At 36.3% G+C, this 72,089-nt stretch overlaps 1 pseudogene; it reads right to left on the bottom strand.

Annotated features, from left to right (window-relative positions):
• Positions 1–19,851: 19,851 nt before the first annotated feature.
• Positions 19,852–50,976, bottom strand: LOC119536936 (annotated as a pseudogene).
• Positions 50,977–72,089: the final 21,113 nt, after the last annotated feature.

Raw genomic sequence — 72,089 nt, 5'->3', positions numbered from 1 at the left:
GTAGATTAATTCCAGGATATACCTGCATCTTAAGCATAAAAATTTATTATGTGATCAATAAAAAGTTCATTGAGGAAAACTCAAACTAATTTTATTCATTAAATAATTTTGAAAACATGTCTTGTTTTTGTACATTTTACCTTAATGGTAATGCCATCAGTAATATCTAAAAATAGGAACAAGTTGCCATTCTCCTTTGAATATTTTTTTTTATTTAGTAGTTCTATTCAGTCTGTTAAAGGATAATATTAACAAAAAAAAACTGTTAAAAGCATTATTCTCCTCAGATATAAAGATGTGTTAAAGATTTTATTTATCTCCTTATTAAGAAGGAAACCAGGTAGATAGTATAATTGGTTTAAGGAGAAGTCAAAAAGCAGAAATATTGAAACTGATTTCTAAATGGACGTAAAACTTTTATTCTACAGGGGTAGAGAATGCAATTGAACTTCCACTGGACAGAATTTATTAGCATGTTTATAGACAGGAATTAATTTTGTACTGCTCTGTTATCTGCAATTTAGGGAGTTGTAAAATAGCTCAAGACTAAGGAAAAACATGGAATCTCCATAGAATCAAAATCAGAGAACCAAGAACGGTGTGTTATAAATGACAAATAGCTTTCCATTTAAGCACTTTTTTTTCTATAAGGACCTAGCATTTTGGAAGTTTTGAAACCAAATTTGTGCATTATTCAATTTTTTTTCTTTCCATTTTCTTACTGATCTGTTACAAGGATGATTGTCAACCTACTGATAATAAAAAAGAAGATATTTACCTCTAAAAGTGACTATATGGAAAGCTTCTGCAGCAGATACAGCCTGGAACAATTTGCAAAAGAGAAGAAAAGAAGAAAAAGAAGACTATCAGATGGTGATTCCTGACAAACTACATAGTTTAGCAAGGGCAGTTTACACATTTCCTGAAAGCAAGACCAAAATTTGAGAGTTGTGCACCTGGTAATCCTGTAAAATGTAAAATGTTGGTACGGTTTCATATGATGATTTCCCATCTGTATATCTACTTTGGTGGCTTGTCTATCCAGACCATTTGCCCATTTTAAAATCGTGTTTTCTGTTTTCTTATTATTGAGTTTTAACACTCTTTTGGGTTTTTTGACTATAAATTTGTTATCAGATACGCATTTGAAAATATTTTCTACCAGTCTTTGGCTTGTGCTTTCACTTTATTATTAGAGTCTTTTGCAAACTGGAATTTTAAAAATTGTAATGGTATCAACTTAATTTTTTTTTCTTTCATAGATCATGCTTTTGGAACTGTATCTAAAATTTATCAGCAAACACAGATTATCTCATACATTTTTATCTTTTATTCTAGATGTTTTAAATTTTTAAATTTCACATTTAAGATTATAAACCATTTTGAATTAATTTTTATGAAAGGCTTAAGGTCTGTGATTAGGTTCACTTTTCTAAATTTTTGTATATAGACATCTAATTGTTTCAGCACCATTGCTGAATAAAACTATCCTTTCTCCATTGAATTTTCTTGCTCCTTTGTCAAAGACTGGTTGAATATATTTGTGTGGGTCTCCTTGGGCTCTCTGCTCTGTTCTTACATGTATCTATTCTTTCACTAATTGATATATCTATTCTTTCACCACTACCACAGTGTCTTGATTATTGCGGCTTTATAGTAAATCTTTAATTGGGTAGTTTGTCGTCCAATTTTTATTATCCTAATCAATACTGTGTTGGATATTTTGTCTTTTGTCTTTTCATATAAACTTAAGAATTGGTTTACTGATGTCTACAAAATAGCTTGCAGTTATTTTGACTGGAGTTACAAATCAAAACAGATCTATAGATCAAGTAGGGAAGATTGACAACCTAACAAAATTTTAACACTTCCAATCTATGAACATGGAATATCTCTCCACATGAAGATATTTTATTTCTTCCATCAGATTTTTGTAGTTTTCTTCATAGAGATGGTGTACATATTTTGTTAGATTTATACTTAAGTATTTCATATTTTGGTGCTACTTTAAATAGTGTTGTGTTTTTTATTTCAAAATTCAATTGTTTATTGCTGGCATACAGGGAAACTATTGACATTTTTCTTTTTTAACTTATTAATTTGAAATAATTTAAAACTTACAGGACAGTTACAAAAATAGTACAAACCCCATACAAAGTACATACCTGCATCCCCCCTCAGATACACAGTTACCATATCATTTTATCAGTGCAGCCATCTACCTATCCATCGATCTATGTATCTATGTATCACCCATCTATTTATTTCTCTCTCTCTCTCTGTCTCTCTCTCTGTCTCTCTCTCTCTCTCTCTCTCTCATCTGTATATTTCCTGAACACTTGAGTGTAGGTTGTATACATAATTCTCCCTGAACACTTAATTCTGCCATGTACATTTCCTAATAACAAGGATATTTACTCTTGTAACCACCTTAAATGTAGTTATCAAGTTCAAGAAATTTAACATTGATATGAAGCTTACAGTCTATATTTCAATTTTTTCATATGTACCACTAATGTCCTTTTTAGCCTCCCCTCCTCCCTTTTCAGATCCTGTCCAGGAGCACATACTGCATTTAATTGTCATTGTCTTTTTAGTTGGTCTTTTTGTAAGTTGTGAGAACATATATACAATAAAAACTTTCCCATTTCAACCACTCCCAGACATACCAATGAATGTGACTGCTCACATTCACAATGTTATGGTTCTCTTACCACCATCCATTACTTAAACTTTGCAGTCTCACCAAACAGAAACTCCACATCCATTACACACATCTACAGATCTTTATTTCTTCATGTGGCTTTGATCTATTGTTTTGTCCTTTCCTTTCAACCACCAGAAATCCATTAAGATCTCTTGTAGAGCTGGTCTAATGATGATAAATTCCCTCAGCTTTCTTCCTTTTTTTTTTTTTTTTTTTTTTAAATCTAGGAATGTTTCAATCTCTTCCCCATTGTTGGAAGATAGTTTTATCAGATATAAAATTCTTAGTTGGCAATTTTTTTCTTTCAGCACTTTAAATATGTAGTTCCACTGCCTTCTTGTTGCCTTGATTTCTGATACAGAATTGACCCTTAATTTTATTGTGGCTCTTTTGTACATGATACATTGCTCCTCTTTTTTTTTTTAATTCAATTTTATTGAGATATATTCACATACCATATATACCATGCAGTCATACAAAGCGTACAATCAATTGTTCACAGTACCATTATATAGTTGTGCGTTCATCACCAAAATTAAGTTTTGAACATTTTCATTACCACACACACAAAAATAATAAGAATAAAAATTAAAGTGGAAAAAGAACAATTAAAGTAAAAAAGAACACTGGGTGTGTTTTCTTTGTTTTTTGTTTTTTGCCCCTGTTTTTCTACTCATCCATCCATACACTGGACAAAGGGGAGTGTGGTCCATATGGCTTTCCCAATCACACTGTCACCTCTCAAAAGCTACATTTTTATATGATCATCTTTAAGATTCAAGGGTTCTGGGTTGTAGTTTGATAGTTTCAGGTATTTACTGCTAGCTATTCCAATTCATTAGAATCCAAAAAGATTACCTATATTGTGTGTAAGAGTGCCCACCATAGTGACCTCTCAGCTCCTTTTGGAATCTCTCTGCCACTGAAGCTTATTTCATTTCATTTCATGTTCCCCTTTTGGTCAAGAAGATGTTCTCCATACCATGACACCAGGTCTAGATTCCTCTCTGGAAGTCATATTCCACATTGCCAAGGAGATTTATACCCTTGGTTGTCAGATCCCACGTAGGGGGGAGAGCAGTAATTTAACCTGCCAACTTGGCTTAGCTAGAGAGAGAGAGCCACATTTGAACAACAAAGGCATTCAGGAGGAGACTCTTAGGTACAATTATAGGCAGGCCTAGCCGCTCCTTTGCAGCAACAGTCTTCCCAAGGGCAAGTCCTGTGGTAGAGGGCTCAGTCCATTAAACCACCAGTCCCCTATGTCTGTGCATTGTTCCTCTTATGTGACTTTCAGAATTCTATCTTTAGCATTTGGCACTTTGATTATAATGTGTCATGGTGTAAGTCTATTTGGGTTTACTCTGCTTGGAGTAAGTCTATTTGGGTTTATTCTGTTTGGAGTTTGTTGAGCATCCTGGATTTGAATATTCATGCTTTAAATTAAATTTAGAAAGTTTTCAACCATTGTTTCTTTGAATTTTTTTTTTTTTTGCCACTTTCTTTTTTCTCCTTATGGGTTTACTACAATGTGTATATTTGTATACTTGATGGTGTCACACAGGTTGTGCGAAATCTGTTCTTTTCTTCATTCTTTCTTCTTTCTGCTTCTCAGACTGGATGACTTCATTGTCTTATATTCAAGTTCACTGATTCTTCTTCGAGCTCCAGTCTTCCATTAAGTACTTCTAGGGAATTCTGAATTTCTGTTACCATGGTTTTCATCTCTGCTTGATTCCTTTTATGATTTACAACTCTTTATTGTTAATCTCCTTGTGTTTTTCTATCATTTTCCTGATTTACTATATTATTTTTCCATTTTTTCTTTAGCTCTTTGAGCACACTTAGGATCATTTTTTAAAAGTCTCTGTCTCATATGTCCCAGGTCTTTTCCTCCTCATTGAGGATTTTTACTGCTTTAATCTTTTCCTTTGCCTGGGTTATCACTTCCTCTTTCTTTGAATGTTTTATAATATTTTGTGTAAACTTGAACATTTTGATATTTAATGTGTTATCACTAGAATTTAGATGTTGAGGAATCTGTTCTTTATGCTTATATCAAGATGATGTTATTACAGACTTTTCTTTGAATTACAGGAGCTAACAAAAAAGCAAGGGGCAGTTTTCCCAGATTTTGCAGATTGGCCTGATTGAGTACTTTCCTTTGGTGCTTATCCATACAATAAATTTACAGGATAACTGGAGGCCAAAGTCTAGGGGCCTCCCTAATCCTTTCTGCACATGCATCTTGTCTTGAGCATGCGCATGTGGCCCTAAGAATTTTTTTCATTTACATGGATATTATTGTCCTCTCTTCCCTAGGAAACAGTTTCTTCATAGGCCTGGGAACTGCACTGTATATCCCATAGCCAGCAATGCTTTGCCTCAGGAAGGCATGATTGACTGCTCTCCCATAGCACTCAGTAAGACAGTTCTGTGAGCTGCCTATATGTGCAGGGGGAGTTTTGAATCCATGAAGCTGAGAAGAGTGTCCTGGTTCAACCCTTCATGCTGCCATCAGATAGACTGAGCTGAATATGAATGCTTCCAGTAGGTGCATGAGGGTTACTCTGCATCCTCCAGAACTGGGACCAGGGTCCTGCACTGGGAGCACAGATCAAATCAGCAAGGAGCTGGAGAGGGGATGGGGGAGGAGCCAGCCAGGGCATCAGGAGATCCTACCATTTTTAAGATGTCTTTTTCTTGATTTGGTGCTCACTCTGTTAGTGCAATCTTTTCACTGTTTTCTGGAATTTTGAGAAAGATGTTTCTGCTATTTCCAGCTGGTTGTTCAGGTCTCTGTGTGGGCCAAGCCCTGAAGCTTCTCACTCCACCATCTTGATTACAGTGGGGTTCAATAATTGACTTTTGCATACAGGCATACCTTGGAGATATTGCAGGTTCAATTCCAGACCAATGCAAAAATGCAAGTCACACAAACTTTTTGATTTCCCAGAGCATATGAAAGTTATGTTTACACTATATTCTTGTCTATTAAGTGTACAACTGAATTACATTTAAAATATTCTCATTAATTAAAATGTGAAAGAGACACAAATGAGCACAGGCTGTCAGAAAAATGGCACCGAAAGACTTGCTCAACTCAGCGTTGCCACAAACCTTCAATTTGTAAAAATGCAGTATCTGTGAAGTACAATAAAGCCAGCTATGCCAGTATTAGTCTTGTTTCCTGCAACCCTGCTATACTCACATATTAGTACAAGGAGTTCTATTTCTTCTTTCTCAATCTGTATACCTTTTATTTCCTTTTCACGTCTTATTTAACAAGCTAGGGATTCCAGTCTGATGTTGAATAGGAGTGGAAAGAGAAGACATATTTGTGTGTTACCAATCTTGTGGTGAACATGTCTAATTTCTCACCATTAAGTATGCTGTGGATTTTTTGTGGAAGTTCTTCAGCAAATTGAGAAGGTCCCATTCCATTTCTACTTTGCTGAAAGTTTTCATCATGAATCAGTGTTTGTTTTTCAAATGATTTTTCTGTGTCAATTTATATGAACATATTTTTTTCTTCTTTACACTGTTGATGTGGTGGATTGCATTAATTCATTGTTGAACCATTTTTGCATACCTGGAATAAACTCTGGTATATAACTGTTTTTGTGGATTGTTAGATTTGATTTAGTAACACTTTGTTGATGATTTTTGCATCACTGTTCATGTGAGACATTTATCTCTAGATTTCCTTTATTGTAGTGTCTTTATCTGCTTTTGTTATTAGGATAATGTGGGATTCATAAAATGAGTTAGGAAGTGTTCCCTATGCTTTTAGATACTGGAAGACATGGGAGAGAATTTGTATCATTTCTTCCTTTAATATTTAGTAGAATATTGCTCCAGTAATGCAATCTGAGTCTGGTGTGGTTTTTTTGTTGTTTGTCTTTTTTTTTTTCTTTTTGAGAATTATTAATTATTGATTCAAACACTTTAAAAAATATAGATCTTTTCAGATTATCTTTTTCCTTGTATGCATTTTGGTAGTTTGTGTCCTTCAAGGAATTGGTCCTCTACATAAAACTGATCAAATTAGTGGGCATAATGTTGTTGATAATCCTTCTTTATTATCCTCTTAAGGGTCATGGGAACAGTAGGGATAACCCCTCTTTAATTTTGCTATTGTGTTTTGCATTTTCTATTTTTTTTTTTTTTAATTGAATGGCCTGGCTAAAGTTTTGTCAATTTTATTGAGCTTTGCAAAGACCCATCTATTGGATACATTGTTTTTCTCCATTGATTTACTCTATGCAATTATGTTGAGTTCTGCTCTAACATATTATTTGTTTTCTTCTAACATTTCTCTTCTTTTTCTATTTCCCTAAGGTAGCTTAGATAATGAGGTTTAGCTCTTCATTCTTTTATAATATATGCATTTAATATTATAAAGTTCCCTCTAAGCACTGCTTTTGCTGCATTTACATATTTTCAAAGGTTGTATTTTCATTTAGTTAAAACATTTAAAAATTTCTTCATTTCTTTTGAGATGTCTCATTTGACCCATGTGTTATACAAATATTTGCTGCTTAATACCTAAATATTTAAGAATTCTTCAGCTATCTTTCAATTCATTCCATTGTAATCTGAGAGCATACTTTGTATGCTTTCTTTGCTTCTAAATTTGTTCAGATGTGTTTTGCGGCCAGAATGTGGTCTATATTGATGAATGTTCCATTTGAACATGCAGAAGAATGTGAATTATGCTATTGAAGGATTATTCTATAAATTGTCAATTAGGTCTAAATATTGATAGTGCTATTCAGGTTAACCATATCTGTTTCGATTATCTGTCTATTTGATATATTAATTACTTAAAGAAGAGTATTGAAATCTCCCATTTTAATAGATTTTTTGCCCTTTCCAGTTTTAGCAGTTTTTTGTGTTAGGTACTTTCATGTTATGTTGTTAGGTGCATATGCATTTACAGCTGCTTTCTCTTCTTGGAGAATTACATACTTTACATATTTCTAACTATTTTCTATTATTTGCATTTGTTCATTGTTTCTTTTTCTCTTCTTTCTTCTCTATTTTTAATTGAATATTTTATATGATTCCAATTTACTTCTTTCTTAGCTTACAAATTATCTTTTAAAAACATTTTATGGCTGCCAGGTGTTCATAATATATTTTTTAACTAATCTAAATATACATTAAAATAATATTATACCACTTCAAGTGTTGTATAGGTAACTTAATCCAATTCCTCCCTCCTGTCCTGTCTTAATTTACCAGGGCTACTATGAGAGATACCACTCACTGGCTGGCTTAAATAACAGGAGCTTATTATCTCATGGTTCTGGAAGCTATAGGTCTAGCATCAAGGTAATGGCATGCCTTGCTTTCTCCCTGAGTCTGTAGCATTCTAGCAACCCTCTATCACATGGAGATCACTCTCTTGTTCTCTCTTTTTGTCTACTCCTCTGGGTTCTCATGACATCTAGCTTATACTGACTTCTACTTTCGCATCCAATTTCCTTTGCTGATATGAATTCAGCTATATGGATTAAGGCCCACCCTGATTCAATTTGGCCTCATCCAAGCAGGATCTTCATAGATCCTATTTACAAATAATGTGTCCGTACCTTAACTAATAATACCAATATCATCTTTAAAGGTCCTGTTTACAAATGGGTTCACACCCACAGATCTGGGGATTAGGAATTGAACATGTATTTTGTAGGAGACATGATTCAATCTACAACAGGTCCCATATCATAATAATGCCATTCATTTCACTTATCCATATGCCTTAATCATCTGATACATTTTTACTATTATTACCTTTTAAAAAGTTACTTTTTTAGATTGTGTAAGAATAAAAGATTTCATTATCCCGTCATTTCATTCCTTCTGTGATACTCTTTCTTTCTTTATGTATATCTGAGGTTCTGACCTATGTCAGTTTGTTTTTCTCTGAAGAACTTTTTTGTTTTTACCATTTCTTTTCAGGCAGTTCTGCTGGTGACGAATTCTCTGTTTCGGTTTGACTGAGAAAGTCTTATGTCTCCTTCAATTTTGAAGGACAATTTTGCCAAATAAGTAATTCTTAGGTGGATTTTAAATTTTCTTAAAAATATTTCACTCCACTCTCTTCTTGGATGCATTCTTTCTGAGATGTCCACTGAAATTTTTATCTCTGTTCCTCTCTAGGTAAAGTGTTATCTTTTTCTGTGACTGCTCTCAAGTTTTTATCTTTGTCTATGGTTTTCTAAAGTTTGAATATAATAAACCTGGGTATAGACTTTTGGGGTATTTATCTTCTTTGGTATTCTATGAGTGCCTGAATCTTGGGTTCAGTGTTGGCCATTAACTTTGAAAAGTTCAAGAATTACTTCTGCTCCATTCTCCCTTTCTCCTTCTGGTATTCCATTTATGTAAATGTTACAGCTTTTGATGTTGCCCCACAATTCTTGTTTTCTCTCTCTCTCTCTCTCTCTCTCTCTCTCTGTCTCTTTTTCTCTCTTTGTGTGTGTGTGTGTTTGATGATTTTTTTTTAAAAATCTTTCTTCTCTCTTCATTTAAGTTTGCTAAATTTCTACTGATATATTTTCAAACTTACTGATTCTTGCTTTGTCTATGTTTACTTGTTTACTGATGAGTCTATCATTGGCATTCTTTATTTTTCTTTCAGTATTTTGATTTTTAGTTTTCCATTTTGATTATTTCTTAGAGTTTCTATCTCTCTGCTTTCATTACCCTCTGTATTTGCTGATGTGTTCTTTTTCCAGTAGGGCCCATAACATGTTAATTATTATTTTAAATTTCCTCTCTGATATTTGTAAAATATGTGTTATATCTGCATCAGGTTCTGATGCTTTGTTTCTTCACACTGCACTTTTTTCTTGTCTTTTTGCATTCCTTGTGATTTTTTTGTTAAAAGTTAGACATGATAGGAACTAAGGTATATAGCTCTTTAGTGTGAACATCACTTTAATCTGGTTTGAAACTGGGCTATTTTAAATGTTTGATGTAGCCATAGGTTCTGAGGTTTTCAAAACCTCTAAGGTCCTTGTGTTTGTCTCTTGTGCTGTCTTTGGGCTTACCTAAGAGCTCTTTTTAAATAGTCTGTGTTTGCAGCTCTTTCAGCTATAATACACTCTTATTATCCTAAAGCCCTGCTGATACGGAAGTAATGTGCAGGGGAAGACAAGAATTCTCTAATCTTATGATTAATTTTTTTTTCTTTTGGTTGGCCTTTGTGCCTTAGCTATGATCTATAAAGTACTCTGTTACATTTTATCCCCCTTAGGTAAAACAGAAAGAATAGAGGAGGCTGGAGTTGGAGAAATGCTTTTCATCCTTGTGGAATAAGACTCCGATAGTTTCTTTACCCTATAGTGTAGACGCTTTTTATAGAGAATGCTCTTGGCACACTTCACAATGGTTAATCTTTGCCTCCTTCTTTACCTGCCACTGCCACAAGGGAATCTTTTTTTTGTCTCTTCAGTGTAAGAACATGGAGGGGTTCTTGGAGTTAAAACCCACAAAAGCATGGAGTACTCCCAGGAATGCAGCCTCAAAAGTTCCACACTCCACCTTCAGTAATTCATCAAAATGAACATTTTCATTTTTCTACCAGTTTATGGCTCCTACAGCTTCTGTTCAAGGTAATCAGATCTTGGCTGTGACTTTCTGGTTTTAACCATTTCTTCAGATATCAGGATAGTATTTTGCCTTGTAACCTGGTTCTCTTCTGGGACCACGACAGGTTGTTGATTTTCAATTTGTTCTGGTTTTTATTACTGTAAGTATGGGAGTGATGACTTGCAAGCTCTTTAGATGTCAATGGTGAAACTTGAAGTCCTCTTGCTATTTTGTTTTGTTGTGTTGTGTTTGTCATTTAGCTTTATTTTATCTATTTATTTTTTTTCTGAGTAATTTTTTACAGATTTCTCTATTTTATTTTTAAAAGTCAATGTAACTGAGATATAAGTTACATAAAATAAACAGATTTAAAGTATGAATTTAAAAAATATATAACCCTATAACCACCACTCTAATCAAAATATAGAACATTCCTATCACTTGGAAAGTTTTCCTGTATTTTTTCTGCAGTCAACCTCAGCATTAAGGAACCTCAATCAGATTTCTATCTTGACAGCTTAGTTTTGTCTATTTTAAACTTTTATATTAACGGTAAATGAAATCATACTGTATTAGTCTTTTGTATCTGGCTTCTTGTGTCCATGTAATGTTTCTGACATTCACCCATGTTTTTATATGTATCAGTGGTTATTTATTGCTGAGTAGTATTGCAATTCATGACAATTCCAAAATTTGTTAATCCTTTCATAATTTCAGCTTTATAAAGAGTTTAATTAATTTAGAAAGACCCTCCTTTATGTAGTTCATTGTGTTTATAAATCTTTTCATAATACAGGATCTGACATACTTCTCTAACACTAGCATTACATATAAAATATATAGCATGGTAATATTATCCCCATTTATCAGATAAAGAATGATAAAAAGACCAGGATCTAATCCTTCCTATGTTCACATTTTAATGGGATTCCATTATTGTTATTTTCATGTAAAATCACCAAATGCATTTTCTTAAATTAATATAAAATAGCACACTATTTAAATTAACATAAATTGTATTTTAATGCATTTTGCTTTTTTAAGTACATGTGTCAGATTTTGTAGCTGCTCAACCAGTACACAGCCCCCATTTTAAATATTTTCCTTCGCCATTTTTGTAGACTCCACATGTAAATGATTCTTTGTTGACTTCAAGACTCTGGCATTTTATATATACATAATATCTCTGCTGAGTTATGCTTAAAATCATGAGTTTAAAAAACACACTAATGACATACTTGCTATATAGCAAAGACGTTTAAGAAAGAAAACCAAAAGCTTTCATAAAATATTTGCTTCACCAATAAGGGCTACTCCAAGTATCCTATTACAAGTTAATACCTTGGCAGATTTTAAAAAAATCAGTGTTTATTAATCAGATTATAAAGCAAATTGAAGGCAAAAAAACCCTAGAAGTGTGGCATTGGTAGAGAAAAGAGTTAAATTTGAATACTAGCTTCACCACATTTTTTTTCTGTGTAAACTTGATGACTTTCTAAAGTTCTAGTTGGTATCCTTAAATCAAGGATAGCAGTACCCATTTTGAAGCACTATTTCAAGAATTTAATGACATAATGGTAGCTTCTTAATGAATTTTAGTTCCTAAGCCTCCTTCTTCATAGGTAAATATCAAAAAGAATTTAGTCATGCAGAGTCTTAAACTACAGTAGGCGATTGACTTTCTGTTGAGATTGGGCATTAATGCTATTTCAATATTCTTTTCTCTACTGGCCCATCTGCAAGACCAAAATTATAGGCCAGTAGAAAATTATAGGCCAGTGTAAGCACTTTGGTCTGTAATGCAGAGAAGACATGGAGTTTTGGCAAGATCATAAGGGTTGGAAATTAAGTACTGAGATTAGATGGAACTACCTGCCAAGATTTGTCGAGTTAGAAGACTATGACAGAGTCACCAAACACAGCAGTTTTCAAAGGACAGACAGAACAGAGCAGAGAATTAAAATATTAAAAAAGAAGAAAGGTAAAGATGATAGAAACCCAGGGCTTTATGCATTTCTAATCTGAGATCATGGTGAGCACTACCGTATTTTGCAGTGATGTCAGTTACCCTAAGGACACAGCTGGATTGTTTTCTTTGGGAGTTCACAGAGAAGACTGTAGTCAAAAACCTCAAGTTATTATCTTAATTCCTTTCTAGGTGCCAAGGAACCATTTCTAATTTTCCCTGTCCTCCAGACTATATGGGTAGCTTTATTCTTCTGCAGATTTGCTGAAAAATAAAATAACAATTCTGTCCACTTTTCATGTAAAATTTAGATGTATTAGTGCTACAGAAAAAGGCAGCATCCTTCAAGAGGAAAACTGCTCAAAGCTGGTGAAACATGGCCCTATCTTCTGCTCAGGAAACTCTGGTGCCCCTTCTGTGAATGCCATACTGTTACCATCAGGAAAGACAGAGAATAGCCTCCAGTGAATAGCAAAGAAAAGACTTCTAAAGCTTTACTCTGATAGTGAGTGAAAAAGAGATCATTGCCCTTGACTAAGCAACTCAGCAATTCCCTCCTTTGAGAATTAACTAGTCTCTGAAAAATAGGTGATTGCCAGGAAATATGATATCAGATCACATATCAATTTATTATGAACAAGTAATAAATTTGTCCCTTTAATTTTAGCAAGGGAGGAGGGTTAGTGAATCTGAGTTGTGGCAGGACTTCAAGGAGCCATGAAAATCTAGAATTTGCTGAGGCAAATATGACACCGGTCATATTGTGGCATAAGAAGTAGCAGATTTATAGGTCTTATGCATAATCTAAATAATGAAAGATTTAGGGTAAAAGCAAATCCTTCTCTTTATTATCTGCTGAAATACATTCAAGTTATATCTTTGAGGTAAGAACTGGGGCTTTTCCATGATAACAGTCCCTTTTACTAAGCCAAAAGGAAATGGAGGTTTTTGTTGTATTCAGAACAGCAAACACTAAATTGTTTCTCTGTGAGTATGTGGGTGTTGTTAAGCATTTGAAATTGACCTGTACACCATCGACTCTATATGCACGCTAGTTAATCTGGGTGTTTATTTGCTTATTTATAGGTTTTATGTTTATTTTTCTTCTTTCCAGCTATTGTACTGTGTTAGATACAGAGAATGTGCTAGGACAAATATTTTTCTTAAAATCTCGTCTATTTAGTGGCACATTCTAACAAAATATTAACTAAGTTTTGTTAATATTTTAACAATATTTTTACTCAATTAGTTATTTTTCAATTTACAATTATTAAAATGTAGAAATATGAGCAGGACAAAACATCACTCATTGTCCCACCATTTTTTTTTTTTTTTGTCTCACCATTTTTGAGTAAATATTTTTAATCAGTGCTCTGTGGAGTCAATGGTTGTATATTCAGTTAAAGAGATCAGGATTCCCGAATCAAAATAACTAGCTAAAAATCTCAGGTTGACTACTTTTTATTTGGATAAAACTTGATGAATTACATAACTTTTCTGGACCTCAGCTTCTGTAGCTATTAAATGGGGCCTATAATAGTGCTTACCTCATAGGGTTTGTCTGGCAATTAAGAAAATGCAGGTAGAAAATTTAGCATCTAAAGTGACTGGAAACAAGGAAATGTGATAGATGTATGAAATTGGTGTCATGATAATATCTAGGAGTCTGCTTAATATTATGAAAAGTTGTAAAGAAGAGTCTTAGGTAGGATATTGTCCTTTATTCCTCAAATTAAGCTCTTACCTTTATTTTTCACAGGAGTATATATCTAGCCAGTTAAGTATGACTACAGTTTTCTTAAAAATACAGCAGGATCCTCAGAGTTCATTTAACTTTAGGTATTATAACAGTGAATGCAATAGAGTACAGCAGAAATAACTAAAGTTGGGAATGAAAAACAATTCAGATGAAATGCAGATTAAAAAGCATTGAAATTGTGTTACTAAAACCCAGAATTCCACAACCCCCATCCCCAGGGTGTTAGCATCCTCTCTCTGTTTTTCTTCATGTCCATGTAACTAACTCATTTTGCATTTTGCATTTTTATGACCATATGTTTTGAACCTGCTTAATTGGACAAAAGTGATTTGTCAATTTTTCAAATTTGTTGGGAATGCTAAAGTCATTTTAGGGCACAGGGCCCTATCCAGGATCCTGACGTCATCCAAATACAAATTGCATTCTGCTTGCTGTCTGCAGGTTTAGAGCAAGAGTTTTTGTATGTCTGCCAAAAATCTTGTAGAGACTTTTCCAAGAATTCTCAAAAGGTGCACCTGGATTCATCATAGATCAGTGGTTTCCAACTTGTGCCATGCATTTCAATCAATAGGGAGCTATAAATGTCCTCATGCCCAAGTCACATACCCAGACACTGTTGATGGTCAGATCTGGTCCCAACCCCTAATCCTGTGACTGTAAACCAATGTGTAAATTAGACCTTTGAAGATGTTATAGTTGAATGAGAGAGGGCCTTAATCCAATATGGCTAAAGTCCTCTTAAGCAAAGGAAGTTGGACAGGGAGGAGGAAGCAACAGGGAGAACAAGAAACTGAACATCAACGAAATCCAGAAGAGAAAGAAGATGCCACCATGTGCACTGCCGTAGGACAGAAAAGCCAAGGACTAAGGATCGCTGGCAGCTAGCCCTGGAATGCCATAGTCTTCGGGGAGAAAATCTGCCTTGCTGACACTTACTTCAATTTTAGACTTCTCCTAGCCTCAAAACCATGAGTCAATAAATTCCCATAGTTTAAGTCAACCCATTGTATGGTATTTGTTTCAGAAGCCAGAAAACTTAAACATTTAATAAATTAAAGTATTAACATGCTTACCTTAAAATTATGGACAGAATATATTATGTGATTAAGCTCACCTGGAATTCATGAATTTCTTGAGACCTTAAACACCATGTCCAAAAGACAGGGATAGTTTCTTATCTGCTTTCTATAAATAATCTTATATGAGATAGAGAGAAACTAAAAATGTTTTTTGAGTTTTGGCAGGTGCTGGTTTGCTGATGTACTTGCAAATCATTTGCAAGTTACATTAGTGAGGCTGCCCTCACTATTTTAGACACTCTTTTATTCCATTGCTGCCCTGTAAAATTGTTGTGATCTGTTTTTGCTGTGATACTAAGAAACTGAACATAAGGAATCTAGTTACATAAGGAACTGAACGTAAGGAATCTAGTTACAAGAAACATGTGTAAGAGTGCGTACTTGGAGTCTGTAGACTGTGTTCACATCCTATTTTCTTCTACTCCAGCCCTAGCATATGACATTGCACAATTTACTCAAACATTTGATTTACCATCTGTGAAATGGAGGTGACAATAAACAAACATTAAATATAATATATTGAGGTATTTTTGCTACATTTCTAGCATAGTTTCTGGTATGTAGCATGTTTAGCGGTCAAAAGCAGACTCTGTAGCTTGGCCTTCTGGATTTGAATTTCAATTCTGTTACTGACTAGCTGTATTAAAAGAAAAATTAATACCAATCTCTGCCTTAGATTCCTCATTTTTAAGACTATTAACAGTAAGCTTTTACTTAATAGCAAGCTCATAAATAATAACAAGATTTTAAACTTGTTTTGAAGATTGCATGCATGAATTAATGTCTGTAAATGCTTAGTATAGTGCCTGGCTAGGGTACAAGCTCCGTTTATCCAGAAAGTACTTATATTTTCATACAGTAGAAGTCAAAGTATAAAGTGAAGATTCTCACTTTAATTAATGCTAAATACTCTAACATTAGAACAAGTGTGTTAAAGGCACGTGACTAATATTTACCCTGATATTCATTTTTAATGTGTATTTATAGATTCTTATCCAGAGAACCATAATAATTAACTTCAAATTTGAATTAGCACCATTATTGTACCTCAAAATAAGAGGTTTTAAAGTTCAAGGGGACCTTTGAAGTCATAAAACCCAGTGATTTTTACATTCAGAGTAAGATCTCCTGTTTTATTTTCATCTCTGTCAAATCAATTTTGAGCAATAACTCCAATTATTGGAATAAAGGTAAAAATTAGACTGTCTCCTTTCATACTCTACCTCCTCTTCCCTGTTGAGGAGATCTTACTCTTGAGGAGTCTCTTGAGGAGATCTCTGATGTCTTTGCATAAATACAGGTACTTAAAGGATTAGTTTGCAGAACAGTCATATGGCTCAACATCAACATTTTATAACTTCACTCAAAGTTTAGCTAAAATTACTAGTTTCAAATCTATCTGTGTGAATAGAATGTTATATAACCATCTATGAGAAAGTATTTACAGCAGAATCTAAATCAAATTTAACATGTTGGGAGAAAAAAAAATCCAGCCTTCATCAAAAGAACTTCCTTAAAGCAGAGGGAACAAGAGACCTTTGCATTCATTGGAAGTACATTATTTTTATGCTCATTCTGAAAAAATTCCAGGGAATTTGCATTATTGACCTGCTCTTAAAGTAGCAGTGATAGTTGAATCTAAATATTTTCAAAGAAAATTAGAAGAACTTTTTTTTCTTTTTCATCACCTATGAAAGTGAACGAATTATTCAAGATTTTGTGATATCCTGGCAGAATTCATTTGGGTCTTTCACAGTGCTGTTTTTAGGGTCTTATTTCTTATAGGTAGCACCCTTTTTATCTCCTGTTTATAAAGGTAAAACTATTTAATGAGTCTTGAACAAGTTTTAAACTCAAGTGTCTGTCTTCCTTAAACTAGGAAGTTATTCCCAACAATTATAATCTTATTGCTAATTCTGCTGCTTTGCAGGGGGTTGCATTATTCTTTTCTAAAAAAGTTATATGGAAGCAATTATAAATTTGATGTAATGTATGCCTATTTTAATTTAATAGGAGAGAGACACTTGTCCATGTGTGTGTGTGTGTGTATGTCTACATGCATATAATTTTCTTTAAGGTGACCTCAGTTGTCACAAAACATTATTTTTGAAAATGATTGATTTCACTGCATACTTTAGCACATAGTATAGCATATATAATAGATTGGACAACTATGATATATTTTCAATTGTTCATACCTATGAACTCCATAGGAATCTCCTTTTTTGTGCATATGGAGGATACTTGAATTTTAGATATTTTTCTTTAGTTATAACAATAATATATAGCTTATGAAAATGTGTCATCTAAACCATCTGAACTTCTTAACATATGTATTTGAGAGGACTGTGACTGAATTAGTTCAGAAACAAATGGGAGAAACAATGGAAATAAAAATCAATGGTAGATTCATTTCCCAGAAATAACTTAATCATGCATTTGAATTGTATATTTCATTTCACCAATAAAATTAATACCAGGACATAATGTTTATCTGGGAGAATTTGAAGAGCATCAGCAGATCCCAAATGCATAATTTTATTGTCTGCTTACTTAACTGCAAAATGCATCCTCATATTTTTTAACACTATATTTTGTTTTGCAAACTTTCTAATTTTATTAATATTTAAAAAAAATTTCGATCAACAAAGAAACTGTATCTCTGTAGATAACAACAATCCTAACAATAACCAAAGCAGCAGTAGTAGCAATAACAAAGAATTTAGTTTATATGTGTCTTTGTGGTTAAAATATTTTGCAGTGCATTAATTCATAAGGTTATCACAACAAAACTGGGAAGCTATTATTGTACCCTTTTTTTAATAGTATCTTTTTAAATCCAGTTGTATTGAGACATATTCACATACCATACAATTATCCAAAGTGTACAATCAATTTCTCCCAGTACCATCATATAGTTGTGCATTCATCACCCCAATCTATTTCTTTCTTTTAAAAACCTTTATTTACCAAAACAATTAATATTCATTGTAGAACAAATTAGAAAATACATAAAAAGGATTTTTTTCCATTTGCTCACTCATAATTATCATTCAGAGGTAATTGATGTAAATGTGTTGACACACAAACTTCCAGAATTAATGTATGCTTAAATTTTTAAGAAAAGCCCTATTACACATACTATTTTGTAGGCCTTTTATTCTTCATCTGTCATAAATATTTTCAGTAACACACAGTACCACATTGCTCTCCATAAAATTATAGGGAATTAGACCTCCATAACTGGTAAGAGAACAAGGAACTCCTCTATGCCTTTTACCTAGATTTCCTAATTGTTAATATTTGTCTACATTTGTTCTCTCTGTCCACATACACATTATTCTTTATGAATTTGTTTGAGAGTAAGTTGCAGACATCACAGTCCTTAAATATCTCAATATTTAAACATGTAGCTGAAGAATAAAGACATTCTTATGTATCTCTGATAAAATTATTAAATTTAGGAAGTTTAACATTCATACAATTCTATTATCTAATATATAATCCATAGTCATATTTTTACAATTGTCCTAAACTGTTCATTACAGCAACTTTTTTCAACCCAGGGTTCTTATTTTTTTAAAGTACTTTATAAATTGGGGAAATTAAGTCCTTTGTCAGTTTAGCAAATATTTGTTCCAATTTGTTTTCAGCTGAACTCTCCATTTGTTTAAAAATTATACCTACTTGTACTCTAGCCCCATCTGGGGATATGGGAAAAAAAATTTGCCACGGGAAACTTGCTGCACGGAGTACCAACTTTGGAGTTTCAACAGTGTCTGAGCTGCAATGGCAGCAATGTTCAAGTTTGCAAACTCATTCCCCTAGTTACTATATTGGAGACAATATTTATCTAGTGAATCCATTTTAATAGCTTTTGAAGAACTGATCTTATTACTTAATATCTTAATTCAATATATTCACATGACTGACTAAACTTTTTTCTCCCTATCCATCTCTTCCTTCCCTTCCTCCAAGGAAACAAACTAAGAGGAATTTACAACAGACGAAACAAGGCACAATGAAACCAAGAATCCTCATAAACTATCATCTACTAAGTTCTCAACAGGTGTGTGCTCTGATGCTTATAATGGTGATGATGATCCTTATTTTTTAGAAGCTCTTGAAGATGTTGAATTAGCTGAAGCTGCAGAAAGCAGTTACAGTACTGGAGGGGATGAAATTCCTGATGAACTAATTATAGAAGAATTACAAGGGTAGCTAATTAACTTAAGGACAGTTCCTTTTATAACCAGGCTTTAATATCTTACCTTATTAAACCTGTTTACATCAACCAAGTTTTATGACATTATTTTATAATTATTTTTTACTTATATATATATCTGAGGCCAATGAGGATGGGGATAAGATATCAACATTTAAAACCTTACTCAAGACAATGGCCAGAAAAGATGATTCTGGGCTCAAACTATTCTACAATCAAACTGATGCCATTTAACATTGTCAGAGACATCTGAGTGACAAAGTAATAAATTATGGTGAGTAGGCCATACTTCCAATACAGCTTGAATAATTAGACAAATTTGTATGTTCATGTATCTGAATATTGCTTTAACAAAAGGAAATGTTCAACTTGGAGAATTGAAGTAAACGTGTAAATTCCCCCTGCCCTTAAATTTTTCAAGAAAAAAATTTTATTTATAAAAATACAGGTGCAGAAAATAAGAGAGCTTATCCTGAGACTAATCTTACAGAGGCATATTTTATTAGACTTGTCTTCTCATTCTTGGTCAAGGAGCTTCTCTAAATGGTGGTTGATGTTTTGCAGATGGTTTTCTGCTCCCAAAAGTCTTCTTGCTTTTAATAACAAAGCTGGAAGCTTGGATGAATCATACGTTTCCTTAATGTTTGGTTCTTTTTCTGAAACATCTGAATAATCCTGCTGAAGCTGTTTTAAATTAGACAAGAAATATGCTGCAGTCCTAAGTGAAGATTTTCTCTCTTTAAATTCATCATATTTTGTTGCAGCTGTTCCAGCTGTGGTTCTAACCAAGGTAGTTCATCCTGGACTTCAATCAAACGTTTCCTTTTCTTTTTGATACCTCAAATCATTTTAGCATTCTTCCTTTCCAGATTTTTCAACATCTGCACTTCTTTAAGTGATTTGATGAGTTCTTCTTTAATATTAGAATAAAACTTGCTGATGGCCTCTGTGCTGGTTTGAATGCATTATATCCCCCAAAACACCATTATCTTTGATGTAATCTTGTGTGGGCAGATGTATCAGTGTTGATTAGATTGTAATTCTTTGAGCATTTTCATGGAGATGCAACCCACCCAACTGTGGGTATTTACTCTGATTGGATAGTTTCCATGGAGGTGTGGCCCCACCCATTCAGGGTAGGTCTGAATTAGTTCAGTGGAGCACTGTATAAGCTCAGACAGAAGGAGTAAGCTTGCTACAGCCAAGAGGGACACTTTGAAGAAAGCACAGGAGCTGAGAGAGAAGCTGCAGCTTACAGAGACATTTTGGAGATGGCCTTTGAAAGCAAACTTTTGCTCCAGAGAAGCTAAGAGAGGACAAACGCCCCAAGAGCAACTAAGAGTGATATTTTTGAGGAACTGCAGCCTATAGAGGAATGTCCTGAGAGACAGCCATTTTGAAACCAGAACTACAGAGCAGATGCCAGCCACATGACTTCCCAGCTAAACAGAGGTTTTCTGGACGCCATTGGCCATCCTCCAGTGAAGGTACCCAATTGTTGATGTGTTACCTTGGACACTTTATGACCTTAAGACTGTAACTGTGTAACCAAATAAACCCCCTTTTATAAAAGCCAATCCATTTCTGGTGTTTTGCATTCTGACAGCATTAGCAAACCGGAACAGCCTCCTTACAAATTTTAGATTGTATTCTTTGTTTATACTCTAGGATGGTTTTCTCAAATGCAGATACAATAACACCCAACTCCATTATGTCACCAGTTTTCTTTCCTTCTACACACCAAATGTGCACACAGTCAGAAACATCACTATCTGAATCTATGCCTTTACTTCTTGAGTTCTTCTTTTTGCCATGAGTCATCTTCCCCTTTTTCTGAACTTTCTGTTGACTTTTTTTTTTTTTTTTTTTTTTGCTGTAGTCTCTTTTTCAACAGAGGATTTGGCACTAGGGGGTCCCATTTTTTTAGGAGTGACTGATTAAGCTGGTTTTACTGAAAGCTCTGAAGATGCTGTAGCTGAAATAGATTCATGTTGTCATGCACTTATTTTCTCTGCTGGTTTAACTTTTCTTCTTACATCACTTTCTTCATTGCTTTCAGATTCGTCAATGGGCTTAGGTTTTCTTCCTGGCTTTTTAGCACTCTTTTTTTTATAGATTCATTTTCACTTTCTTCATTTTCAGAAGTGTTCAAATTTCTTTCTGCTTCTTTTCCTCGAGGAGTTGAAGGGACAAATGATCTGCAGTGTTTGGAGAGTTCTTCTTCATCAGCATATATAGCAGTGGTGTGCAAAGGAGGAGATCTTTCATGGAATGTGTTTTTCCTTCAGTGTTCTTTGAATATCTCACAGAGTGGTTTGCAAACTTCAGTGGACATCAAATCACCTGGAAGGCTTCTTAAAATAAATTTCTGAGCCCCACCCCCAGAGTCACTGATTCAGGAGGTATGGACTGGGATCTGAGACGTTGCATTTCTAACAAGTTGCAGGTGATGCTGATGCTGCTAGTCCAGGGAGCTCACTTTGAGCACAGCTGCTGTATTTGATTCCAACGGCCCCAGGGACTGCACTCGCTGCTGCAGGGCCTTGGGGCCGCTCTCAGGACCCCCAATCTATTTTGTGAACATTTTCCTTGTACCAGAAAGAGTGAAAATAAGAATAAAAAACAAAAGTAAAGAACACCCAAAACACCCCCCCATGATATTTTTCATTTAGTTTTTTGTCCCCATTTTTCTGCTCATCCATCCTTACACTGGATAAAGGGAGTGAGATCCACAAGGTTTTCACAATCACACTGTCACCCCTTGTAAGCTACATTGCTATACAATCGTCTTCAAGAGTCAAGTTTACTGGGTTGCAGTTTGATAGTTTCAGGTATTTACTTCTTGCTATTCCAATGTATTAAAACCTAAAAAGGATTATCTATATAAAGCACAAGAATGCCTACCAGAGTGACCTCTCGACTCCATTTGGAATATCTCAGCCACTGAAGCTTTATTTTGTATCACTTTTCATCCCCCTTTTGGTCAAGAAGATGTTCTCAATCCCACAATGTCAGGTTCAGATTCATCCCCAGGAGACATATCCTGCATTGCCAGGGAGATTTACACCCCTGGGAGTCAGATCCCACATGGAGGGGAGGGCAAAGAGTTTACCCACCAAGTTGGCTTAGCTAGAGAGAGAGGGCCACATCTGAGCAAAAAAGAGATATCAGGGGAAGACTCTTAGGCAGAATTATAAGCAGGTTTAGCCTCTCCTTTGTAGTGATGAACTTCATAAGGGCAAGTCCCATGATAGAGGGCTTGGCACATCAAACCAGCAACCCTCAGTGTTTGTGAGAACATCAGCAACAATTCAGGTGAGGAAGCCCAACACCTCTGCATTTTCCCCCAGCTCCTCAGGGAGACCCTGTATATATATTTTTATTCTCTGTCAGGTTACTTTGGGATATGTTGCTATTTCACACTAACATATGAAAACCTACCAGGTCTCACTTCCTATTAAAAGTTTCATGTAATTATGGTATTTGAATGAAATGTGCAAGTTAAATTGTCTGGAAAATATAGACCTTGCACCAGCTAAACATCTCTTCCCTTGTTCTCACATGGAATTTGAAGTTTTAAAATTTTCCTTTACCCTTTGGCCCAGTTTGCCCTAGTCCTAACCACATCTGCTTCATTCATATCTCTAGCTGAAGTCTGGACTCTTTTTCAGCTTTTTAAACAGTTGCTATTTGTGCTAATATTGACATTCATATCTGCCGAGTTCTAGCTCTTAGTTTCACGTGTTACACAGATACCCAAAGTTCCACGGATCAATCAGGTTATACACAAAGGGATCACATCTCAGAATCTGGAGACAGCCATTACAATTTAGGAACAGATGTGACTGCTGTAAGAACTTACAATCTAGGGACCATTACATAAGCATTCCCTGAGAAGCTGTGCTCTAAGGTTCAATTCTGAGTTTACACATTGTAGTTAGTCCATATTGGGGAGGCATTATAGTGTTTGCCTTTGTTTCTGGTGTGGTTCACTCAAAATACTATCTACAGGTTCCGTTCACCTCATTGCATGTCTCACAGCTTCACTCCTTCTTGCAGTAGCTCAGTATTTCCTTGTAGCACACACAACAGTCCACCATTCTGTTCCTCAGTTGATGTAACTTTAGGACACCTTCATTCATTGTAAATCATGTATATTCTCTCCTTAAACACCACTGTGCAAATGTCCATTCATGTCCCTGTTCTCAGATCCTCCAAGTAAATGCCCCCTCATGAGGTTGCAGGACATTATGGCACCCACATACTTAGCTTTGTGTGGAAACTCCCCACTGTCCTACAGAAAGGCTCTAACATTCTGTCTCCTAACCAACAGTAAATAAATACATCCCTCTCTCCATGTTTTCTCCAGCACTTTTATCCCTGTTTACATTTTTCCATATAATTTTATAGAGCTATATCTACATACCATATAATTATTCAAAGTATACAATCAGTTGTTCATGGTATCATCATACATTTGTGCATTTATCAACACAATCAGCACTCGAACATAATGATTACTATGGGAAAAAAGTTTTGTTTTGTTTTTTCTTTTTAATGAATAATAAAAAAGGTAATAAAAATAAAAATAAAATATCATACAATACAATATAATAGTAGGGTCAGACAACAACAACACTACCAAGAATCCCATGACCCTCCCTTATATCCCCCTCTCATACACATTTAGCTTTGGTATATTGCCTTTGTCACATTTAGTGGAAGCATATTACAATGTTGCTGTTGACCACAGACTCCAGTTTGCTTTGATTATACTTTTTCCCCACTACCATCCCCTTTCCAACACTCTGCATGGTTGACATTCATTTGTTCTCCCACATGCAAGAACAGTTTTATATTTGTACATTAGTCACAATCAGTGACCACTCCAGTTTTCTGCTAAGTTAAACAGTCCCAGTCTTTGTCTTCTATCTTTACCTCAGGTGTCATACATGTTTCTAACCCACCTCCTTCAGCTTTACTCATGGACATCTTTGTTCAGTGTACTTACAATATTGTGCTACCATCACACAGTATTATGCTATCTATTTCTGGGTCTATACAATCAAGCCTGCTGAGCATTCTGTAGTCCTTCAGCATCAAATGCCCAATCTCTACCCTCTTCCTATCTCCTGATAGCCTGTGTTTATCAGCTTTTAACTCCCAAAGCTTGCTTATTAATGTTAGTTCATATTAGTGAGACCATACAGTACTTGTCTTTTTGTTTCTGGCTAACTTGGCTCAACATAATATCCTCAAGGTTCATCCACATTATTATATGTTCCATGTCTTTATTCTATCTTACAGTTGCATAATATTCCATCATGTGCATGTACCACAGTTGGTTTATCCACTCATCCATTTGGGCTATTTCCATCTCTTGGCTGTTTTGAAGAATGCTGCAATAAACATTGGTTTACAAAGGTCTGTTCATGGCTTAACTTTCAGTTCCTTTGAGTATATACCTGATAATGGAATAGCTGGATCATATGGCAAATCTATACTTAGCTTCCTGAGGAACCTCCACACTGTCTTCCAGAGTGGTTACACCATTCTGCATTCCCACCAGCCATGAATAAGTGTGCCTCTTTCTCCACATCCTCTCCAGCACTTGTAATTTTCTGTTTTTTGGATGATGGCAATTTTGGTAGGTATGAGATGATATCTCGTTGTGGTTTTGATTTGCATTTCCCTAATAGCCAGTGAAGTTGAGCATTTCTTCAAATATTTTTGAGCCATTTGTATTTCCTCTTCAGAAAAGTGTCTGTCAATGTCTTTTGCCATTTTTTGATTGGGTTGTTTGTCTTTCTGTTGTTGAGTTATAGGATTGCTTTATATATTTGGAATATTAAACCCTTATCTGATACGTCGTTTCCTAAATATTGTCTCCCACTGTGTAGGCTGCCTTTTTACTTTTCTGACAAAGTCCTTTGATGTACAAAATTCTTTAATTTTGAGGAGATCCCATTTGTCTATTTGTTTTTTGGTTGCTCTCACTGTGGGTGTAACATCTAAGAGACCACTTCCTATCACAAGATTTTTAAGAACTTGCCCTACATTTTCTTCTGAGAGACTTATGGTCTTAGTGGAAATGTTTAGGTCTTTGATCCACTTTGAGTAAATTTTTGTATAAGGTGTGACATAGGGGTCCTCTTTCATTCTTTGGAAATGGATATCCAGTTCTCCAAACACCATTTATTGAAGAGGCTGCTCTGTCCCTGTTGCTTTGGCTTGACTTCCTTATCAAAGATCAGTTGTCTATAGATGCAAGAGTCTATTTCTGAACACTCAATTCTATTCCACTGGTCAGTATATGTATTCTTACAGTACTATGCTGTTTTGAGCACTGTGGCTTTGTAATATGCTCCAGAATCTGGTACTGTGAGACCTCCCACTTCATTCCTCTTTCTCAAGATATTTTTGGCTATTCAGGGCACCTTGCCCTTCCAAATAAATTTGGTTATTTGTTTTTCTATTTCTGCAAAGTAAGTTGTTGAGATTATAAATGTTATTGCATTGAATCTATGAATATGTTTAGGTAGAATTGACATTTTCATTATATTTCATCTTCCAATCCATGAACACGGTATGGTCTTCCTTTTTTTTCAGTCCTGTTGGATTCTTTTAACCATTTCTTGTAGTTTTCTTTGTATAGGTCTTTTGTGGCCTTCACTAAGTTTATTTCTAAATACTTGATTCTTTTGGTTGCTATTTTAAATGGAATTTTTTTCTTGATTTTTTCCTCTTGTTGCACATTACTTGTGTATAAGAACACTACAGATTTTTGCATGTTGATCTTGTAGCCTGCCACTTTGCTGTATTCATTGATTAATTCTAATAGCTTTGTTGTAAATTTTTATGGATTTTCTATGTATAGACTCATGTCATCTGCAAAGAGTGAAAGTTTTACTATTTCATCTCCAATTTGGATGCCTTTTATTTCTTTTTCTTGCCTAATTGCTCTAGCTAGATCTTCCACCACAATGTTGAATAACAATGGTTACGGTGCATCCCTGTCTTGTTCCTGATCTTAGAGAGAAATCTTTCAGTCTCTCCCCATTGAGTACAATGTTAGCTGTGTGTTTTTCATATATTGCCTTTATCATGTTGAGAAAATTCCCTTCTATTCCTATCCTTTGAAGTGTTTTCAACAAGAAAGGATGTTGAATTTTCTCAAGTGCCTTTTCTGGATCGATCAAGATGATCATATGGTTCTGCTTTGATCTATTGATATGGTGCATTACATTAATCAATTTGCTTGTATTGAACTAGCCTTGCATACCTGGAATGAACCCCAACTGGTCGCAGTATATAATTCCTTTAATGTACTTCTGGATTTAATTTTGAGCATTTTGTTTAGGATTTTTGCATCTATATTCATTAAAGAGATTTTTGTAGTATCTTTGTCTGATTTTGATATTAGGGTAATATTGGCTTCATAGCATGAGTTGGGTAACTTTACCTCCACTTCAATTATTTTGAAGAGTTTGAGCAGGATTGGTGTTAATTCTTTCTTGAATGCTTGGTAGAATTCACATGTAAAGCCATCTGGTCCTGGACTTTTCTTTTTGGGGAGCTTTTTGATGACTGACTCAATCTATTTGCTTGTGATTGGTTTGTTGAGGTCATCTGTTTCTTTTCAGGTCAATGTTGGTTGTTTATGGTTTTCTAGAAAGTTGCCCATTTTATGTAAGTTGTCTACTTTATTAGCATGTAACAGCTCGTAGTATCTTCTCATTATCTCCTTCATTTCTGCAGGGTCAGCAGTTATGTTTCCTTTCCCGTTTCTGATTGCATTTATTTGCATCCACTCACTCTCTTTTATTTATTTATTTTTTGTTAGCCTAGCTACAGTTCCATCAATTTTGTTGATTTTCTCAAAGAACCAGCTTCTGGTTTTTTTTGGTTGTTGTTGTTGTTTTTTTTAATTAATATTTATTGAGATATATTCACATACAATACAGTCATACAAAACAAAGCATACATTCAATTGTTTACCGTACCATTATATACTTGTGCATTCATCACCATAATTAATTTTTGACATTTTCATTAACAAACACACAAAAATAATAAGAATAAAAATTAAAGTAAAAAAGAACACTGGGTGCCTTTTTTTTTTTCTTCCCCCATTTTTCTACTCATCCATCCAAAAATGAGACAAAGGGGAGTATGGTCCTTATGGCTTTCCCAATCACATTGTCACCCCTCAAAAGCTATATTTTTATACAATCATCTTCAAGATTCATGGGTTCTGGGTTGTAGTTTGATAGTTTTAGGTATTTACTGCTAGGTATTACAATTCATTAGAACCTAAAAGAGATTGTCTATATTGTGTGTAAGAGTGCCCACCAGAGTGACCTCTTGGCTCCTTTTGGAATCTCTCTGCCACTGAAGCTTATTTCATTTCCTTTCATTTCCCCCTTTTGGACAAGAAGATGTTCTCCATCCCACGATGCCAGGTCTCATTTCCTCCTCAAGAGTCATATTCCATGTTGCCAGGAAGATTCACTCCCCTGGGTGTCAGATCCCACGTAGTGGGGAGGACAGTGATTTCGTCTGCCAAGTTGGCTTAGCTAGAGAGACAGAGAGAGCTACACCTGAGCCACAGAGAGGCATTTGGGAGGAGGCTCTTAGTCACAATTATAGGGAGGCCTAGCCTCTCCTTTGCAGCAATAGTCTTCTCAAGGGCAAGTCTATTTTGTTGATTTTCCATCAATTTTCCACCAATTTTGTTGATTTTCTTGAAGAACCAGCTTTTGATTTTATTGATTCTCTCTATTGTTTTCCTGTTCTCAGTTTCATTTATTTCTGCTGTCATCTATGTTATTTCTTACCTTCTGTTTGCTTTGGGGTTAGGTTGCTGTTCTTTCCCTAATTCCTCCAGGTGGACAGTTAAATTCCTCAGTTTTTGCTCTCTCTTCTCTTTTAATATAGGTATTTAGGGAAATAAATTTCCTTCTCAGCACTGCCTTTGCTGCATTGCATAAATTTGATATGTTGGTTTTCACTGTTATTTGCCTCAAGGTATTTACTAATTTCTCTTGTAATTTCTTCCTTTACTCACTGGTTTTCTAACAATGTGTTGTTTAGTCTCCATATATTTGTGAATTTTACTATCTTCTGCCTCTTATTTATTTCCAACTTCATTCTGTTATGATCCAAGAAAATGTTTTTTAGATATCAATATTTTTAAATTTGTTGAGACTTGCTTTGTGACCCAACATGTGGTCTATCCTAGAAAATGTTCCACGAGCACTTGAGAAAAATGTGTATCGTGCTCTTGTTAGGTGCAGTGTTCTATATATGTCTCTCAAGTCTAATTCATTTATCATACAATTCAGCATCTCTGTTTCCTTATTGATCCTCTGTCTAGATGTTCTATCCATTGATGAGAGTGGTGCATTGAAGTCTCCAACTATTATTGTAGAGTCATCTGTATCTCCTTTCAGTGTTCTCAGTGTTTGCCTCATGAATTTTGGTGCAGTCTGGCTTGGTGCATAAATATTTATGATTCTTATGTTTTCTTGATGAATTGACCCTTTTATTAATATATAGTGTCCTTCTTTGTCTCTTTTAATTGTTTTACTTTTGAACTCTAATTTGTCTGATATTAGTATAGCTACTCCTGCTTTTTTGTGGTTGCTTTTGGCATGAAAAATCTTTTTCCAGCCTTTCACTTTCAGTCTATTTTTGTACTTGTGTCTAAAGTAAGTTTCTTGTAGACAGCATACAGATGCATCCTGTTTTTTAATCCATTCAGTCAGTCTGTATCTTTTTATTGGGGAGTTTAATCCATTAACATTTCATGTTATTACTGTAAGAGCATTACTTTCTTCTACAATTTTATCTTTTGGATTTTGTATGTCATGTCTTATTTTTACCCTCTGACCTTTTACCATTCCTGATAATCTTCATTTCTATATTCTTCTCCAAACCTCTCTCTCCTGTCTTCTCCTATCAGCCTATAGCACTCCCTTTACTATTTCTTGTAACCCTGGTCTCTTATTCACAAACTTTTTCATTGTCTGTTTGTCTGAAAATATTTTAATCTCCCCCTCATTTTTGAAAGACAGTTTTGCCAGATACACAATTCTTGGTTGGCAGTTCTCTTTCAGTATCTTAAATATATCATACCTCTTTCTTCTCACCTTCTTGATTTCTGTGGAGAAATCTGCACATAGTCTTATGGAGCTTCCGTTGCATGTGATGGATTGCCTTTCTCTTGCTGTTTTCAGAATTCTCTCTTTGTCTTTGACATTGGTCAGTCTGATCAGCAGTTGTCTTGGTGTAGGTTTATTAGGATCTTTTCTGTTTTGGTGTGCTGTACTTCTTGAATCTGTAATTTTCTGTCTTTCATAAGAGTGGGAAATTTTCAGTGATTATTTCTTCTATTATTCTTTCTGCCCCTTTTCCTGTCTCTTCACCCTCTGGGACACCCATAACACATATATTTGCATGCTTCATGTTGTCACCCAGCTCCCTAAGGCACTGCTCATATTTGTCCATTCTTTTTACCATCTGTTCTTTTGTGTGTATGAATTCAAATGTCTCATCTTCCAATTCACTGATCTTTTCTTCTGCCTGTTCAAATCTACTGTGTATCCCTCCCTTGTCTTTTCCATCTCCTCCATTATGCCCTTCTTTCCCATAAGTTCTGCCATTTGTTTTTTTTTTTTTTTTCAAGTTTATGAATTATTCTTTATGGTCATCCAGTATCTTCCTTACATGCTATATCTTCCCTCAGTTCACTGATTTTTTAATTGATTTGGAGATTTGTTTGAACATTTTTAATTAGTTCTTCCTTCAGTTCATTGAATTGATTTAGCATTAGTTGTCTCAACTCCTGTATCTTGATTGAAGTATTAGTTTGTTCCTTTGGCTGGTCCATGTATTCATGTTTCCTAGTATGGTTCATTATCTTAAGCTGTCTAGGCATCTGCTTTTCTTGATTACTATATGGAGCTCAATTTCACTCTCTTACCTAGGGTTTTCTTTTTGGTTGGCTCTGTTCATTAACCTTTGGTGTTTAGTTCAGCTTATTCTAGGCCTCTAACTTTGGTTCTATTTAGTTGGTCAGAGTTTTTCACCTCTTGTTTTTCTGTTTCTTGCCCTGCCTCTATGTAGCCTTTTTGTGTGAGGTTCTCCTCAGATATGGTCAACCGCAGTCAGGTTTTCCCAGTCCAGAGAGACCCAGATCTCAGGAGGAGGGTATGGAGTTTTCTTGAAGATAAGACCTTCCTTTGAGGCCTTTAGACTCTGTGCTTTTCCTGTGCTGTCCAGCAGGTGGTGCTTGCCATCCTGCAGCTCCCCCACCAGTGTGAATAGTTATGGAGACTTTAGTTCTCCTGGTGACTCTGACCCAATCGGGGTTGCAGCTGACTGAAGCTTGTTTCTGAATTCTAGCCCTGGGGTCTGAGTTCCCCAAAGGAGGCCTACCAAGGAAGCTGGCCATGCCCCCATTTTCTTGAGGAAGTTATGGTCTTTAGCAAATTTTATTGCTTTGTCTCTCAGAGCTATCTTAGCTCTCTGCTCTTGCCTAGGCCCAAACTGCAAGTCTTTGAGGCTTTCTGTAATGGGCTACTTAGAATAGTTATTTTTAAAAATGAGAAAAAGATTAAAAATATGAAAAAAAGAAAAGAAGGGCCCAGTATAGGCTATTTAAAGAAAAACCTCTTAATTCAGTCCTTGCAATTCTGGTGGACTATTGAAATGCAAAAAGACAAGGAATTGGAAGGCAATTAAGGAACAATCAAGAAATCAGAAAAACTGGCTTTTCTGAGACCACCATGGCCCCGAGTTTGCATATGTGCCTGATTCTGTTTGAACCCAGTCATTCTCCATATTATGTTCACCCCCAACTCCAAAAGTCTCTGTTTTCATTTCTTTTTTTTTTTTCTTTTTTTTTTTGGCTGTTTTTTGCTAGACCTATCTCCTATCTGCTGGGGTGACTGCTCCCATATTCTCTGGTGTCTGCTCTCAGTTTATCTATGGTTGGAGTTTTGTTCAGCAGTCCAATTTTGTTACTCAGTTCTGCAACTGCTGTTCTCCCTTCTGGTTCCCAGCATCAGTGGCCCCTCCTCCCTTGGGATTGTGCCTGTCAGGGAGGGGTGTGGGCCCCCTGGCTGTGAGAACTTACAGATTTTGCTGATCTCAGCTGCTCCACATGATCTTGAATATTGTATGATGTGTGTCCAAATTCAGATTCCTCTGCAGTGTCTGTTCCACACATTTCCTGGCTCTCTACCAGCTGCTCCAGAGGAGTAACTAAAACCCACATCTCACCACTCTGCCTTCTTTTCCCACCTCCTATTGCACTCTTTTTATAAACAATGAAATTAAACCCTAAACCCAAGATTTCATAGACTAAGTCTATGGCCTCAAACACCTCTCCTTATAGTCTTAGGTGTGCAGTGCTTAATACATTAAACAAGTTCTAATAAAAGTGAAAGAGAGAAAAGTTAAAACTATGTAGTGCTTCATATGTTCTCACAGCTAATATTTACTGAGCACTTTCCATGTGCCAGGCCCAGTATACATATCATCTCTCTATTCTTCAGAACAATTTGGTGATGTAGGTCTAGTATTTTTTTTTTTTCTTTTCCAAGTGAGGAATCTGGGGTTCAGGGGGATTAATTGCTATTTCGAGGTAACAAATATAAGTAAATGGCCAAGCAGGGCTTTGAACTTGGATCTCTCTGGCTTCACAATCTGAAATGCTAACCATATATTCTCATTGCCATTTATTGTCATTATTTAAATTTCATTTCAACCAATTTCAAATTTACAGAAAAGTTGTAAGAATGGTACAAAGAACAGCCACATACTTTTCACCATAAATTTGCACTCAAGCTCCAGGAGTTGCCCCAATAAGTTAACTAGAGTAAAAGTGATTTGATCCAAGATCATGTATTGCAGTCATTTGCCATTCCCCTCTAATATGTTTTAATCTGGAACAGTTCCTCAGTCTTTCCTTGAATTTACTGACTTTAATATTTTTGACAGTTATTAGCCAGTCATTTTGCAGACTGTCCATCAATTGTGTTCAGTTATTTCCTCATGGTTAAAACTGAGATTATGCATTTTGGCATGAATACCACAGCAGAAATGCTATTTCTTCCTGCAGCACCCCATTGAGTGGCAAATACACAATTTTGATTTGCCCCATTATGATGGTGTTAATTTTGTTCACTTGATCAATCTTACTCTACTTTTATGGACTTATGTCACATGTCACCTTTTCTTTGACCACATTTGAGTCTCTAATGCAATTTAGAATTTTCCTGTACTCCTATTGCACTTTACGTACAGTTCCTTTCTGGGTCTTGCCACATTGTCCTATAATTCTCTGATGTGTGTATAGACACATGACTGGACTGAGAGCATCTTGAAGACAAAAATTGTGGTGTGCTTGCCTTTGAGTCAACAAGTCCAATTTGACATTTAGCAAATTCACAGTGTTTGAGAATTTGAATTGCAACTTACTGCTAAAGGTGTTCAGTCTGCCCAGTGCACAGAAAGCAAATAGTCTTTGTCATTTGTTCTTAATTATTCACCTTATGATTTTTAAGTGATGTAGTAATAACTATCTCACTATGTGTTTCTTAAGGTTAGACATAATAACAAAAATACCATTTGTCATAGTCTATTATTTAAATTAATTGAATTGAAAAACTCACATGAAAACAATTATTTGCACACCCTTCCCCCACTGGTGTATCATAGGAATAAAAACAAAATCAATCTGGCATACAGATGTACTTCAGTATTTAATGAATGAATAAATCATAATGGGTTTAGAGGAGTAACTCTACATGTCCAAATGATTAGAACTTTACTGCTACTCAAAATGCCTAGAGCTTTAATCTCATTGTGTACGATGCAGAAAAGGTGACATGATTTTTTCCTGATATTTTCCTGATATTCACTTTTCTGCATTGACATAAAGCTGAGTCTTGTAAATAGACAAATCATTTGCCCATCTTTCTTTGAATTACTGTATCTTTCATACCACTGATTTTCATGTTCTTAAAGAAAAGCATTTAATGAATTATGATTTCAATATATTTTCCAGAAAGTCACTTGTTCCCCGGTTCACTTTTCTGGAGTTCATTTTCCAAAATTTTAGCACTGAAATACTGAAATGTAAGATGTATCTTAAAGGATAAGTATATTTATATATTTATGAGTATATACTAGGTTTCAGGTACATGGATAGTGCTGGATATTAATGTTTTTTTTTTTTAATTTGTGCAATGAACTAGATATTCCATTGTACTAACAAGAAACTGAGACTGAGATATTAAATTACATGACAGAGGTTATAGAAACATTAAGTGGCAGAAATGGAATTTGAATTTTGATCTGCATGTCTACAAAAGAAAAGTGATTTTGTCTATTCCTCACTGCCCTCATGGTATTGATTCACCTTTGCCAAAACCTAAATGATAAAGACTGGGAGAAAAATCAATGGAGGCAAATTCAAGTGTGTTGCTTCGGTTTCCAATTACAAAGGACAAAAAAGCTGTTGAGTAGAAAATAGCTGAGTTAAAAAGACAGAATTTGCAAGGTCAATACCCAAAACCTTTCAATGTGATAATGATGCTATTTTCACCCTACCTCTAGAGCAAGCCTGTGAGGAACATATCAGGTAAATTATCCTTACCACAAACCAGGCATCATTTGTTTCTTTCTTCTAGTAACTCTTCTAATCTCCCAAGCCTGAAAATTTAAAGAAAAATTAGAGAAGTCCCTGCATGTTGGTTTATAACCTGTAAGAGGATAATCTATGGATTTTTCTGCATTTTGTAGAATTTATGAAAACAAAGGTTCTTTGACAGGTTTTGCACTATACAATACTGAAAAAAAGTACAATGAAAGTGAATATTTATGCTTCTTATTGAATTATTTTTGCTCTTGATTAAATATAAAATAGATGTAAATGGACTTAATGTGGCAAAAGAAAGATCTAAGTTACACAGAGGCAAAATATTTTGATGAGAAAGGTGTTTAAATGAAAGGATGTGACATTGAACAGAGTGTAGAAATTAGTTCATCAAGATACCATAGAGCAATGGTATAATATATAAATATCACTAGGAATGCCATTAATAGCAGATGCTCTTTCTCATTGTAAATGGATAAAACCTGGACCTAGGTTAATTTCTCTTCAACAAAAACTTATTTAACATCTAGAAGGTGCTGAGTTGTGCTAAGTTCCTTATAAATTAATGAAGAAATATATAATTCCTTCCTCTTGAATAGTCTATGACTCACTATGAGCCTTTAAAGGATCTTTCAGTCTATCTTGAATATTAAATTATTTTCTGCTATTTCTCACACAAATTATATTTGAACAATGCTGACTATAATATGAATTGTATTTTTCATAGATTATTAGTTAGTGCTCAACTTGGGAAATGCCCATATTCCAAGCTTGTCTAACATAAACTCTTATTTTAAGTACCAGCTAGAATAGCATAGCTAAGACCAAGCATTTTGAAGTCAGATACACTCTAACTGAAGGCTGTGTTCTGCCACTTATTTGTGCTTTGACATCAGACAAATTGACCAATCATCTCTAAACTGGGTGTATCATAAAACCAAACTCATATGGTTGCAGGGAAGATTAAATGGGATAGTCCATGTAAGTCACCTAAATGTATAATAAATTTTAGTTATTCATTAGTTGGTAGCAATAGTATATCATTTTCACCTGTTTCCCTAATCCACAATACAATTATAGTACTTAACATTTCTAGGAACTTACCAATGATACTATTATGTAAACATATGATAGCTGATAGTTTCTATAATCAAATAGCCAACACCTTGAGAGAGGAGACCATATCTTAATTTTTAGTATTTCCAGTATTTAGATTGAGGTGGCATCTAATGACTTTCAATGAATATTTGATAAGTGAACAAACATAAATATATGTACCAATAAATGGTCTGGAAGGATGAATGATCCCCCGCTGGTCAAACTATGGTGCTCCACAGACGGCTCCATCTCACTCAATTTATTTTCCACATCCAACTTAATGGCATCTATCATAGAGAGATTCATATTCATTTTAGTGACAGCAGTGGCTTTGGCTTTTAGTGTTAAACACAAGCTTTTTTCACATTTCATCCTTAGTCGCTTATTTGTTATGATTTTAAGGTCCTGTGATGGGAACAATGTTTTCTTAATCTTTCCTTCCACTCATGTGACTAGAGTCATGCAGGAGGAAAATGGACTGGGGCTATAGGCCAGATTTTTCTGCAATAAGATATGTAAAAATTTTAGCATTTAATGTAAGGCCAAATATAAAAACAAGGAAGACTATGTGTGTGCCCTCTCATGGCCACTGATGTACTACCATATTAAAATTATCTGTAATTCACCAACCTTTTTTTTTTTAAATCTGTACACTTAAAGCCCAGGCCTTGACAAAATGCAGAGTGAGAGCAGGTAACTCACGAAAACTTTGGCTTCCTTCTTCACACTTCACCACCTTCAGTTCCTAATGGTTAAATTTACCATTGGCCATCTCCTGTAAACTCTTACATTCCATTCAAGTTTCTGAGTCAGTCATGACAGAGGTCTCCTTCTTGCCATCTGGGAGTGCTTGCAGACTGCATATCAGGTAGGTTCTCTGAATGCTTACCCACCTGTAGTGGTAGAAGTCCCAAACACCTTTATTATATCCAAAATCTATTGTGTCTATACAGACATAGCTATGAAGCCTCCCAACAATGGCCACTTTTGTAAACAGAAATTACATTTAAACTATTTTAATTATTTTTCTGATTGTAGTAGTAACCTTTGTTATAGAAATTACTGGAAAACTATAACAGCAATAACACTAATAGATTTTTTATGATAATTCATCCAAATTATCTCATTTAATTCTCCTAAAATTTTATGAGGTAGAAATAATTATTATCCTCATTTTACATGTGAGAAAACTGGAGTAGAATAGAGAGATTAAGTTCTTTGCCTAAGATGGCATTGTTAGTTAACACTTATGTTAGGTATCTCGTATTTAATTTTAATTTGTTGTAAATATAATTTAAGTTACTGCACATTTTTCTCATTATTCAATTATATAGTTATATATGCATTTAAGAGCATTAGTATATATGAACTTTATATTATTTACTTTTTACCACTTAAAATAGAAGCAATATTATAAATAGTTGTTTACGATGCTGCCTTCTATCACTACTGAATTATAAATTCCTTAAAATATGAGACCTCTGATTCATCTTTATAGAGTCTGCTTTCCCTCAAAATGTATCCCTTCCTCTTGGTAACATTTAATATTATGTCTTACACATAGTAACTGATCAATAATTAAATATTTTCTTCTCTATGTCTCTCTTAGGAACTTTATGATTGAGTTCTTTATAGTTTCTCAAGGTAGAAGTTTTTCAAAGACACTTTTGAGACTCCAAAAGGATTTACAAAGTTTTACAAATTTTAACTGAGAGGTAACAGTGACTGAAAGAAAGGGCCTTTATTTGGGAGATAAATATTCTGTTTATCCCTAGCTTGTCTAATACTACTAATGCCATTTTCTGAGCTTGGTTTTCAAAGGAAAATATTTTCCAGATTAAAAAAAGCCATCATTTCATTGACCAATTATCAATAATAATGGTCACTCAATTTCTCCATCATATTTTCCCCCAGTATTCACAGCTATGCTGGGCTTGCACTCATAGCATTATGCTTATAAGATTCTCCAAGGATAAATATAAACATTTTTTAAATGCCCTCTTCTTCTTGACTTAACCAATTACTCTTAATTGTACCATTATGCATCATTTTAATAATACTCAGGGTAAACTTGTTTCTGCTGTCATCTGCCAAAAATATTATTAACTATGTTGGTGGGTAGACGATAGTTTTTTGCAGCTATTGAGAATGTCAGCTTTGATTCATCATTCAGTGTCTCTCAAACACAATTTATTTTCTTCTCTATGTCTCTCCTAGGAGCATTATTGTTTAAGAAGAGTTTAAATACATGGATGGTATTTTTGAAGTCTTTTACATTTATATGATATATTAGAGTCTTCTGCAGAACAATTTCCTTTGGGATTTGTTTAATACCTTCTCAAATTATTCCATTGTTAATGCCTTACTGATAGACTAGATGCAATATGAAGCAGTTTTATTATTTGTAAAAATAAAGCTCTTTAGGAGAATATTACAGATATGCTGATATCTTTTATATGAGAAATATTCATATGTCTACTGTGTTTTATTATTTGAACTTCCATTTTATATGATGAAAAGCTTCATCATATAAAATCAAGCTTCATCATATAAAATAAAACTCATGGCACTTGACAGCAATTAAATAAAAGTATCTAATTCAATGTAGTGTTTTATTTCCATCTGTGTATAAGACATTACTCCTGCCTCTACCTCACCATTAAAAATGGAAGTCATCTCCATAGAAGCACATCATTTTCCACGTGAAAATATAATTAGCAAACAAGGAGATTTTCCAATTTGCTAGTAATCAGATACATGCTAATAAAAACTAATAATATGATTTTAGAAAAATATTAAACTTAGAAAATATTTATAAAGAAATCATATGTCTTAAAAAGACTGGTTTTACTCTCTGAGCTTCCCCAGCTGGATTCCCAGTATAAATCTCTGTCCTGGAACTTAGGGTGTATCATTCAGGTTTCCTTGATTACAAGCAACAATAAAAAACTGACTCTGACCAGTTTAGACATGGGGCTTTATTGATAAAGAATATCAGGAGCTCACAGTTTCAAGGAGGGGATTGGAACAGCAGGTCTGGGAATGGACTGGAAAAAAGGCTACTCTAAAACTGTGAGGAGCATAAACATGAGAATGGTCTTGCAGAAGGAAAAATTTGGCAAAAAAAGCACCTTATGGAGATGAATGTGACCCAACTAATTATAACTTCATATTCCGCTGAAGTTTAAAATTCTACGGTTACCACATAAAACCTGTCCATGATATGATTTTATCAGCTTTATTCACAATTTCCCCAAATTGAAGGCAGCTAAGATGCCCTCCAGTAGGAGAAAGGATAAAAAAATTATCATACATGCACAAAATGGAATCCTATTCTGAACTACAGAAGAATGAGCTATTAAATCATGGCAAGGCATGTAGGAAACTTAGATGCATATTGCTAAGTAGAAGAAGCCAGTCTGAATAAAGGCTACACACTATGATCTCATGTATATGACATTCTACAAAGGGAAAAATGATAGAGACAGTAAACCAGTCACTGCTTACCAGGAGTTAGTTTGGGAGAGAGAGTAATAGACAAAGCACAAAGGACTTTTTTAGGGCAGTGAGACAGTTCAGTGTGACACCATAATGGTGGACACATGCCATTATGTATTTGTTACAACTCATGGCACTTGACAGCAAAAAGAGCAAGCCTTAATGTAAGCAAATTAAAAAAAAATAATCACAGCTATAGCCATGAGGGACACTTTGAAGAAAGCACAGGAGCTGCAGATGAGAGACATTTTGAAGGTGGGCTTTGAAAGCAGACTCTTGCTCTGGAGAAGCTAAGAGAGGACAAATACCCCAAGTGCAACTAAGAGTGACATTCTTGAGGAACTGCAGCCTAACAAGGAACATCCTGGGAGAAAGCCATTTTGAAACCAGAACTTTGGAGCAGATGCCAGCCATGTACCTTCCCAGCTAAAAGAGGTTTTCTAGACACCATTGGCCATCCTCCAGTGAAGGTGCATGATTGCTGATGTGTTACCTTGGACACTTTATGGCCTTGAGACTGTAACTGTGTAACCAAATAAACCCCTTTTTATAAAAGCCAATCCAACTCTGGTGTTTCGCATTCTGGCAGCATTACCAAACTAGAACAGATTTTGGTACCAGAGAAATGGGGTGCTTTTGCTGCTGAGTTTGCAAATACCAAACATGGTGGAAGGGCTTTTTAAATGGATAAGGGGAAGATTCTGGAAGAATTGTGAGGAGCTTGATAGAAAAGGCCTAAACTGCTTTGAAGAGACTTGTTTGTGGAAATATGGACTCTAAATGGATAAGGGGAAGATTCTGGAAGAATTGTGAGGAGCTTGATAGAAAAGGCCTAAACTGCTTTGAAGAGACTTGTTTGTGGAAATATGGACTCTAAAGATACTTCTGATGAGGCCTTGAACAGAAATGATTAATGCGTTGTTGTGAACTGGAAGAAAGGTGATCCTTGTTTTAAAGTGGTGGAGAATTTGGCAAAATTGAATCCTGGTGTCAGATGGAAGGAAGAATTTGAAAGACAACCTGGAATACTTAGCTGAGGTGATCTCCATGCTATGTGTGGAGGATGTACCCTGACTTCTCCCTGCAGCTTATAGTAAAATGTGAGCAGAGAGAGATAAACTTAGAAGTGAACTCTTGGATTCAAAGAAACCAGAAACTGATGGTTTGGAAAATTCCAGGCTTCCAGGGGGTGGATCCCCAGATGCTACAGCCCAACATGAGGATTTCATTAAACATGGAACCCAGCTGCCATTTCAGTACAAGCCAAGATTGGAGATGGAGTTATGCAGAAAGGATTTGTGGAAAGTCCTATTGTCTAACAACTTTGATCGCTGTGTGCTTCATGCGAAGCCAACAGAATTTTTGCAAGATCTTTATAGGCAGAGCCACTGCCAGTCTGGAATGGAGGAGACAGACAAGCAACAAATTGAAGGAAAAATGTCTTCAAAGACAGAGCCTTGGAGGTTGAGGTCTGGAGTCAAGAGGTCTTGGGCTGGGAGAGCAGAGCAGCCCACATGCACGGAAAGGGTGAGTTTGCCCTGGAGGTCGAGTGCAGGCCTTCCACCTCAATGCTCAGGAAATGTTCTGCAACCCAAAGCCCCAAAGAAGGTGGAGCACATTCCCAGGGAATTGGGGAGAGCCTGGATGCCACCACTCTGTTCTGAAGGGGTTGAGCGTGTGCCCCAGAGATGGAAGGGTATCTGGGTGCTGCCCCGATGTTTGAGGAGGGTGGGGCCGAGAAGGTGATCTCCCCAATATGTGGATATGTTGGCGCACTCACCCAAGCATTTGGAGAAGAAAGGGCTGCCACAAAGGCCCTTAGGAAGGGTTAGATTCCCACTCTCTCAAGCCCTAAGGATGCAAAGTCATTCTGTAAATGACTCTCAGACTTTGAAACCTAATGGAGTTTGTCCTGCAGGTTTTAGGAACTGTTTTGGTCCTGTTAACCCTGTTTTCCTTACTCTTTCTCCTTATGGCAATGGGAAAGTTTATCCTATGAATGTCCCTCTTTTGTTTATTGAGAGCACATAACTTGTTCTAAGTTCACAGATCCACAGCTAAGGGAAAATTATGCCTTAGGTTAGGACTGACCACACCTATAATTGATTTTGATGAGATCTTGTACTTCACTATTGTTACTGGAATGATTTAAGTTTCTGTGATATTGATGTGGGATGAATGTATTTTGTATATGGAAAGATAGTATCATTTTGGGGTCCAGGGGCTGGAATGTGCCAGTTTGAGTGTATTATGTCCCTCCAAATGCCATATCTTTGATGTACTCTTGTGTGGGCAGACCTATCAGTGTTAATTAGGTTGTAATTCTTTGCACCCCACCCAACTGTGGGTGATGACTCTGATTGGATAATTTCCGTGGAGGTGTTGGCCCACCCATTCAGGGTGGGTCTGAATTAAATTACCGGAGCAATATATAAGAGTTCAGACAGAAGGAGCAGTTTGCTATAGCCATGAAGGACACTTTGAAGAAAGCACAGGAGCTGCAGATGAGAGATATTTTGAAGACGGGCTTGGAAAGCAGACTCTTGCTCTGGAGAAGCTAAGAGAGGACAAATACTCCAAGTGCAACTAAGAGTGACATTTTTGAGGAACTGCAGCCTAGTGAGGAATGTCCTGGGAGAAAGTCGTTTTGAAACCAGAACTTTGGAGCAGACGCCAGCCACGTACCTTCTCAGCTAACAGAGGTTTTCTGGCACCATTGGCCATCCTCCAGTGAAGGTACCTGATTGCTGATGTGTTGCCTTGAGACTGTAACTGTGTAACCAAATAAACCCCCTTTTATAAAAGCCAAAATAATAATAATAATAATAATCACATAGGAGGTTGGGAGATCCCAGGATGTAATCCAAAATAATCTACTGTCATATAATTGTATTAAACAACTTCACTGAAAGAAATGGAAGAAACCTAAGTAACTCTAGAAATGAATGGCATCTCTAAGACTAAAAGGAAAAGTAACTGGACATCAGAACCATACTCTAGTTAATATAGTTATTTCCCACCAGCATACAGGTTTAACACTTCTGAAACCATTACACATGTACACTGGAATTAAATACTTAAGTAAATGGATAACTGATGGTGGGAGCCAGGTTTCTCACTATTGGAATAGGAGGTTACAATAAGGAAGGAGAGAAGGCTACAATGATCCATGTGATAATGGATTAGAGTTGGAGTCATATGTATGAATTAACATTTGCCTTAATGTAGATATATATGGATACATGTAGAAATGTTTATAGATATGTTTATATATATATGGGTTAGTTTACACTGTTTCCTTGTTATGTCAACTGAAAGGACTCAGAAACAGCCACCCTGCAGTAAGCAATGAGCAAACATAGCATCCAGCTTTTGCTCTCCAGTACTATAATCCAATAAAATGGTTCTGATATACCTCACACCCAGCTTCTCAGAGAAATAATTGATTTTAGGGCTGAGGTAGGAAATATACATATATACATATATATGTATATATATATATGTATTGATTATATGCTCCAGGATAATCTATATATATAAAGATTATCCTGGAACATCTTTTAGTGCCAGAGGTAGAGAAGTACTAACTAAAAAAAAAAAAAAAATGGTGTGTTGAAGGGACTCAGGAACCACTTAAAAGAGATCTCAATAACTAATGCTGGAACAGTTTGAGCAACAATATAAATAAAGTAACACTGGATTATAATACAATGTATAAAATATGTATCTGTACATTCTTACTGATATAAATATAAATAAATAATCAAATAAACACATAAATAGTGGAGGAGACAATTCTTCTATGCAAATCAATTCCAAATAATTCATGTTGATATTCTGCGCTCAGGGAGGTAGTGCTAAACTCCCCATTCTTTAAATGTGGGATGTACATGGTGATGTCCTTCCAAAGTATGAAATATGGAAAGAGGGGGGAAAGAGTAAATCTACAGTGGAAAAATCTGGCAAACACCACTTCATCCATATGATCAAGATTAACACCAACAGTGACTGGTCATGTTGATGGCATATGGTATGTACCCTTGAAGTGATGTGATGACAATAGCATTTTATCTATACATACTTTCTCCCAAGACCCCTGATGTCAGTCTCAGCATGAGAAAAATTAATAATAATAATAATAATAATAATAATAACCGGACAAATCCCAGTTGAAGAAATTTCTACAAGATACCTGGCTAGCATGCTTAAAAAGTGCCAAGGTCATTAAAAACAAGGAAAGTGTGAAAATGTCACAGAGGTGCCTTGGCCTATTCTTAGCCAAGAGAAGCCTAAAGAGACATGATTTATAAATATAATGTGATATTGTTGATGAGATCCTGGAACAGAAAATAAAAAGGACTACATGTAATAACTAAAGAAATGTTAATAATATATGAACAGTAGTTAATAACAATGTATTAATATTGGCCCATTAATTGTGAAAAAATTACCACATTAATGTAGCATGTTAATAACATGGAAAGCTGGGTATGAGGTATATGGGAAATCTCCACACTATCTTCACAACTTTTCTGTAAATCAAGAATAATTTGAAAATAAAATGGCTATTAAGAAATAATTCCATTGATTTAGTTAGGTCATTTACCCATATCTTGGATAGGACAGGATATGGGATGAACATTCTGTAACTCTTGTGAAAATGGTCACTCTTCAGAAAGAAATGAGAACACTTTTGGGAAAGTAGACCATGTTATATGGAGCTAAATTATAGCAGAGTTAGTCTCAAATTCCTAGGATGATGATGTCATACAAGAGGTGCTTATTGCTTGCTGATTTATATTGGTGGGTGGTAATACAAATGACTACATTTTCATATCATTCCTTCAATCATAAAAATTATGCATTCACTCTGATCCAGTACTTAATTGTAACTATCTGATTTTCTTTAGAAGTATATTCTAAATAATTAATCCAAAGAAAAAATAATACTTAATACATAATGTGTACTAATTTTAGCAGATACAGTGGTGAATAAGGCAGGATGTTTTCCCTTCTGCTTCTCAGGAGAGTCAGACACAGAAAACAACAATTATGGCAATACAAGGGATCATAGAGGTTAATACCAAGCAGGCTGATGCTCATCATAATATTAACTATATAGATAATATCACAGTATTAACTATAATAACCCAAAGCTGAAAACAGCCTCACTATTCCATCAAGAGGGATGATTTTACACATTTTCACAAAAATTTATCCAAAGGAATAGTATTGGGAGTTGAATCATGTCCCCCACAAGACATGTTCACTCCCTGAGCCTGTGAGTGTGGACTCACTTATAGACAGGATCTTCTAAGGCCTTATTACGATATAACCAAATTGAATCAGGGTGGGTCTTAATCCAATATGACTAGAGTATTCATTAGCAGGGGGAGTTCAGATGCAGAGGAGTAAAAGCCACGAGAGGAGAGAGGAGGCAGATCCTGTGATGGAGGTCCATCAAGAAGTCACCACCAGAACACTACAAACTTCAGAGAAAGCATGGCCTTACTAACACCTTGATTTTGGACTTCTAGTCTCCAAAGTTGTGGGCCCAAAATTCCTGTGTTTAAGCTAACCAGTCTGTGGTATTTTGTTAGCAGCCCCGGCAGACTAAGATAAATAGTATTCAGGTGTTTAAAAGTACATTTTTAAAACATATGTGAGGTGAACATTTTTCTTTTTCCCATTGTTTTGCTTTGTTTAGTTTGGAAATGTTTTTCTATTTGTTGAAAAAATTTAAAAATTAAAAAATTACAAATAAAAATGTGTAAATTATATGTGTGTGTGTAATCACAACATGAGAAACACTTAAAATCAGTAGTAAGTGTAGAAAATAGAATGGGCACTATAATGACGATTGTGAAAAATTTGCCCACATATGGATGTGTACAAAGACTGGGTGGCACCACCAAGAAATGAAAACAGCTATTGCTAAAATAATAGATGAGTTTAATTTTCAGTTTCCTTTAATACTGTTAAAAAGACTGTTAGACACTAAATCAAATTATAGGAAAGACATGAATTGATCATTCAGCTTTCTTATTCAATAGAAACAAAATACAATAAAATTGCCCCTTGCTGTTATGTGATTTAATTTCATGCTTTAACTTACCCTTTTTGCAGGTTGCTTTTGTTCTGAATGCCTTGTGGAATTTTGCTCATTGCTAGTATTTGTTTAATTCTCTGGGGTTTTCCTAGGCTATCTTCTCTGAGAGCATCTATAGTTTGGTGGCTACAAGAAGAAAGTTGTGGGAAGATGTTCATTAGATTTTAGCTAGATTAAGTGACTGCTTTGGCCTCCTGCTAAGATTTTTATTTTTTATTTTTTATTATTTTTTTTACTTCTCTTCAATAGTACATCTCTGTCTAAGAGTCCCAAATGCTTTAAACTCTTTTTATCCACAATGAAATCATCCTCCTCTCTCGAAACCTTCCATTTTCCTTGGGTTCTCTGTTTCTCTTGAATTCTCCAAATTATGTAGTTTCTAACTTTTTTCCCCACAACTTACCCTATTTCTGCAGATTTACCTCATTTCCATCTCCACTGTAAACACTTTAGTCTACCCCTTTGTTACCGTCTACCTTTTTTTTTTTTAAACAACCTCTTTAATGCTGTTCCCACCCTGAATTTTTTTCTGTTCCAATACTGTCTACACACTGCCACCACTTCCTGCTGATGAGGGCTGTAATGATGTCACCTGCTGCTTTTAAATGTCTAAGGATTCCCCATAGAATTTTCAATTAAATCCACACCGCATAGTTCAATTTTTGAAACTCCTGCCTACCCTTGTAGCATTATCTTCCATGACTACCCTATTCTACCCTATCACCAGCTAAACTGATGGACCTGTGTTCCAGGATCACATTGCCTATGTCTTTGTTCACGTTGTTTCTTTAAACTGGAATGCCATCCCTCATTTGTGCCATAATCACTCAAAACCCCGAATTTCCTTCAAAAATCAAATCAATTATATTTCTTTCATAGATGCCTTTCCTTTTTATTCCAAATGAACTTGCTGTCCACTTTTTCAGTTCCAACAACTCTGCTTACACCCCATTTTATCATCTGTATCTGCTTAATAATACAGTTATTTCTGTAAATAATTAGACTGTGTACACTCTGAGCACAAGGAAAACCCCTTCTCATTTTGTACCTATCAACAGCCTCAATCTCAGTGTTCTGGTTGTTTATTGTCTTAAATTAAGGGCCAACTTCAAAAATTTTGAAGAAATTTAATATTAGAGAGAAGAAACTTTTTTTTTCCAATTTATGTATCTATAAATTGGAAAGAAAGACACAAACAGTAATCAGAAGCAAGAGCCCTGCAGAAAGAAGGAAAGGATTGAAAGAGGAAGCAAGAGAGGGAGAAAGATTTAGTGATTTGGGGGAATCCATGAGAAAGCTAAACTTGGAAAGATTAGTAAAAGAGAATACCTATTATTAATTAATTATTTATTTACTTATTTTTAACCAATGTCAAGCAGTGTTCATTAGTTTGTAAAATCTTTTACTGAAATAATGTACATTCTCTGGTTTCTCTGGGATTTTGCCTTGAAACATTATCATTATCATTAATATTTTAATTGCCCATGTTTAATTTTTAAAATGTCCTTTTAGTAGAGGCATTATTCTTTATAAAATGTTTATATGCTAAAGTATGTGGCTGCTTGTGAAAATCATGTAGTTCTGTGAGGAAAGTATCACTGGTGGGAAAGTCTGGCAGCTTTTGAGTCAGTAGGTCGGGCTTTGTCTGATTCAGCCACGTATTTCTGGGTCTCCAAAGGCTCAAATCCTCTTCTGGGATCAACCTAGGACCCATGATGATCAAAGTTCAGATTCCAACAAGTTAGGATACTGAGTTTTCTTTTCTACTGTCTCACGTCAGTACCCCCACCAACTGATGGAAGTACTACCATATTCAAACCACTCTGCTTAAGAAACAAAAGCTGAGAGCTGATTAGATATTCCTATGCACATATATTTCTAGAGTTCTTTTCTCATTTCCAGTGCACATGGTCATCTCATCCCACTTCCATCCTGGGGCATATCACCTCCCAGGCCCACCCCTTTCCATGCTTAATGAAGTTGTTTCCCCTTTCCCTCATCTTTTATCTCAACTAGACCCCAAGAACTCTCTTTGTGAGGAATCTCAATGCTAGATTTTTATGGTCTTGGGGTATGTGTGTATTTGTGTATTAAATCATTCACACACTTTCTTCTGTTCATTCTGCCATCTACTCTTTCTAGAATTTCCTTTTACCTTCTTTTGTCGAAGACTGAGAGCACGCTCTCTGACTCTTTAATGCGTCTTATTTTTGCCACATGAAAAGCAGTTTATTAGTATTTTCCACGTTACATAGATATTAATATTAAAATATTAAAAGCTAATGTCAAATGATAACTTGATATATTCCAAGTTTTGTGTTCTCTTCATTTTCTCTTCTCAGTTAATCTAGAATGAATGTTCTCTTATTATCCCAACATTAAAAAGAAATCAACTAATAAGTGAAAACTATGTGTTTTTGCCTCTCATGAACAAGCCAGTACCCATGGATCCAGAACTCAACACCTAGCATCCTGTATCAAAACTTGAATACTTCACCATCAGGTCTTTTTGGGAATTCCAGAGCTCTCAGAATGGGTAGGGTAGGATTGGGGAGACGTGTGTTTCATTTAACAATCAGGATGTAAGGGGTCCCTGACTGGCTCTGGATTGGATTCTATAACTTAACTTACTTGCTGTATATCATTGGGCATGTCATTAACATTTCCAAGACTCATTTTTCTCATCTATGTAGAGGAAATAGTTTCCTGCCCACCACATTCCATTAAGGATCAGATTAGATAACCAAGAGAAATCATTTCTAAACTTTATGAATGTTAACAATCCATAAATTATTCATAAAACTGTGAGACCATAAGTCAATGTACACAATATTGCAGCCCCCTGGTCTCTGTGGAGACATTTAGGGAAAAGAAGAAAACTAAGGGCAAGTAAATCTTCAGTTTCTGTACTCAAATCTAAACAGGCCCAGAATCAAAGAAAAAGTATCATCTACGTTTGATTTTCCTGGGAACAACTTATCCAATAGAAAGATAATGAAAGTCACTCAAGTAATTCTAAATGCACTAGTAGCCAAATGAAAAAAAAATGCAAAATTGCTTTAATTAAATTTAATACAATATTTTCTTTAGTCCAATATTCAAAATATTATTTCAATGTAGTCTATGTAAAACATATTAATGCACACTAATAGAATACCTCAGTTTACTAAATTTTATCTGCACATTTGATTGGTATTTACATTTAATAAAAATCAAAGTAGGAAAAGGAGATTCATATGCCACATTGCTCCAAATATTCTAAAAAGTTTTCTGACAAATGGACTATCAGTTTTTAAATTTAAATGTGTTACAATCAAACAAAAATTAAATGTGTCTTCCTCAGTTGCACTAGCCTTTTATAAGTAAAAATAACCATATGGGCCTGGTGGTTACCATATAAGATGCCACAGCACTAGATCCTCTTTGTCCCATGTTCTCATCCTTACTGCCTCCTGCCCTTGAGATATTTTACTCTGTTTTTATAGGGAGGATGCCACAGACAAAGCCAAATCTATACATTACAGTCCTTTACTTTCACATCAGGAGGGGACCTGTCAGAGGCCTATGTAACATATAATTTTTAAAGAAATCTTGGACACTAAAAATGAGGAATCAGATGATTGACTGGGAAAGCAACCTCCTTAAGGACACACAGTGAATTACTGGCAGAGGGAACAGTACAATCGGGAGCTTTGTGCCTCAGACCAGTTCCTGCAGGACTCAGTGTCACCAGCTGCTCCCGAAGGGAAAGTGCTATTAGAAAAGAAGTTTCAAAGTAATTATGTGAACAGAATTTCCAAGCATTATTAGGAAAACCTCTCTGTTAGACTAAATATTTGTGATCTAATTCTTCCAAGTTTGGAACTGCTGGGATAAGGTAAAAGGAAAATTTATAGAAAAATTCTACCACTGCCGTGCCAATGCTAATCCTGGACTTTTTACCTGGTCCCATCATCCATTGCTAGAATGTAAGCCAATCATAGGAATTAAGTTAATAGTTTCACTCCTCTGTCTCCATAAGGAAGATGAAAAACCAGAGACAGATACTTCAAAAATAGCATCTATTATGAATTCCACATCCCAACATCCAATTTATACTTAAAATCTTGAAGTTAGAATTAATCATGGCTAAAGGGTCAAGGAATTTTGCAAAGATCTTTTCAATAAATGAAAGGAGATTCCAGAGAATTAGAATTATGTGATTCTTTTTTAGCATATACCCATATATTTCTAATTAATTTACACTAGTTATCCATGTTACTTGCTGTTTCTCAACTCCAAGGAGGGTCAATATATATGCTTGGCTCTGCTCAAATCATGGAATTAAAACATCAAAACATTTCCTTCATGGTGGGGGGGGGGCATTGTGATCAAGGATGGGAAACATCTCTGGAAGTCCATGAATTTCCTCTAATTGTGCATTTATGTATGTGTGTATGTATTTTCAGGAAGGGGGGGTGCTCCAGCCCTATTCAACCCCAAGACCAAAGAATATACCAGGCAAAAAGTTCCTCATGAATTTTAGTTAGGGACTTAACAGGAGAATTTTTCCCAATGGCAACCAGCTTAGAAATGGAAGTCAATGATCTGCACAAACAAGAGGAAGAGGAGTGCCTTACACAGTTCAGCAGAGACTCACTAGATTTGGTTACACAGGAGCCTCAGCTCAGTCTTATGAAGGCTGATTACAAACAGTGATTAGGCTCAATAACCTTCAATGCCTGTGCTCTGATATGCAGGTGCTGGGTACGCAAGGCTCCACCCTTTTCCCCGAAGGAGGGGGTTTCTGAACCTTGGGCTGCCACAGTCCACCCCCAAACAGCAGTTTGCAGTTGACCATAGGACAGACATTGCATCTATAATCCACTACAAAATATAATAGGTAACAGAGCATTAGGAGCTCCCCCCATCAGAGATAACATCACAAAGGGATGGCACCATGGTCAAAAAAGGAATTAAACCATTCTGCTGATAATTGATAAGACCTGTGACTTCAGTCTTTCTTTTCCATATTTTCTGATATGTTAAATTCTGTCAGCAGGGTATTCCACACAGGCCAATTCCCAGTGGTCACAGTCCAACGCAGGCTGGTGGCACCGGATGATGGCATTTCAGCACTGAGATTTATTGTAACAAAGCATTATCAAAATCAGTTGCAGGCAAGGTTTGTCCTAAGGCAAAATTCCCCTCTGGCTGTGGACCTGTGAAACTTAGAACAAATTATCTGCTTCCAGTATAAAAAGAAGGGACAATCATAGGATAAACATTCCCATTGCCATAGGGAGAAATTGGAAGAAAAACAGGGGTTCCTGGATCCAAACAGTTTATGAAACCTGCAGGGCAAACTCCATTAGATTTCAAAGTCTGAGAGTCATTTATTTTCAAATATCATATTTTTTCTCCCTGAATTTGCAGGAAGATTTCTGGGGTTACATCAATTATTAACCTAAGCATAATGCGTGCCCATAAACTCATACATGTAGTTCCCTGGGGTATTGGGAGTCCTGGATTAATGATATAAATAATCTATGACTTTTTTGTGTGTGTAAACTGTGGTTTAATGCTTATATTTTCAGTGACCATGATACCCCATGGGCTTAGGATTCCCAGCTGGTGTGGCTGCATTGGCCAGGACCAAGCCAATCAACCTTAACTACCCACTAATGCTCTGGCACAGGCAAGAGCAAATTAGTTTCATTACCTCATTGTGGTTGTAATGTTGCCAGTACTTTTACCTGGATTTGCAGTGCTTGCATGGGTCCCACAGTTACCAACTCAATGTAGGTGGGAGAGGCTGCTCGATGTCATGAAATATGAGGCTGGTGAGGACAGGATATAACTGAGGTCTGCTGCTGCAGGGACTGTTTTTCATCTATTAGCTGCTCTTTCAAAAGCCAATTCATTCTTTAACATAAAAGGCAGGCAGCCTAGATGTCTTCCCACATTCCTTTCCCCCAAAAGAGGTGGCCAACAACCGTCCATTGCTCTTGCTTCCATGTGACCATCCACATTGTTAAGCACTTAATTCAGTCCATTGGCTGCTTTGCATCGTCCCAGTTTCCCATCATATAGCATCTGTACTAAGATGCATGGCTACTGCCATCCAGGTGGCAGACTGCCTATGTGCTGATCCATCAATTTACCAGACAGACTCCAGTATACTGCCAAATCTATCAATGATGGGCACAGAAACAGTCTCCTCAGGGGGATCAGCAGGGAAGGGCAAGTGTTGTTCTTCCACATAGGAAACTGGTCCTATAATATCATTCATTCCTGCACTTAAGGGGCTGTTGTTAAAGACACTGCATTGCAGCAAACAGGCTTTCCATTTTGTCAGAGTGCTCAGCTGAGCACTCCTTGAGTGCAGATTATTTGCTGTGTCTTGTATCTATCCCTTTATGGGGATGGCAGTGTGCAATGACACAGGGCATGTTGGGGTTTGTTCTTCAACTAGCAGCAAAGCATTATAGGCAGTAGATAGCTGTTTTTCTAAGGAGGTGTATTGTAGCTTGGACCCTTTCCAAAGTTGATTCCAAAAGCCAAAGGGAATTCCTTTTTCCTGTTGTCTTTGCCACAAGCTCCACCCAAAGCCAATATCAGTATTGGCCACATCCAATCCTCAAGGCATGTCTGGGTCCACCCCCCTTAAAGCTTGAGCCTGTGATATGGCTTATTTAGCCTTTTTAAAGGCATCCTGCTGTGGAAGATACCATTTCCATGTTTTTCCTTTTCTGACTAGGACACACAAAGTTCTTTGGATTTGTGCTAAATGGCACAGAGGAAAGCCATTAGCTGTTTAGGAGTATGTGGGGTGGGATAATTTTGCACTTTATCAACAGCAGAGGGAATAGGGTTAGTGGTGGTTTCTAATTCTGCAAGAAAAGTTGTTCTGGTTTGCTAAAGCTGCCATTATGCAAAATACCAGAAATGGATTGGTTTTTATAAAGGGAACTTATTAAGTTACAAATTTACAGTTTTAAGGTCATAATAGCATCCAAACTGAGGCATCAAGAAGAGGTTACCTTCACTGAAGAAAGGCTGATGGCATCCAGAACACCTCTCTTAGCTGGGAAGGCATGTGGCTGGCATCTGCTGGTCCTTTGCTCCCAGATTCTGGTTTCAAAATGGCTTTCTCCAAAATGTCTCTGGGCTTCTGTCTCTCTTAGCTTCTCTCTCTCAGCCTCTGTGCAGCCTTGCTTGTTCTCCCAAGGTATTTCTCTCTAAGCATCTGGGGGCCTTGTCTTAGCTTCTCTGGGGCAAACTCTGAGGCTTCATCTCTCAAACGGCTTTCCAAACATCCTTCTGTCTGCATTTCCCAGCATCTCCAAGCGTCTCCAAGCATCTGGGTCTGAGTTGGCTTAGCTTCTCCCAGGAGTAAACTCTGGATTACATATCTTAGCTTCTCTCTAAAGAGAGCTTCTCTCTCTGAGCTCCTTCTCTCCATCAACTCTCTTAAAAAACTCCAGTGATCTAACTAAGACCCTCCCAGAATGGGCTGGGTCTTACCTCCAATGGAAATGATCTAATCAAAAGGCCTCACCTACAGTTGGGTGGGTCACATCTCCGTGGAGACAACTGAATCAAACATCCCACCCTAATTAAAAGGCTAATAAGTCTGCCCCTACAAGATTGCATTAAAGAACATGGTTTTTTTAGAGAGTACAATAGATTCAAACCAGCACAATTGTCAACATAATACCATCAATATAGTGAAAGAGAATGACTTCTGCTGGAGGTTTCCACATTTCAAAATCTTGAGCTACCAAACCATGGCAAATAGTGGGACCAGGAATATATCCTTGTGGTAGCACAGCAAATGTCCACCATTTTCACACATACACACACACCCACACACACACACACACACACACACACACCATGAGTAGGTGAACAAAGACTGCTGGAGAGATCTGAAGAAATGCTTTATAAAGGCATTAGTAATATTCAACACAAAATGAAACTGGCCCAGTTAAACACTTATGTCCCACAGCAAAATAGTTACATTTGGTACAGCGGCAAACAAAGGAGGAGTTACTTTGTTGGTTCTCTATAATCAATAGTCATCTGCCAGGCACCATCAAGTTTCTTCACTGGCCAGACTGGGCTATTTAATGGGTTGTGAGTGGGGATTATAATGCAAACTTTTTTCAATTCCTTAAGTGATTTCTTGTTAGCCCCCTGGGAACTTATATTGTGGCACTGTCACTGTGTGTCTGGGTATTGTTTTGACCACTCAACCCCAGAAATGGAATTCACCTACAGTAGTTTGTAAAATGATATTTTGCTCTGGCCAGCAATGGTTAGTGTAGGGCCCCCAGTTTGTAGCCACTTCCCATATACTGAGAAGCATTCTCCTCCAGTGTCTACTAAGGCCAAAACCCTATGTTCATTAGTGTGGGGTGGCAAAAGATAGTTAGTTCTATATATGGCCTCCAATCCCCAGTGTCCACATATATTGTTTTTATTTGGGGATCTTGACCTACCCCCTATGCTAGGAAGAAGGGAAGCTTCCAGATATCTATGGCCAAGGGGTGGGAATGGAGGGCCCTTTATGTAGTATTGGCTATGTCTTCCAGCCAGAATCCTCATCCTCCACTAGGCACCTGGTTTCAAGCTTAATAAACCTCTGCTTCTTGGGTAACTTTCTCCAAAGTTTAGCTAATACTGAATTTGACTGACCATCAATATCCTCAGTTTTAGCTCCAGCAGCTATTAGGTCTCTCCACATTTATCTATGTGATACTTGGTTCAGGCCCTCATATTCCCTCAAGACATGACCCATAGTTCTGGCCCCAGCTTTCCTTCACCTTAGTCCATCTGTCTCTCCCAGGTATGTGAAATGGGCTATCCTATTAGTGGGCTGAGAATGGGCACCAAAGTCCCATACCACTGGTTGGGAGCATTATGTAGAATTATCTCATTAATCCCCATGGTGTAAGTTACACTATCTGGTCCAATGGCACCTGGTGTATTAACCACATGCTTCACCCCTAGCCCTCTCAATACACCTTGTAGCTCATCAATTGTATTCCAATAAGGGGTTTAGTGGGGGCAAATCCCTCTCATGGGGCCATAACTCCTTACACTGGAATATAGGCCAATTAAGTAGTGAATTTGTTTTCATTTTAGGGGTTAACAAATACATATTTTGATGCAGAGAAGGGGGAGTTGTAAGAGAGTACAATTTATTCACCTCATACCCTGAAAGCAGTACACTGTCTGCACCAGTATCCCACAATTGCAGTAGCCAATTTAATAAAAGTTTTTAAGGTTTTTGCCTATACTGAATCTCAATTTCTCATAATTCATAAGAGGTAAAATCTCACATTGTAACATGTATTCTTTGCTCAATGGGTATGAATGGGGCTGTGGCTGCATCAGTGGCATCATCCTATCTGCCTGGGGGCCCAGTTGGGCTGGGATATGCTCTGAATTAATCTAACATTGGGCCAGAGGGCAAACAAAATTATACCCATTCTTCTCCTAGCCAGACTGAGAATCCTCATTTCCTGAAGAAAAAATGCACTGCCTCCCAACCTTTGGTATACAATCAGGGGAAGTTAGAATACATCTTACTTGAAACATAAGTAAATTCCTCCCCCTTACCCTAGTGTAACAACATGCTAATACTTCCAAATTTTCATCTTCTCAGTATAGCCTCCCATTTAGAGCATCTTTCAACTCTGTTTGGGCTACCTGCATATCCCTCTGTAACTTAAGTTCCTCTTTCAGGAGGTGAACTGCTGCTTTGGTCATCAAGTCCTCTTTTGTAGCTGATCACAGGGACTCAAAGAGTGGCCAGGCTACAGCTTCAGTGGCTTTATGGCTTTCTTTTTCTTATAAAATCCCAACTGTCCTGCACCCTATTGCAGGAGGGCTATTAGTCCAGCTGAGGAGTTATAAACATCTCCATACTACTCCCTCAGTGGTCCCCATTCATCTAGAAAGGTAGGCATCCCTCCCTACATGGATATTGTGGTCATTCCAGGATTTCCTTGGAAATCTTCCTTCCCAACATTCATGCTTTCTGCATATCATGGTTCTCTGGCCTCCTGGCTGGCTTGCCAAATGCTCCAGCCCACCACAACCTCAAGACCAAAGAACACACCAAGCAAAAGTTCCCCATGAATTTTAGCTAGGGACTTACAGGGGGATGTTTCCCAATGGCAATCAGTTGGGAAATGGAAGTCAATGATCCATGCAAACAAGGGGAAGAGGAGTGCCTTATGTAGCTCAGCAGAGCCTCACTAGATTTGGTTATAAAGGAGTCTCAGCTAAGTCTCATGAAAGCTGATTTCAGCAGAGCCTTGAGAGAGTTGATTATAAAGAAATCTCAGCTCAGTCTCATGAAAGATTATTATCAGCAGGTTCAATGACCTTCAGTGTCTGTGCTCTGGTCATGTGGGTCACTGTGTGTTCAAGGCTCCACCCTTTTCCCAAAGGGAAGGGGTTCAGACCCTGGGGCTGCCACAGGGGACAGTCCATTGCTTATAATTTTAAAATCACTCAAACAAAACTACTTATTAAAGGAGAATATCATGGTATTAATTTACACTTGGAAATATAACTGCACAGAAATGAGAATGGTCAATACAGCTAGTGCATTCCTTCTATTGAGTTAAGCACATTTTAATAAAAGAGGTTTGCTTGGTGTTCATGGAATTAGAGGTAACAAATATGGAATTCTCAATGTATTGTGTTAAGCTGTACCAGTCAATACATATATTTTCATTATAAAAACTAGATCTGCCAAGAGATTGGGTTGTTTCCATCCATTGGTTATGACATACTATCACTTGAAAGAGCTGTAAAGTTTTGTCATTTTTTTCTTTGATACAAAAAGGGAATTTGTTGTAAATCACAGTTTGATTTGTTAGTACACCATAAGTATGAGTGGGATCCCTTATGTTTATTTCTATGAGATGGCATAAATCATTCTTTCCCTAAGTGACAAAAAATATTTGAGCACTTACTATGTCCTAGGTATTCTTTGATACAAAAAGAACAGTGAATTTTGTGATAACATCAGTTATGCAAAGGATTCAATAATTTTTTTTGGAATATAATTACATTGAACATAAATGGTTCAAAGCTGAATGGAAATTACATTATTATATTTCAAAGTTAATACTCCTACAATGCACACAGTTCAATGTCTTGGATATATGCAACATATACTTTAGGTTCAGTTTTGCTTCTTAGAACAATGAGACCTTTCATTTTGAATCAGCACAGGAAGAAAACCCAAGTACAACTCTGAAGATGGAGATTAATTTAAAAAGTGTTCAATGACATTCAATGTGAAAACAGTGGCATATAAGGATAGTTTATGCCACCATGAAACATTCTATTCATTTATAATGTATAGTATCTAAGCTTTTTACCTTCAAATACTTTTTGAATGTGAAGTATGCAGGTTTTCCTTTAGGAGGTATAACTACGCATTTAGGGCTTTAAGAATGTGAGCTCTCAGAGAGATGAACAAGTGACAAAAAGCCTCAGCAATCTGCTCATTCCTAAATCCACTGCATGAAAGCTATTGAAATATAAAGAAAGCAGGATGTAATACTGTAATATTCTTCCCAGCAAGTAAATAAAACCTGCATTACAGAGACATCATACTAAAAGAAGCTCTTTACCTTGGAATGATAATAGAAGAGAATATTTTTCAAGTGTGAAGCTGAGCCCTGTTGATGGTTTCAATTTGGGGACTTTGGCTGCTTCAGTTTTATAGGTCTACTCTGCTTGGACTTGAGAAAGAGCAGGTAAGAATGATCACATTGGATAGATTCAGCACCACTGTTTTGACACAGTTTTCAAAATTAAAATAGTCTGCTGAAACTACTGATGTTTGAAACGAAATCTGGGTGCTACTAAAGGAAATGAAGCAGAGAACTCTAACAAATTCTGCCTCTTTTTGCTGTGCTGGCTGTCAAAAGAATACTTTTAAAGCAATTAAAATAAGTGGATCGGAGATCACGCCCTCAAATCTTAGATATTTGCATAAGTACACTGTGATGGTTTGAATGTATTATGTCCCCCAAAATGCCATTATCTTTGATGTAATCTTGTGTGGGCAGACATATCAGTGTTGATTAGATTGTAATTCTTTGAGTGTTTCCATGGAGATGTGCCCTACCCAACTGTGGGTGATGACTCTGATCAATTTCTATGGAGGTGTTACCCCACCCATTCAGAGTGGGTCTAAATTAAATCACTGGAGCCATATAAATGAGCTGACAAACAGAAGGAACTCAGTGCAGCTGAGAGTGACATTTTGAAGAGGAACTGCAGCCAAGAGGGACACTTTGAAGAATGAAGAGGAGCTGAAAAGAGAGAATAGCTGCAGACGAGAGAAAGTTTGAAAATGGCTGTTGAAAGCAGACTCTTGCTCTGGAGAAGCTAAGAAAGAACAAACACCCCAAGAGCAACTAAGAGTGACATTCTTGAGGAACTGAAGCCTAGAGAGGAACATCCTTGGAGAAAGCCATTCTGAAACCAGAACTTGTAGCAGACACTAGCTGTGTGCTTTCCCAGCTAACAGAGGTTTTCCAGACACCATTGACCATCCTCCAGTGAAGGTATCCAATTACTGATGTGTTTACCTTGTACACTTTATGGCCTTAAGACTGTAACTGCATAACCAAATAAACCTTCTTTTATAAAAGCCAATCCATCTCTGTGTTCAATATGGCTATAGTATAGGGTATATGGGAGGGTGTTCTAGTTTGCTAATGCTGCAGAATACAAAACACCAGAGATAGATAGGCTTTTATAAAACGGGGGTTTATTTCACTACACAGTTACAGTCTTAAGGCCACAAAGCATCCAAGGTAACACCTCAGCAATCGGGTACCTTCACCGGAGGATGGCCAATGGCATCCGGAAAACCATTGTTAGCTGGGAAGGCAGCTGGCGTCTGCTCCAAAGCTCCGGCCTCAAAATGGCTTTCTCCCAGCATGTTCCTCTCTAGCAAGCTTGCTTCTCTTCAAAACATCACTCCCAGCTGCACTCGTTTTTCTCCCCCCAAGTTAGCTCATTTATATAGCTCCACCAATCAAGGCCCACCCCGAATGGGTGGGGCCATGCCTCCATGGGAACATCTCATCAAAATTATCTCCCACAGCTGGGTGGGGCACACTCCAAGCAAATCTAACCAGCACCAAAACTTCTGCCCCACACAAGACTACAAAGATAATGGCATTTGGGGGACAGAATACACTCAAACCGGCACAGAGGGTGCAGCAAGTATGACACTAGGAAAAAGTGTATCCAAGCACTTAAGCTGAAAATGATGAAATAGAAGAAAAGAGATAGCTAGGTGTTCTGGTTTGCTAAAGCTACTGCTATGTAGAATACCAGAAATTGAATTTTATAAAGGGTATTTATTAGATAATGAAGTTACAGTTCTAAGGCTATAAAAGTGTCCAAACTAAGGCATCAACAAGAGGATACCTTCATTGAACAAAGGCAGATCATGTCCAGAACACCTCAGTTTGGAAGGCTAGCATCTGCTGGTCCTTTGCTCCTGGATTGTGTTTCAAAATGGCTTTCCTCCTGTGCATCCTTGCTTCTCTCTCCTGGGGCATTTCTCTCTCAACAATTGGGTCTACTCTTAGCTTCTCTGGGGAAAATTCTGGGCTTCATCTCTTAGCTTAGCATCTCCAAACATATTTCTGCCTGCATCTCCAAGTGTCTACAAGCATCAGCATCTGTGTCAGCTCTTGAGCTCTCTTAAGTACTCCAGTGAACTAATAAAGACCCACCCTGAATGGGCAGGGTCCACACCTTGATGGAAATAATTCAATCAAATGTCTCACCCACAGTTGGGTGAATCACATCTCCATGGAAATACTCAATCAGATGGTTCCACCCAAAAAGATTGGTTCAAAAGTTCATGGCTCTTCTGAGGTCCATAACTGTCTCAAACAAACACACTAGGGAGCAAAGGATCCTTTTAATTTCAATGCTTCCTTACTCATCAATAAGCCAAAAGTAAAAAAAAATGGTGGTAGAAGTTGTGTGTGTTAAGATTAAATAACAGTGAGTTTTGTGAAGAGTTTCACTATTATAATAAGAATGAAATACATATGCATGCATGAACTACAAAACAAAAAATGGATAATTTTAATGATTGTTCATACAAGTTGAATGCTTTTGCATTTGCATTTGAAATGGGTATTGCACAGTATAAAAGTGAACAGTAGAAGTCATGAAAACAACTTAAATTTTAGCTTTTAAAAAAGAACATTATATCACAAATTGAAAACACCACAGGAAGTGAGAAGATGGAGCAGATGTTCATTGTTCCCTTCCTCCCTATGAGTAAAACTAAAAATCCTAATAATTTTATTAGCAAATGTAAGAATATTCTGCAATGTAGAGAGAAAAGGCAGATGTGTTATGGGCCTTTGGATCCAAGGAATAATATGATGATCAATTACCCAGGTTTTCTTTTTGTTTTATATATCCTATACTTGGAATTATTAAAACAAACAAAAAAACAAACAAACAAACAAAAAACAGAAACATAGAAACACCAAAGGATGCAGGTGAAGAAAAACAAAGTCCCAACATAAAACAGCTATTTTTATTCAGAGCACCAGAAAAAGTTCAGGTTAGCAAGACAGAAAAGTTTAGATAACTTTTCTAATTCAGCCAAATATCAGGAAAATAATTGAGGGATGATTGCTGTCAAAGATGGTCTGGGACAAATTCAGAACTTTAGCAATGGCCCAGTGGTAACAAGGTCAACCCCCCTTTCATGTCAGTATAGACCATGTGGAAAATATGAACGAAGCACTCCTAGCCCTCCCAGCCAGGGTGGTGTCAGCAGATATTGAGTGGGAAGGCTGAATCCCACTCCCACCCAGAAGTAATGAGGAGCCCCTCACCACATTGGACATGAACAAAGATCAAGTGGGATACCTGGACTTCTATTACCAATGGGAAAGAAAGAAGTTGCACTCATCTTTACCCTGCTGGAGTAGTATGAGAAGAAGCCAGCTAAAATAGGTTTAAATAAGATCCAGAAACTCATTATATAATACCAAAAATTTCCAGGTTTTAGTCAAACATTACTCATCATAATAAGAATGAGGAAAATTTCAATTTGAAAGAAATAAAGGTGATAAACAACAGAACAAAGATTGATGCTTAATGCCTGCAAATTAAAAAATAATAATTTAGGAAGACAGGGTAATCGAAGAATAGAATGCAGAATGTGACAAAGCAATCAAGTTGTTATAAATTCATGAAGCACCCTCACTGAAAAGAGTTGGGGAAGGGGGGACTGACAAGTAACTTTAGAAATGAGTGGAGTCTATAAAACAAAAGGCTAAAGAATCCATATATAAACATTGTGCACTAGTGGATTAAGTTATTACCCATGGGGATATGGTTTCAAAATTCTGAGGTTGAAGGGCAAGGGGGAGTTATTGCCATATAGGTGCTATATAGGTGCAGAATTTCTGTTTGAGGTAATAAAAAGCTGGGGTAATTGATGTTGCTGATGATAGCACAACAGTGTGAATGTAGTTACTACCACTGAATTGTACATGTGAAAGTAGTTAAAATAGGATGTTTTGAGTTGTATATATTTTGCTACAATAAAGATGTTTTGATTTTTTTTTAGTCTGAAACTATTACACATGTATAATGGAACTGAACAATTAAGTGAATGTATGGTACATGTTGGGAGTCAGATTTCTCACTGTTGGAGTAAGAATTTACTGATAAAAAAGTGGAGGAAGAGAAAATGGTTTGTGCAGTAATAGATTAGAGTTAAAGGCATCAGTATGAAACCATGGTTAAATCAATATAGATACAGATGTTAATATATAGAAATACATGTAGATGTATACACACATGGATTTGTATACATATATTTCCTTGGTCTATCAGCTGAGGATGCTTGGAAGCAAAGAGACACTAGTAGCAGCAAACACACCTAGCATGCAGATCTCGATTTCTAATACCATTCTCTAATAAAAGAAAACAAGACTCCTTGTAGAAATGACTGATTGTAAGACTTGGAAATAGAATATAAAAGATGAGACTAGAATATATTGCAGTGTCAGACATTGTTAAAAGTGCTCAAAAGATATATGATGCAACCAGGGATTGTGGGAAGATGGTGGAATTGAAAGCTCCAGGAATCAGTGCTCCATTAAAACAAGTATTAAATAGGCAGGAACTCTCTGTATCAACTATTTCAAAACTGAGGAGTTCAGGAGAACACTGTGCAGCATCCAGGGAAAACCAGAAGGAGGAGCAGAAGGAAGAGGTAAATATGAGTAAAGTGCTCTTTCCTTCCAGTGGTTATCACTGAAAACCACCCTTAGAGTTGTGGAGGACAGTTAAAGAGCTTCATTGGCTAAGAAGGTCAAGAAAGCACAGCTTTGGGGAGCTGAGAAGGAAGCTCCAGGTCAGTTTGAAGCTGAACTGTGTTCCCTTTATGAGTCCCTGTTCTTGTTCAGGTTGGGAAAGGATAACTTCGGAAACTCCTTTCCAGCATGCCTCCCCTCCCACAATTTGCCCTTCAGGCAAAGGCAATTTGAGAAAACTAAAAGCAGTGTAAGAAAGGACTGAGATGGATGGCCTGCTTTAAACCCATCTATGAGAGGGCAAAAGGTTGTTTCCCAGGAAATAGAAGGGGCATTCAAATTCCTATAAACTGCAGAACTCCTAAGCCACTAGCAAGCAAAAATCCAGGACAAGTCACATGCCCAGAAAAGACAGGGAGGACCTACTTTAGAGCTAAAAACATAAAACTTATAGAAGAAAATGTAGGGAAATATCTTAATCCTTTTACTAGATTCCTTTATAAGAGGATAAAACACACAGAGAAGTTAAGAGATGAAATTAAGAGACAATCACAGAAAAATCCCCAGAGAATTTTAGAGAAAAAAGCCACAGATGCAGAAGCTGAGTGGAAACTCCAAAAGCCAAAATCTAGATGCAACAAAATCCAGGAGAGAAGGACCAGCACATGTCATCATGTGCCTTGCTATGTGACCTGGGATCCCAAACTCACCAGTAACCAGTCTTTGGAGAAGGTATATTTCTACTGATGCCTTAATTTGGACACTTTCACAGCCTTAGAATTGAAAACTTGTAAGCTAATAAATCCCCATTGTTAAAAGTCAGTCCATTTCTGGTATATTGCATTTTTTCATCTTTAGAAACCAAAACAGACACCATCAAGTATACTGACATACACATTATAGGAGTCCCAGAGGGAGAATGAAGACAGAAGGGGGCAGAAGAATTATTCAAAGAAATAATGACAGAAAACTTCCCAAATTTAGTAAAAGACATGAATATTTACATCCAAGAAATCCAGAGAACACCAACCTGAATAAACTTGAAGAAAAATATGTCTTCCTACATATTGATCAAACTGCCAGATGAAAAAACAAGGCGAGAGTTCCAAAAGCTGCAAGGGTAAAGCAGCATGCTATCAACAAAGGAGTCCCAATAAGAGTTTTCTCATCAGAGACCATGGATGCAAGAAGGCAATGGGTTGAAATACTTAAAGTGCTGAAAGAAAACAACTGCCAACCAGTAATTGTATATCCAGTAAGAACTTTTTTTAAAAAATGAGGGGAATATTAAGATATTCCCAGATAAATGAAAACTGAGGGAGTTCATTACCACTGGACCTGCCTCACAAGCACTGCTAAAGAAAGTTCTTGAGACTAAAAGAAAAGGACACTATATAGTTGTTCAAAGTAGCATAAAGAAATAAAGATCTCCAGTAAAGGTATCCATATGGGTTAACTATAGATGCCAACAATGTTGTATTGTATTTTTTCATATGTAATTCCAATTATTTTTACAGGTGCTAAAATACAAATGCATAAAAAGTAATGAAAAATATATGGTTTTGGACATACAGTGTACAAGGATATAATTTGTAACAAATACAAGAAAAAGGTGGGGGAATGGAACAGTGTATGTGTATGCTATTGAAGTTGAGTTGGTATCAAATCAAGTTTGATTATTACATTTTTAGGATGTTAAAATTTAACCCCAATGTAACCAAAAAGAAAATACTTGAAAAATATATCCAGATAGAAATGAGGCACTCAATATGGTACAACACAAAAAAAGGCAAATAAATATAAAAGTAGGCATTGATGGAAGAATTGAGGAAATTAAAGGTCTAAGACCTACAAATACAAAGTAGCAGAATGGTAGAAGAAATTTGTGCATTATCATTAGTGACTTTAAATGTAAATGGATTATACTCTAGTCAAAATACAGAGATTGGCAGAATGGATAAAAAAAAGTATGACCAAACTATATGCTGTCTGCAACACTGTAAATTCGAAGACATAAGTAGGTTGAAAGTGAAAGGATGGAAAAAATATACATACCTATCATTAGTAAATAAAAGAGAGCTGGGCTAGCAACTCTTATATTAGATTAAATAGACTTTAAATAAAAACTTATGAGGGACAAAGATCATCATTATGTACTGATAAAAGGGTCTATTCAGCTAGAATATTTAACAATTGTGAATATATATCTGCACCAAAAAGAAGGGCTCTGTTCTAGTTTGCTAATGCTGCAGAATGCAAAACACCAGAGATGGATTGGCTTTTATAAAAAGGGGGTTTATTTGGCTACACAGTTACAGTCTTAAGGCCATAAAGTGTCCAAGGTAACACATCAGTAACCAGGTACCTTCACTGGAGGATGGCCAATGGCATCTGGAAAACCTCTGTTAGCTGGGAAGGCATGTGGCTGATGTCTGCTCCAAAGTTCTGGTTTCAAAATGGCTTTCTCCCAGGACGTTCCTCTCTAGCAAGCCTGCTCCTCTTCAAAATGTCACTCACAGCTGCACTCAGTTTCCTCTCCTTGAGCCGGCTCATTTATATGGCTCCACTGATCAAGGCCCACCCCGAATGGGTGGGGTCATGCCTCCATGGAAATATACCATCAGTTATCATCCACAGTTGGGTGGGGTGCATCTCCATGCAAACAACCTAATCCAAACATTCCAACTTAATCCCCACTATTGTCTGCCCCACAAGATTGCATCAAAGAATATGGCTTTTTCTGGGGGACATAATACATTCAAACCGGCACAGGCTCCAAGATATATGAAACAAATATTTGAAGGGAGAAATTGATAGTTCTACATTAATAATAGGAATGTTAATATACTACTTTCAATAATTCATAGAACATTAGGCAGAAGATCAATAAGGAAATAGGAGACTTAAATGATACTCCAAAGCAACTAGACATAGCAGACACAGATAGAAAACTTCACCCAACAAAAACAGAATATGCATTCTTCTCTAGTGTACCTGGATCATTCTCCATGATAGGCCATATCTTAGGTCACAAAACAAGTCTCAATGAATTAAAAAATATTGAAATCATACAGTGTATCTTCTCCAACTATGGAGAAAATATGGAATGAAGCAAGAAATGAAGAACAGAGGCAGAAATGGAAAATTCACAAATATGTAGACACTAAACAACATACTCTTAAACAACAAATGAGTTAAAGAGGCAACCACAAGGGAAATTAGGAAATATATAGAGACAAATGAAAATGAAAACCAACATACCCAAACTTGGGATACAGCGAAGGCAGTGCTGAGAGGCAAATTTATAGCTTTAAATGTTTATAATAAAAACAAGACTTCAAAACAGAGACCAAACTTCAAAACAAGAGGAACAGTTAAAAGAATAAAAGAACTGAACCCAAAGCAGGAAGAAGGAAGGAAATAACAAACATTATAGCAGAGATAAATAAAACAATTAAAAAACATAAAAGTTGGTTCTTTCAAAAGACAATTAAAATTGCTGAAACTTTAACTAGATTAATAAAGAAAAAAGGAATAGGATGTAAATAACTAAAATGAGAAATGAAAATAGGGACCTTACTAGAGACCCAACTGAAATAAAAAGGTCTTAAGAGAATACTATGAACCAATGTTATGTCAACAATTTAGAAAACCTAGATGAAATAGACAAATTCCTAGAAACATGCTAACTTCCTACACTGACTCAAGAAGGAAGAGACGATCTCAAGAAACCAATAATTAGTAAAGAGATTGAAACAGACATCAAAAACCACCCAAGAAAAAATGCCCAGAACCAGATGCCTTCACAGGGTAATTTTACTAAACATTCTAAGAATTAACACAAATCATTTTCAAACTCTTCCAAAAGGTGGAAGAGGAGAGAACAGTCTTATTCATTCTAACATACAATTGAAGAATAAGAGACTGAACAGCAGAACAAACTAGGTTCAAATGCTACTTATTTGCTTGGTAACCAAGTCCTCAGATTCTTTATCTTTTAAGGGGGGGATCCAATCCAATCAGACTTGAGGAGAGGGTGCAAAGTGGTGAATAAGCCTAGTTCCTCTTACATGTAAGGTACTTCATAAAATGCTAGTTTCTATAATCAGTATTTTGTAATATGATCATAGATGATTATCTTGAGTGAGTATATCTGCAATTATTTCATCTGTCTTTACTTTTTTACATACCATGTTACTCTTTGGGGATGGGTACATAGAAGGACTGTAATAAGAGGATGTATTATTGAATAGAAAAGCAGCACTCAGGGATATTGTCAACCATTGAAGCATTGGAGTAGGTGGAAAGAACCAGGCATTGCTAAAGACAATTTCAACTATGGGATTCTATGGCCATAAGATCCCTCAATGAAAGCCGACACCTGATCTCTCAGTGAAAAAAAAAAAAAGATTTTCTCTGATTCTTCCCTGAACGTAAGCACAGGACAAATCTGGTCCCTGTTTCAAATTACAGCAACCATGATATTCTTTCTTCAGGTCACTCAGATAGGGTGTGGGGCAATATGGTGGAGTTGTGATGTGTGGAATTTAGTTACTCCCCTAGGAAAGCTGGAAAGTGGCTGGAAACTGTCTGTAACAGCTGTTTGGGGGACTTCTGTGACTGAGCACACAGCATATGCCAGTCTGGAATGGGTGGAGTGGCCAAGATCCAAATGGAGAATAGTAAGTCTCCCAGGCCATGAAGGCTGGTGCCCCATCCCCATTGGTGTGGTAGGCTGTCTTGGAGCTTGTTCCTTGAGTGTGAAAGAAACAGTCTCTGCTGGGGCACAGGGAGACTGGCTCAATCAGACTCCAGTTGCAGAATTAATTGACAAATCTGGACTGCTGAATGAAAGCTCTGAGCACAGTAAAACCAAGTGCAAGCACAAAAGGAACTGGGAGGATTTTCCCTCAATGGAGAGGATGTAAGGGTAACAACAACTAGAAAAACAGAGGCTTTTGGAGTTGGAGGAATTCAGAATGCTGGAAAAGAGCTAGGACACAATAAAAAGGGGCATACAGAGCTGGGAACAAATCCCAGCTCTTGATTGGCAAACCAGGGGACAGGGCTCCAACTCTGAAAAGTTTTTTTTTCCCTTCCTTTCAATTTTTTTTAATAGCCCATTAGAGCTTCAGGAATTCTCAGGTTTCACCACTGCCCTAGGCAAGGGCAGAATTAAGGGGTGTCTGAGAGTAACCAGTCAGGTGAGGGAGATAATTCCCTAAAGGACAAATCTTTAAGTAGTCTCTCTCAGATGCAAGGGAAAGTAGTTCAGTCAAGCTCCAATTATGGTTTTAATCCCAGCAGAGAGGAGACAGGTCTAACAACAACAACAACAAAAAGAGCCTTTTGGAGTTGAACAAGCTCAGAATACCAGAAAAGGGCTGTGCCCCAAGAAAAGGGTTACATAGAGCTGGGTACCAACTCCAGCTCTACTAGCTCTTGAATGGTGAGTAGTGAGGCCTGGAAACTGGCTCTGAAAAGGAGATCTCTCTCTCTTTCTCTCTCTCTCTCTCTCTCTCTCTCTCTCTCTCTCTCTCTCTCTGTCTGTCTTTACTTTTTTTGAACAATTCTAAGTAGCTCATTAGAGAAAGTCTCAGACATTTTCTATTGTTAACACTGATCCAGGCAAGGGCAGAGTTAAGATAGGTCTGAGAGACAAAGTGAGGAGTCAAATGAAGGGAATTATTCACTAAAATGCATATCTTCCCCAAGAAAAGGGGGTGGGGCCCAGTTCAAATGGTGTGGTCCTCTTTCAGAGAATTCAGACCCAAGGGTCTAGGGAAAAAACAAAACAAAACAGAAACAGCTTAAGCTTGTCTTAACCATGCCCCAGGAAGAGATTGGATCTTCTGAGAATTAAAGGTACCACATCTCTTTACACTGGTAGGGAGCTGTGGGTTGATAAGTACCACCTGCTAGACAGGATAAGAAAAGCACAGAATGTACGGGACTCACCAGAAACTCTGACAACCTGCTGGGTCTAATCCTCAGGGAAATTTAATACTGATTATACCCAAATCCTAGAACCTGGGCCTGTATGATCTGGTAGACCTTCCTCAAAAAATATTCCATTTAGGCACAGCAAGAACAAGAAAAACAAGATCTGAAAAATTGAGATCAATTGAACAGAAGCTATGCTAGAAGTCTAGGAAAGGTTTAACTGAATGCCAAAGAATAGATAGAGAATAAAGCTAACCAACAAGAAAACCCTAGGTAAAAGAGTGAAAATGACTGCCAGAATAACTAATAAAGAAAATCAGATGCCTAGACATCAGCCAAAAATTACAAGTCACACTAGGAAAAAAGGAAGATATGGACCAGTCAATAGAGAAAAAACTAACCTTTCAAATGAAATACAGGAGGTGAAATAACTAATTAAAGATGTTCAAACAAACATGCAAAATCACATCAAATCAAAGAAATCAAATAAATCACATCAAAAATCAAATAAGTGAGTTGTGGGAAGATGTGGCAAAAGAGATGAAGAATATAAAGAAGACATTGGGTAAAAACAAAGAGGAACATCAAAGTTTGAAAAAAACAAATGATAGAACTTATGAGAATGAAAAGTACAATAGAGAAGAGAAGAAAAACACAATGGAGACCTACAACAGCAGATTTAAAGAGGCAGAAGAAAGGATTCATGAACTAGAAGATGGGACATCTGAAATCCTGTACACAAAAGAACAGATAGGGTAAAGAATGGAAAAATTTTCAGGGTCTCAGGTAATTGAATGACAATGTGAAGTGTATGAACATATGTGTTACAGGTGTCACAGAAGAAGAAGAGAAGGGAAAGAGAACAGAAAGAATAATGGAGGAAATAATCACTGAAAATTTCCCAAATCTATGAAAGACATAAAATTACAGATCCAAGAAGTGGAGCATGCCCCAAACAGAATAAATATGAATAGACCCACTCCAAGGCACTTACTAATCAGATTGAAAAATATCAAAGACAAAGAGATAATTCTAAAAGCAACAAAAGAAAAAAGATCCATCACATACAAGGGAAGCCTGATAAAACCATTTACAGATTTCTCAGCAGAAACTGTGGAGGCAAGAAGGGAGTGATATGATATATTTAAGGTATTGAAAGAGAAAAACCGCCAACCAAGAACTCAATATGTGGCAAAACTGTCCTAAAAGGAGGGACTTTTAAAAATATTTTCAGACAAACAGACACTGAGAGAGTGTGTGAACAAGAGACCTGCTCTACAAGAAATCCTACAGGGAGTGCTACAGGATAAAAGGAAAAGAAAAGAGAGAGAGAGGTTTGGAGAAAAGTGTAGTAATGAATAATATCAGGGAGGGTAAAGGATAGAGAAAAAATAAGATATGACATATAAAATCCAAAAGACAAAATAGTAGAAGAAGGTACTATCTTTACAATAATAACATTAAATGTGAATGGGTCAAATTTCCCCAAAAAAGACATAGGCCAGCAGAATGAATTTAAAAAAAAAAAAAAGAAAAAGAAAGAAAAAAACAGTACTCATCTATTTGCTGTCTACAAGGCACTCATTTTAGACACAAGGTCAAAAATAGTTTGAAGGTGAAAGGTTGGAAAAAGATATTTCACAAAAACAACAACCAGAAAAGAGTAGGAATAGCTATATTAATATCAGACAAATTAGACTTCAAATGTAAAAGAATTAAGAGACAAAGAGGAACACTATGTATTAATACTAAAGGGACAACTCATCAAGAAGACATAACAGTCATCAATATTTATGCACCAAGCCAGAGTGCCCCAAAATACGTGAGGCACACACTGACACTACCAAAGGGAGAAGTAGACAACTCTACAATAATAGTTAGATACTTCAATACACAGCTCTCATCAATGGATAGAACATTAAGATAGAGGGTCAATAAGGAAACAGAGATGTTGACTCATATGATAAATGAACTAGAGTTTTAGATATTTATAGAACACTACATGCCACAACAGCAAGAGCCACATTTTTCTCAAGTGTTCATGAATCATTCTTCATGATAGACCACATGTTGGGTCACAAAGAAAGTTTCAATAAATATAAAAATATTGATATACAAAACAGTTTCTCAGATCATAATGCTATGAAGGTGGAAGTCAATAATAGGTGGAAGGCCAGAAATTTCACAAATACGTGGAGGTAAACAATACACTCTTAAACAACAAGTGGGGCAGGAAGAAATTACAAGAGAAATTAGTAAATATCTTGAGGCAAATGAAAATGAAAACACAACATCTAAACTTATGGAATGCAATAAAGGCAGTGCTTATAGAGAAATGTATTCCCTTAAGTGCCTATATTAAAAAGAAAGAAAAATCATGGAATTAACTGTCCAATTACATGAATAGAATAAGAAAGCAAACTAATGCCAAAGCAAATAGAAAGAAAGAAATAACAAATCTTAGAGGAGAAATAAATGAACTTGAGAACATGAAAACAATAGAGAGAATCAACAAAACCAGAAGCTGCTTCTTTGAGAAAACCAATAAAATAAATGGACTGTTAGCTAGGCTAACAAAAAAAAGGAAGGGGGAGGATGCAAAAAATTAAATTAGAAATGGATAAGGGAACATAACTACTGACCCCACAGAAATAAAGGAGATAAAGACAGGATATTATGAGCAACTATATGCTAGTAAACTGGAAACTTGACAAAATGGGCAACTTCCTAGAAAAGTAAGAACAACCAACATTGACTAAAGAAGAAATACATGACCTCAACAAAACAAACCCAAGTAAAGATATTGAATCAGTCATCAAAAAGCTCCCCAAAAAGAAAAGTCCAGAACTGGATGGTTTCACATGTGAATTCTACCAAGCATTCAAGAAAGAATTGGTATAAATCCTGCTCAAATTCTTCCAAAAAAATTGAAGAGGAGGGAAAGCTACCTAACTTATTCTATGAAGCCAACATCAGTCTAATACCAAAGACAGACAAAGATGCTACAAGTAAGGAAAATTATAGACACATCTCTTTAATGAATATAGATGCAAAAATCCTCAACAAAATACTCACAATCAAATCCAGCAGCACATTAAAAGAGTGATACACCATGACCAAGTGGGATATTTTACAAGTATGCAAGGGTTGTTCAACATAAGAAAATCAGTTAATGTAATACACCTCATCAGTAAAGCAAAGTGGAGAAGCCACATGATCATCTCGATTGATGCATAAAAAGCAGTTGACAAAATTCAACATCCTTTCTTGATAAAAACTCTCAAAAGGATAGGAATAGAAGCGGCCTTCCTCAATATGATAAAGGCAATATATGGAAAACACACAGCTAATGTCATACTCAATGGGGAAAGACTGTAAGCTTTCCCTATAAGATCAGGAACGAGACAAGGTTGCCCCTATGTCACCATTGTTATTCAACATTGTGCTGGAAGTTCTAGCTAGATCAATTAGGAAAGAAAAAAAAAGACATCAAAATTAGGAAGAAAGAAGTAAAACATTTACTGCTTTGCAGATGACTAGATACTATATGTAGAAAATCCTGAAAAATCTACCAGAAAGACACTAGAGCTAACAAATGAATACAACAAAGTGGCAGCATACAACATCAATAAGCAAAAATCAATGGTGTTTCCATATAGTTGTGATGAGCTATCTGAGGAGGAAATCAAGAAAAATTCCATTTACAATATCAATCAAAAGAATCATATATTTAGGAATAAATTTAACCAAGGCCACAAAAGACCTATACATAGAAAACTACAAGAAATTACTAAAAGAAATAAAACAGGACCAAATAAATGGAAGGGCATACCATGCTAATGGATTTGAAGGTTAAATATAGTTAAGATATCAATTCTACTTTAATTGATTTATAGATTCAATGCAATACCAATTAAAATCCCAACATCTTACTGTGCAGAAATAGAAAAGCCAATAACCCAATTTATTTGGAAGGGCAGGGTGCCTGGAACAGACAAAAATAACAAGAAAGAGGAAAAAAGTGGGAGGTCTCACCCTATCTTACTTTAAAGAATATTACAAAGCCACAGTGGTCAAAATAGCATGGTACTGAGATAAAGATAGATATTCTGATCAACAGAATCAAAATGTGTGTTCAGAAATAGACCTTCTCATCTATGGACAAATGCTCTTTGATAAGGCACTCAAGCCAATGCAACTGGGATAGAGCAGCTTTTTCAATAAATGGTTTCCAGAGAACTGGATATCTTTATCTACATCCAAAAGAAAGAAAGAAGACTCCTGTCTCACACCTTATACAAAAATTAACTCAAGAGGGATCAATGACCTACTTTAGAGCTAAAAACATAAAACTTATAGAAGAAAATGTAGGGAAATATCTTAAAAATCTTGTGATAGGAGGTGGTTTTCTAGACTTTACATCCAAAGTACTTGCAATAATAGAAGAAATAGATAAATGTGATCTCCTCAAAATTGAACACTTTTGTGCATCAGTGGAGTTGTCAGAAAAGTGGAAAAGCAGCTGACGCAATGGGAGACAATGTTTGGAAACCACATATCAGATTCAGGTTTAGTATCCAGAATATATAAAGAAGTCCTACAACTCAACAACAAAAAGACAAACAAATGAGGAAAAGACATGGACAGACACTTTTTTTTTTTTGAATCTCTTTTGTCTTTGCTTAGTCTCCGTCCTCTTTCTTAATCCACTGATTTTGTAATTTTGTTAAATTCTAATTTACCACCTTTTTTTTTTGTTTGGTCAAATGTGCAGTGCAGATATAGTCTCCATTTTACAGATGAGAAAACTGAGGCTCAGAGACATTAAATAACCTAACTAGAGCTATTCAGTACCACTCTCCTTTCTGCTGACTGAGTTTTCTCTACCCCACCATTCAGATTTGTAGCTCCTAAAAGTTCAGACCAAGCCTCTCTTTTTCTACACTGTGTGTTATCTCTTGAGGTAATCTCTTACATACTCATTTGAGGCTGCCGAGTCTCAGAGAGCCGACCTCTTTTCTAAGCCCTAAACTAACTGTCCTGACATTCCCACCTGGATGTTTTGTTTTTTTTTTTTAAATTCCATTTTATTGAGATATATTCACATATCATACAG

Source organism: Choloepus didactylus, chromosome 6 (assembly GCF_015220235.1).
Source record: "Choloepus didactylus isolate mChoDid1 chromosome 6, mChoDid1.pri, whole genome shotgun sequence".
Lineage (NCBI taxonomy): Eukaryota > Metazoa > Chordata > Mammalia > Pilosa > Megalonychidae > Choloepus > Choloepus didactylus.
The sequence above is the reverse complement of the archived record's forward strand: the minus strand, read 5'-3'. Positions and strand labels throughout refer to the sequence as shown.